The sequence below is a fragment of the Capricornis sumatraensis genome, chromosome 10 (genome assembly GCF_032405125.1).
Source record: "Capricornis sumatraensis isolate serow.1 chromosome 10, serow.2, whole genome shotgun sequence".
In the NCBI taxonomy this organism is placed as follows: domain Eukaryota; kingdom Metazoa; phylum Chordata; class Mammalia; order Artiodactyla; family Bovidae; genus Capricornis; species Capricornis sumatraensis.
This window is the reverse complement of record NC_091078.1, coordinates 50558525-50630613: the sequence shown is the minus strand read 5'-3', so window position 1 is coordinate 50630613 and position 72089 is coordinate 50558525.

The window sequence follows — 72089 nt, the reverse complement described above, 5'->3', positions numbered from 1 at the left end:
GATGTTCACTTTCACTTTCATTTTACACACAGCAGTGTATGTATGTCAATCATCGGAGAAGGCAGTGGCCCCCCACTCCAGTACTCTTGCCTGGAACATCCCATGGACAGAGGAGCCTGGTAGGCTGCAGTCCATGGGGTCGCGAAGAGTCGGACGCGAGTGAGCAACTCCACTTTCATGCATTGGAGAAGGAAATGGCAACCCACTCCAGTGTTCTTGCTTGGAGAATCCCAGAGATGGCGGAGGCTGGTGGGCTGCCATCTATGGGGTCGCACAGAGTCAGACATGACTGAAGCGACAGCAGCAGCAGCCGCATATGTCAATCCCGATCTTTCCCTTATGCTTTGGAAACCATAAGTGTGTTTTCTACATCTGTGACTCTGCTTCAGTTTTATAAATAAGTTCATTTGTACCTTTTGTTTAGATTCCACACATAAGTGATATCGTATATTTGTCTTTCTCTGACATACTTCACTTAGTAAGATTTTAGGTTTTTAATTAATGCTCTCTTCCTCTTTTTTTCTTTTTTCAGTTTTACTGAGTGTGGGAATCTTGCCCAGCCTCTGACATCGTACAGGTTGGTACCCATCAGGTTGTCCTTGTGTGGACCACGGTGAGAACAAGAATGTCATCCCTCATCTTAGATGACATTGTTAGATGCAGCTGCCGTTACCCTGCATGAACGCTGCTGTGATGAGCCTTCCACCCCTGATCTGCGATTTGTATCCTCTCTAGTGGACGTCCGTGTAAGCTTCCATTCACATCGACTTCTCCTGAGAACAGAAGTGTGTAGTAGCTGCACTTTGGGGAAATTTGGGTCTGTGGCATGCAGAGGGCATGGCCACATGACACACATCTGTCTTTTGTTCTTGAATCCACCTAGGGCTGGGGCCAACATAGCTGGCTGATTGCTCACAGCCTTTGGTAACAAAAGCAGGGGAAATCCATAGCTGCTGGAGTTGTTGCTCAAGCTGGGGTGGGCTGAGCTCAAGGGCCCCTTTAGGGCTCACCAGAAATGTCTCCCGAGCATTTGAACTGCCCTCTAGAGAATTTTCAGGTAGTCAAGTGGGACAACTCTGGGGAAGAAAGCCTGGGGACAAACCCAGCAGCCTTCCTCTCCCTGCAGAGCTGTGGATTCCATTATTAGCTATCAAGCGTGGTTTTGAATTTCAGGACGAAAACTTGCATATATGTACTGTGTCTTAAAGTCAACTGTCAGCAAAGTAATCAGCTATTGAGAAATGTGAGTTATTTTTAGATGAATACAAACATTGGATGATGGATTGTTCGGGGGAGAAAAACAACCTTGAAATTAAATTGGGAAAAAAGACCCAAACAAATGAAACATAACAGCAGCAAAAATAAATTCCACACAAAGAAAAATTGGAAAAAAAACAAAGCCTCATGGATGGCGTTTGAGTGATGGTGAAAGACAGACTCAACACATTCAGTTCAGTTCAGTTCACATTGCCTTGTCTTAATAATGCATTGACCCAGCAGAGAATGATGAACAATAGACAAGCAGGGAGGGAAACAAAAATCACCTGTTTTGCTGAGCTCTCCAGAGTTTAGCTAAAATACGTCCCTGTTCCTATTCAAAGGTGGCCTTACAGGGCTTCAAAATCAAACAATCCCTCCATGCGGAACTGGGGGCTTCCCTGGTGGCTCAGATGGTAAAGAATCGCCTGCAATGTAGGAGACTTGGGTTCGATCCCTGAGTCAGGAAGATCCTCTGGAGAAAGAAATGGCAACCCACTCCAGTATTCTTGCCTGGAGAGTCCCATGGACAGAAGGGCCTGGTGGGCTACAGTCCATGGGGTCGCAAAGAGTTGGACATGACTGAGCGACTAACACACAACATACCAGCTAGAATTTAACAATAGGAAATGAGTGACAAACTAGGCCACTGCTGAAAATATATCAGCGTGAGGAAAATATATCACTTCCCCATCCTTCTGCTCTGCCACGATCCACCCCATCCCCATGGGCATAGTGGAAATGGCTTTGCCTATGCTGGCAATGGGTTTCTTCCATCATACGGAAAAGTCAGACAAAGGTTTTTAAATCCTTGTAATTACAGAGCTAAAAAGCAATTGGAGAAATATATTCTGCACCTTCAGAGGTTTGATGTGACTTTCTGGTGCCAGAGAACAGGGCCGTGCTGCTAAGGGATAATTTTCCTGTTCAATTCTTCAGCCTTTTCTGACAGATTCCTAGCACCTTCTTTCGATTAAGTGAATTCAGTTAATTAGCTTCACAAACACAGTCCATGCATTATTCAGCAGCAGCCAATTCCTCAAAACTGCCTCTGCAGTTATCAACCAAACCTTTCTGTCACTTCCCCAGGGAGAAGGGGCTGGCGCCTCCTGGGAGGATCTGCGTTTGAGTCAAAGCTCATTCCAGTGTGGGGACTCAGATGGGAAGACAAGGACGTGCTGACCTGTACTCGAGAGCAGCGGGTGAGTTGGAGGGTGCATTGATGCATCAGGTATGAGAAAGGGTAAAGGAATCGGAATGATCTCATTATTCAAAAAAAAAAGAAAAGTGAAATGGTTCATTTGTGGCCTCTTAGAAATGTGTGCCCAGGAGAGGCAATCCCACCTCATCACATTTACCTCCTTGGGATCCAGTAACCCCCATTCGTGGTTTTATCACAGTAGGATGGCACAGCAGGCTTCCCACACACACCAGCAAAGTCAGAAAGAGAAAGACAGAGACTGTATGAGACCGTTAGTACGTGGGATCTAAAATATGGCACAGATGAACCGATCTAAGGGACAGAAAGAGACTAACAGGTTTAGAAAACAAAGTTACTGTCACCAAAGGGGAAAAGTAGGGGGAGGCATAAATTAGGAGTTTGGGATTAACATACTCACACTACTCTATATACAGATAACCACCAGCAACCTGAGTCTTCCCTGGGGGCTCAGATGGTAAAGCATCTGCCTGCAATGCGGGAGACCTGGGTTCGATCCCTGGGTCGGGAAGATCTCCTGGAGAAGGAAAGGGCAACCCACTCCAGTACTCTTGCCTGGAGAATCCCATGGACAGAGGAGCCTGGTGGGCTACAGTCCATGGGGTCGCAAAGAGTTGGACACAACTGAGTGACTTCACTTTTACTTTCCCCAGCGCCCTTCTGTAACGCACAGGAGGCTAGATTCAATAATTTATGTAATAAACCATAATGTCTGACTCTTTGCTACCCTGACTGTTTGTAGCCCACCAGGCTCCTCTGTCCATGGAATTCTCTAGGCAACAATACTGGAGTAGATTGCCATGACCTTCTCCAGGGGATCATCCCAACTCAGGGATTGAACCCCCATCTCCTACATTTCAGGCAGATTCTTTACCATCTGAGCCACCGGGGCAGCCCTAGGTGGTAAAGAACCTGCCTGCCAATGCAGGAGACTGAGATGCAGGTTTGATCCCTGGGTGGGGAAGATCCTCTGGAGGAGGGCATGGCACCCCACTCCAGTATTCTTGCCTGGAGAATCGCATGGACAAAGGTGCCTGACAGGCTACAGCCCATGGGTCTGCAAAGAGTTGGACACGAGTGAAGCGATAGCACACCCACAGCACACGCAATAAACCAGGATATAAGAACATGAAGAAAGATACACATCTGAGTCACTTTGCTGTATAACAGAAATTAGCACAACACTGTAAATCAGCTATAGTTAAATAAAAAACACCCCCAAACTGAATACCCTATACTACCTCCCTTTTGATGACCTTGGTCCAAGCCACCATCATCTCTCACGTGCAATAAGTGTAGCAGCCTTCTAACTGGTCCCCTTACTTCCTCCCTCACCTTATATTCTCTTCTTACACAGCAGACAGATTTCTACAAATGTTAATTCAGATTACAAAGCCCTTGAATGACCTCCCCTCTCAGACAAATCTGCACATTTCTAACAGATCCCTGCATTATTTTTCCTCCTTCACGCCTTCCTGACCTCTCCAGCACTCTCCTCTTTGCTCAGTCTGTCCTGGCCTCACGGGCTTCGTTGCAGTACATTATTTTTTAAGCCGTCTTCTATGCCTAAAATGCTCTTCTGTTAATATTCCCCGTCCCTCATAGCTACCTGGCTCAATCCATCACCTCCCTCAAGTCGTTACTCTAATGTAATCTTTTCATTGTGGACTAGCCTGACCGAGTCGCTTTACCTTGGAAACCCTCCTCCAACCTCTGGAATTCCTAATCCTCCTTATATATACATTTGTGCCTCCTCAGTCATGCCTGATTCTTTGCAACCTCATGGACTGTAGCCCATCAGTTCCCTCTGTCCATGGAATTTTCAGGCAAGAATACTGGAGTGGGTTGCCATTTCCTCCTCCAGAGAATTCTCGACCCAGGGATCAAACCTACACATCTCCCACATGTCTCCAGCATCTCCTACATTATAGGCAGATTCTTTACCACTAAGCCACCAGGGCAGAGTAGGCAATGGCACCCCACTCCAGTACTCTTGCCTGGAAAATCCCATGGATGGAGGAGCCAGGTAGGCTGCAGTCCATGGAGTTGCTAGGAGTCGGACATGACTGAGCGACTTCACTTTCACTTTTCACTTTGATGCATTGGAGAAGGAAATGGCAACCCACTCCAGTGTTCTTGCCTGGAGAATCCCAGGGACGGAGGAGCCTGGTGGGCTGCCGTCTATGCGGTCACACAGAGTCGGACAAGAATGAAGCGACTTAGCAGCAGTAGCAGCAGCAAGCCACCAGGGAAGTCCAGCTCCTGGAATTCCTAATCCTCTTTATCTTCTTCTATTCTTAGTTCTCTGGTGGGATTCCAAAGATTTACAGCAGTCCTGGCACTTAGTAGGTCCTTGTGAAATATTTGTGCATTTGAATGATATAATCCTTGTTAAAGGCAGTCTGAGCCCATGAGAACAGTTAATGGTAAATTTGCAGAGGCCTCCACAGCCCATGCCTATTTGAAAAAAAAAAAAGCTGTATAATCACCAAGAAAACTGCCACAAATTACCAATATCAAAAACCAGAAACGCTTGCATTTATGAAACACTTAAGCTTGAAGCTAATCTCCCTGCCCTGATTGAACCAGTAACCTTTGCATCTCCATGGAGTTCATAGATTATTTCAGCCTCTGAATATCAGTGCTTAAAACTATCAAGATTCCGAGTTGATTCACTAATTGGGTGTTTTACAAAGCAATAAATGGCTTTTTCTCTCTGGCATTTCTGAGTTCAGGAATAAGAAACAGAGAAATGAATTAATTAGATGAACACCAAAATACCAACTTTATTTATGGTGTAGGAGAGAGCAGCTTGGATCTACAGCCACAACCATGAACCCAGATAATCCTTCTTCCCTTCATTGGTAAAACCCACCGCATCTCTCTGGGCAGTTTAAGACTCTAAAGGACTGAGTCCCGAGAAAAGAGGCTGTATGTCTCAGTGTGAAGTGAGGGAGAGTGGTTGAAAATAAAGATCGATTTTATCTGGTGCCCGCCTTCACTACAGGGCTGTTGTAGGTGAAGAATGAGTCCTTCAGAGCTGGCATATTCTACCCGGTAAGAGAATCTTATACACTTTCTGGGGGAGGTGGAGTCTTGATTTCTTTTTCTGCTTTTATTTAGCCTCCAAAAAAGAGCAGAGGAAAGAAAAGATAGAAATCCTGATGTTTCCACTGGTTAATTACTTTCTCCTCCTCCTCTGTCTTTCTTGCCACCTTCTCCTCCACCTTTCCATCCCCTTCCCTGCCTTTTTTCTGGCCACTCCACACAGCATGCAGGATCTTAGTTTACTGACCAGGGAACCCATGCCTCCTGCAGTAGAAGCTTAGACTCTTAACCACTGGATCCTCAGGGAAGTCCCTCATTTTTTTTTTTCTGATTGCAGTCTTCATCTTTCATGACTTGGATAGAAGAAAAGCAAGGCTGAAACTTCTGGTTTCTTGGCTTTCTCTTTCTTCCCTTCCCTCCACCTCTCTCCTCCTACCCTCTTCTCTACTCTTCCATGGCCTTGCTTCCCTTCCCTCTCCCTCCCTACCACCTCTTTCTCTCTTTGAATTTGGGTAGATTTCTTTCATTTATTCCACACCACATAAGCCAGATGTTTTAAAGATAGCTGCAGAGTATTATGTTTTCTTGTTTCCCATCATCCTTTCCTAGGACCATAAATCCTGAAATTCTTGAGCCCACAAATCACCGACTTACATAAACAAAGACTGGTGAAAGCACACCGTGACAGAGATGTTTTAAAGGCTGCGGTTATTCCAGCAGCAAATGCTTTCTGTCATCTTCTTGGTCCCTGACCGCTGCTTCAGATGCCACTGGTCCATGAAATAATTTAAGATTCAGTTCTGAAGCTCAAGCCCAACCGATCTTTCCAGACATGTCCCTACTATAAAACATTCAAGGTTACTTGTTTAATCGTTCATGGAGCTTCCAAACATGTCAGCGTTTTTATGGCATCATTGGTGACAGCTATAACGTTACCAGTAATTACAGGTTGAGGAAATGTTTGTCATGAAATGTAAAGCACACTACTGAATAAGTATATGGCTTAGCAGGAGAAATGACTCTCACCCCCTCTTCCACCTGATCCTCAGCTTGTATTTAGGTCCCCACTCCTACCCCAGGCTTAACAGTATTCACCAAACCACTCCTTTCTCAATAATCCTTTAAAACTATGGAACAGGGCTGACAAACTCCACTACCTACAGAAGTTGAAAGGTAAATAAGAGAAGTATTTGGACGTAAGCAAACCAGTAGAGCAAAATTGACACTAGCTAGCCAGTCAGCTGCAGTGTCAGAGATACAATAGGGAGATGTAGAGACCGTGATCCTTTGGAACACTGCCCGCCCTGTCTAAGAGCACAGATGCTCTGTTGTTCGTTATTGCTGGGTGAGAATGTAGCCGTGCATTGCCAGATCTTCCAAATTTCTAGAGAAGCTGCAATTTGGATATTGATGTGGAATCTTGTATTAGCTCAGATGCTAGGAACTTTTCAGATTTATCTAGCAGAAATTCAAATAGTGCTGTCTGGAACAAAGATCATCTGAAAAACAGAACTGGCTCAAAACAACTATCGCTTTGTTATGGGACAACTGAAACCCAGCATCTCTGGCAACTGTTGCTTTGCCATGAACTTCAGGTCAGCTAATAAAGGAGGAACACAAAGTGAAAAAAGTTAGATTTAATGGTGCAGATGAAGTACAAATAACTTCAATACTATTGGGTTGGCCAAAAATTTTGTTTCATTTTTTCCAAAACATCTTACAGAAAAACCCAAATGAACTTTTTAGCCAACCCAATATTTATTATGACAGATATGGGTTGACTACCTGCTTCATACAAGGCACTGGGTGAAATGCTTGGGTCATACTAGTGAACAACACAGATGAAATCTCTGACCTCTTTGAACTTATTAACCCTGGGGGGAAGATGTATTATTGACATCAACATTCAGATGAGCCACCAAATTACAGAAAACTTATTTGAACCCAAGTCTGTGGGACTCCAGATCCTTGCCTATTTTCATCTGTGTGCCATGTTCCATGCTAGTTCCTGGGAGGAGTGGGATGAGGAGATAGGGAGATGGCCTTCATAATAAGGTGCTTGTGTGTGTATTAAGGGAGTGGGGTGTGATGGAGTGACATCACGTCACACAGCTGTGACCTTCGTGGCATATCATCATGCAGCCATTAGGTTTATTCTGCTTGGGTGGGGCGGGGTCTACACCATGTGGCATGTGAGATCTTCCCTGACCAGGGATCAAGCCCGGGTCCCCAGCACTGAGAGCACAGAGGGAACCACTGGACCACCAGGGAGGTCCATTAGGTTTACTCTTGACTGGAATGGGGCTTCCCAGGTGGTGCTAGTGGCAAAGAACCCACCGTCCAATGTAGGAGACGTCAGAGACCCGCGTTGGATCCCTGGGTTGGGAAGATCCTCTGGAGGAAGGCGTGGCAACCCACTCCAGTATTCTGGCCTGGAGAATCCCATGGATAGTCCATGGGGGCCCCAAAGAGTCGGGCACGACTGAGTGACTTCCACTTATTCTCATTTTACAGATAAGGTAACTGAGGTTTAAAAAAGATTTAAAAGCTAGCTCAAGATCCTATGGACAATCAGTGGTAGATAATGCAATTCAAAATCAGTCTGTCCTGATTTAAAGTATGTGATATAAACCCTAGCCCTGCTCTGAGACCCAAAGCCCATCCTTTCAAGATCAGCAGAGACAAGGGAGTGAAAACCTGGGCCCCAGACAGTGTGTTCGATACCCTGATTTCATCATTGCAAGGAAGCCCATGGCAAAGGTCCCTTCTGCAGGCTTGTGGTCAGGGCTTTGAACTCAGTGCTGCTCAGCTATGAAAAGCATAACAGCAGGCAGACAAAACCCTTCATCCCCTACTCCGGTCCTTAGCTCAGATGTGGCCACGGTGGATTTGGCTACTGTCCATCACTGCATTCTCTTACTGATGCAGCCAGCTGTCTAAGGAAACTCAGCAGGCCATGTAGATAGCAAAATAAGAAATTCACTAAGCCATCATAAGTGGAAGAAGTCATGTTGTAGGCTAGTCACATCAGAGCCATCTGTTCTTGGTATAATATACACTGAACTAATAATTATCAACAAATATTTTACCTCTCTAGTTTGAGGTAAGCTGGGAAAATCTTAGGGCTATTTATAAATAAATGTCTTCTTGTCGAGTATTTATGAACAAGTATTGAGTTCTACAGTTTATAAGTAAACTCTTTATCTTTTCCCACACATCTGTGCCTTGTTTTCTGTTTTTTAACTTTGTCAACTTGCCTAGTGACCCAAGCTAGAAATCTGAATTGTTTAAAAATTTCCCTCTACTTCAGTCTTTGTGGGCTTGCCCAGTGGCTCAGAGGTAAAGAACCTACCTGCCCATATAGAAGATGTAGGTTCAATACCTGGGTCAAAAAGATCCCCTGGAGAAGGAAATGGCAACCCACTGCAGTATTCTTGCCTGGGAAATCCCATGGACAGAGGGGCCTGGCAGGCTACAGTCCATGGGTCACAAAAGAGTCAGGCACAACTAAGCGACTAAACAACGTTAGTCTTTATAGTAATCATCAAAGCCAATCTGTTTGCACCTCTGCAATTTCTCAGGATCTTTTGTTCTTCATTTCTGCTGTTTTTGCCAAGGCTAGTCTTGCCGTCAATTGCTTGGTCAGTTACAATCACTTCCATATCAGTTTTCCAGTTTTCTTTTTTTCCCAACATTGCTGGTTTTAAATCATCTTAAAATATGATTCTGTTCTGTCAACACCCTTCAAGAATGCTTCATGGTTTACAGGGTAAAATTTGAACTCTCTTGTCATGTATAATGTTTAAGGCCTTTTCTGCTTCCCAACTTTTATTAAGCTTCTACTGTTTATTCCCTGACAGTAAAATCAGAAACAAGGACCAATTCCTGTCACTGAGGGAAACTACCTAGAATCTAGTGGAGGGGCTGTCTGTGTGAAGAAAAATACAATAAGCATATGAGGCGTTAGTGAGAAGCTTGCTTGAGCTGGTATGTGTTCGGTGAAGGAGTGGTTAAGTCCTGTGGGTCAGCCTGTTGGTTGACTTCCTAGCATGGGTGCTGTGCTTTCCCACCATCCCAGATTGTGCTGCTCTTGGTTTTAGGCACCAAAGGGAGGACACAGGCTCAGCTAATTAATGTTTCCTTGTCTCAGGTTGTAGTCAGTGATTCCAGGATGGATTCGTGAACAAGATGGGTCAAACAAAAGAGTCTCATAACTTCTGCAGAGGAATCTGGGTCAGAGACGCTCCCAGTTTCTTTCCCGACAAGGAAACCCAGGAGCTGCTGGCAGCCCTCTGAAAAAATAAGAAGGAGGCCAAGGTCGGGGGAAGCCAGCACTGTGAAAAACAAGGCAGAAAGATGACAGGAAGCGTGGTACTGAGCTGAGGGATCGAGTCTTGCTGAAATTTTGCCCCAAGTCTGACCTGTTTAGTTAGGTGAGCCAAAATAGCCTCTTTGCTGTTTTAGCAGGATTGTTGTGGTTTGGGTCCCAGTCTCCATCCCTCTTCTCTTAGGAACTCTGGGAGCCACACTTCTGGAGTCTAAAGAAAGGCCCGTTCCCCGGCCTAGATTCTACCCTGTGGGCCTTATGGTGCTTTTGTCAGCTGTGTCCTCCTGAGTTGAAATGTCTGCTTCTTGCTTCAGCACTCTCATTATTAAGTCTTTCTCTCTCTCTTTTTGCTGAGGCACATACGCAGATGGACTGTGTTCTGGGTGCCTCCCGGAAATCCACTGCTCATGGTGCATGTTAGGGAACCAGCCCGCTCCTGTTCCCAATCCATACGGTGTAGGCATCTCTGACTGTGGCCTTTAGCTCTAGGAGAGGACGCAGACCCAGGCTCGGCCAGCGAGCTCCCTGTGTTTCTCTGGCTGCAAAAATATGAGGTTAGCCGTGGATCTGTGGCTAACCAACATCTCTGCAATGTTGGTCAGGGTCCGATCAGGAAACAGCTATACAGGGTTGTCCGAACAGGAAGATTTATTATAAAGGATTGTTGATGTTTTACAGGGGATTAATTAAAAAGGGATAAAAGAGAAGTCTAAAGAATATTCTAGGGCTGAGGGAGAACACCCAAGGAAGGACCAAACTGAGATGGGACGTTCTCCCTGAGGCCAGGATTCAGACCCCATAGGAGAGTCTGATTGTAGCCGCTGGATGGTGGGGAGGCTCCTGAGGATGCTCAGACCAGAGCTGTTCCAGCGTTGTTGGGGTGTGGCCAGCAGGCAGAGATTCCCCGGAAAGCTGCCTGTAGGAGTCGCTATGGAAACTGCAGGGAATCGTGCTGGAGTCGTCCAGCAGGGCTGGGGTTCTGGAGCCATGGGAACTCTGCAAACCTGTCACCAGGAAGCTGATGGCAAGTGAGCGAGGGCCCTTGTGGAACCCACTCCTAGGAAGCCTGCTGCTTCACCCCCGGAACTGGCCAGGCAGCCGCCCACAGGGCTTTGTTCCGTGGATCTCCCTGCTGGGAAGCCCACCAGGGGCGGAGACCTCCGCTGAGTGTCCTGGGTGTCAGCCCAACAAAGCAGGAGCCAGGAGAGGCCAAGCCTGCTGGAACCAGGAAGGGAGCCCTTCACCTCCCTGAGGCCTCCCCAGGGCCCCTCCAGCACCTGTACTGACAGAGCTTAGCATCATTCCTGCTGGCAAGAGAAAAGTGTTCCCGCATCACGGGAAGGGGAGTGGAGGCAGATTTGCAGCCAGGAGGCAGTGAATTGCTAACTGGCACCTTTGCGATTTTAATTTTTATTATCTTAATTTTTTAAAATGATTTTATTTGTTTGGGATTTTTATGATAACACTAGGAAAGAGGTGCTCTCTGGAACCTACCGATAAACACTCAGAGCAAGACAACGGCTACCTTTCCACCAGGAGGGGAAAGCCTGCCATAGCGTTAAAGCAGCACAGAAGAAACGGAGCCCAGAGGTGGGGAGAGGCAGGGCACTGAGAGCACTGTTGGGCTTTTGGGTCCAGCCATATCTTCAACTTACACGCATTAGGACTTTGTTAGTATAAAAACCAATTAGTCCCACCCCATCGCCATTTAAACCAGTTGGAGCTGGATTTAAGTGTCTCAACCTAAAGAATACTGATCAAATCACAATAAATCGTTGAGCTTTAAACTCAGGTCAGTGTTCTCTCTGATCTGCATGTATTATTTCTCATTCTTTGACCCTAATTCTGGATACATCATCTCAGAAGCAGAGGTGGTCTGAGATCTGAAAGCTCCATTGAATCGAGTTTTCTTGAACTTGGATGAAGGCCACCTTTGCACAGTCCCATAGAACTTGGTGTGTGACATCCTTGGGCTTCCTGCATCATTCCCTTTGCAGGTGTACCGCAGGCCGTTACAGTTTAATGATTTCATTCTCAGTATCCTATTAATTACAGGGAAACCAATGAGATTGAGAGGTTGAGTGACACTGAAGGGTGGGGTTCTCAGTGAGAAAATCCAAGTTTGAGAGCCTTAGCATTTGCTTCCCAGATTTAGAGTAATTTCCGACTGGATGAAGTCTTTAGAGTGAGCCAAGATACTCAACAAAACCTGAGTATTACCTGCCCTTTTTGAATGGAATGATTTCAACATGAAAGGTGAATGAATAGCTCTAATATGGTCCTATAAACTTAAATGGTCGCAATTTAAGAAATTGAATTGCTTTTGATGGGTACTTTTTCCTACTGCTGTTGAAAGGTAATTTGCCTGAAAGTCAAAGACAAGGGGAGAGAACTTTGTTGAAGGCGCAGCAGAATGGTTTCCAGGTGAACTGTGAGCTGCTCCATGATCTCAGGGCCCTCGACTGAGGCCAAGTTGTATCCAGAACAGTCCCTCAAGTAACCTGACAGGGGGGTCCATTTTCAAATACGTGGCAGCCAGAAACTGTTCTCAGGTAACCTGGCACTGATCCCAGGGAGGACAGCCTCTCTGACTGTCGTCTGTCTCATATGTTAAAAAAAAAAGACTTTTGCATTTCCTATATTCCCACAAATTTCATTCAAGTTAGATGGTTTGCAGCAGAACAGGACTTGATTGGAAAAAGAAAGAGAACTGATATACCCATCTCATTGATTTTTGACAATTTTTAACATTTTCCATATTATTCTAAAGGAAACTTTTGATCCAAAGTAGGGGAGGTGTGGTAGATCATTTTCATTCAAAGTGGGGAACTTCACACAAAAAAGGCAGAGAATATCTTCTTCCCTAATACCCTTCTACTTTAAGAAGAAGAACTGGAGTGTGGCTCTAAGCTGAATATTTACCTAGAGATTCTGAAACATAAAGGTAAAATATTGGGAATCCCTCCCTCACAAAGGACCATACAATTTTGAGGACAAACAACGCATATGCCAAGATTTGAGCCCAAAGCTCCTAGTAGGAGAAACATGGTTTCTACAGCCTTGGGGAAGGGAAAGTTCATGTTTTCTCAACAAGCAGAAAAATCTTCCCTAGGAGAGAGAGATCTAAAGGTATGCAACGAACACACCCCAGGGCTATGCCAGCTGGTGTTTCCTGTAAGCACAGGTCTTTGAAGTGCTTCCTCTAAGTTCTTGTAAAAGGAGGATCTTTAAAAGAATCAGTGGGCCCTTGGAAGACCTCAGAGAACCATAATCATTGATAAGCCTATTTGTCCAAGATAGATCAGTATAACTCTGCTCACTTCCTTTTTTTTTTTTTTTTTGCAATATCCAAAATGTAGGAGCATCCCAATTGACAGCTGCTACTTCACTTTCCCTTTTCACTTTCATGCATTGGAGAAGGAAATGGCAACCCACTCCAGTGTTCTTGCCTGGAGAATCCCAGGGACGGGGGAGCCTGGTGGGCTGTCGTCTATGGGGTCGCACAGAGTTGGACACGACTGAAGCGACTTAGCAGCAGCAACAGCTGCATGGTTAAGGCTTCCCAGGTGGCACTAGTGAAGATGCATGGTTAAAAAATTATAGTAAAGCCATCTAATACAGCCATCTATCCAGCAACAAAATAAATGAGATCGTGACACATTACAATCACATGAACTTCTAAATAATTATTCTGAGTGGAAGAAGGCAGACAAAGAGAGTACATACTGTATGATTCCACTTATGGAAAGCTCTACAAATGCAGATGAAACTATAGTGACAGAAAGCAGGTTGATAGTGGCTTGAGTATTTGAGGAAACAAGAAAAGATGAGAAGGAGGAATTTAAAAGGGGCACAAGGAAATTTGGGGGACGATGCATGTTTTTGCCCTTCTGATTGTGGTGACTGCTTTCTAGGTATATACATATGCCAGACATATCCGATGGCATACTTTAAATATCATGTGCCAACTATCCCCTGGTGATGCTGTTAAATCTCCATAAAAACAACTCTGGTCACTCAGTGGCCAGAACAATTACGTTTGACCTTAAAACTTTCTGGAAAAGAAGACTGCCTTCCACCTTGAGGAACAGAATATGTTTCATGTAGATGGCAAGAACATCACTGTGACATGTTAGCCATGGACTAGCCGTAGAAATGGTGCAATAGCTTCCAGGGTGTCAGAGCTACCGGGTGTGAATTCTTCATAGTGGGACCAAATGAGAGTTTAGAGGGAAATCACTTAAGCTTTTTATGGACATTGAAGTCCTTATGTGCTGTGCTCAGTCGCTCAGTTGCGTCTGACTCTTTGAGACCCCATGAACTGCAGCCTGCCAGGCTTCTCTGTCCATGGACTTCTCCAGGCAAGAATACTGGAGTGGGTTTCCATGCTCTCCCCCAGGGGATCTTCCCAACCCAGGGGTTGAACTCGGGTCTTCCGCTTTGGCAAGTAGATTCCTTGCCACTGAGCCACCTTGGTTATAGATAAGCCTTGCATTGCAGTTGGGGTAGAAAAAGACTGCCTGCTGAGCATCACAGCGGGTAACCGTGGACTCAGCATTTTTCACCAGGAATGCTGGGAAGAGCCTGGGAGGTGGGCAGATCAATCTCATCAGCCTGGACCAAGACCTCAGCTTGTCCTGGTTCAGTCTACAAACAACCACGTTTCCCTCTTTGTCTTTATTTTTGTTAAGAAGATATTTAACAACCAGCAATATATTAGCCTAGGATAGACAAAGCAGATGAAGCGGTTTCCGTATCACACTATGTGCAGAAGATCTAAGACTTCTCTGTAGTTTCAGAGGACTGAGCTTAGAGTCAGTGGGCAAAAATTATTGAGGGGTAGCACTTGGTTTAATGTGAAGAAGTCATTATTAATCTTGGGTAATATTTTAAAAGCGAAAAGGGTCGCTTTGTGAGATGGCAGTCTCCTTGTCAGCAAGAGCTTTGGAGCAGAAGCTAATTACAGATACTGTTTCTACAGTTTGTGCTCCCTTAAGCTAAATTACATGTAATTTGGTTGATTAATTCAGGAACACAATCTGTATTGTGTAGACCACTATTAGCTATAACATGAGAGCGTAGGGGAAAAAGTGTTACGGGAAGCATGGTATTAATAATGCCCAGATGTTCAAGTGCTGCTTGCTTCCTTTGCATCATTCCTTTGTTCAGTGTCAGCAGTCATGAACTGGGTTGCGATTTTGTGCATTTTTGCAATCTGATTTATGTTCATTTCCAAAATAGTGTACAATATAGGTGATACGGAGGTATATGTGAAACTGTGATGTGTTCAGTTAATCACTTCTCTGACACAATTTTTTAATAAAGTGAGATTTCCTTTGATCACAGCCCCAGCAACTGTAGGGTCGCAGCCCCTGTGGAAGGGCTGTCATAGACTGGGCAATATTAGACTAGAACTTCTAAGGCAATGATCAGTTCCTCAGTTGTCTGATTCCAGTGGTCCTAGAAAGGTTAACTGATTCATTTTTGCCTGGATTCCTCTTTCTTACTATTCAGGTCTTAAAGTTGAGTCTCTGGTGGTAAATTTTGGAGGGAAAGGGTCAATATTTTGCTTTAATCCCTCTTTCAGTTTTTAATGTTTCTTTGACACCCTAAGAAAGATGTGAGTTGGAGATTGTGTACATGAGTTTGGAGTATAGGGAAGAGAGAGGATTGGCTGGGTGGCGCCTATCTCTATGATATTAGACAAGACAACTCAGAGATGGTGTGGAGGGAGGAGGGCAGAGGGAACATTCTGGTTTTGCTGCCATTTAAGGATCTAATAGAGAAGACAGGGATTAGCAGCAGCTGAAGTGGGAGCAAACGCTGGTAAGCATTATGTCACAGAAGCCTGGGGAATAACGTATTTCCAAAGGGAGGAAAAGCTCCAACATCATTTCTGTGCCCTTTGTACCAAAGATGGTGGATGGAACCAAATCATGGAGAAACATCAGGCAAAGTCAAACTAAGGCACAGTTTAAAAACTAATAAATGGCCCAGAATCTTCAACTGTGTTAAGTGTGTGATACAAAAGAATGAGAAACTGTTCCAGATTTTTAAAAGACTAAAGAAGCACGATAATGAAATGCATGGATACAGAAATACTACTTTTTTCTCTTGCTGTTAAAAACATTATTGGGCTTCGCTGATGGTCCAGTGGTTAAGAATCTCCTGCCAATGCCGGGGACATGGGTTCAATACCTGGTCTGGGAAGATCCCACAACTACAGCGCAGCTAAGCCTGTGTGCCACAACTGCTGAGGCCTGCACTCCAGAGCCTGTGCTCCGCAACAAGAGAGTCGGTGCATCACAGCAAGAGTAGGCCCCCCTTGCCACAGCTAGAGAGACCTCATGTGGCAACAAGGACCCACCCACAAACGACGTCCTTTTCATTATAGGGGACAGGAATGCAAAAGTAGGAAGTCAAGAAACACCTGGAGTAACAGGCAAATTTGGCCTTGGAGTACAGAATGAAGCAGGGCAAAGACTAATAGAGTTTTGCCAAGAGAAAGCACTGGTCATAGCAAACACCCTCTTCCAATAACACAGACAAGACTCTACACATGTATACACTAGATGGTCAATACCAAAATCAGATTGATTATATTCTTTGCAGACAAAGATGGAGAAGCTCTATACTGTCGGCAAAAACAAGACTGGGAGCTGACTGTGGCTCAGATCATGAGCTCCTTATTGCCAAATTCAGACTTAAATTGAAAATAGGGAAAACCACTAGACCATTCAGGTATGATCTAAATCAAATCCCTTATGATTATACAGTGGACATGAGAAGTAGATTTAAGAGACTACATTTGATAGACAGAGTGGCTGAAGAACTATGGATGGAGGTTCGTGACATTGTACAGGAGACAGGGATCAAGACCATCCCCAAGAAAAAGAAATGCAAAAAAGCAAAATGCCTGTCTGAGGACGCCTTACAAATTGCTTTGAAAAGAAGAGATGTGAAAAGCAAAGGAGAAAGGGAAAGATATACCCATTTGAATGCAGAGTTCCAAAGAATAGTAAGGAGAGATAAGAAAGCCTTCCTCAGTGATCAGTGCAAAAATATAGAGGAAAACAATAGAATGGGGAAGACTAGAGATCTCTTCAAGAAAATTAGAGATACCAAGGGAACATTTCATGCAAAGATGGGCTCAATAAAGGACAGAAATGATATGGAACTAACAGAAGCAGAAGATATTAAGAAGTGGAAAGAAATACAGAAGAACTAAACAAAAATCACCTTCAACATCCAGATAATCATGATGGTGTGATCACTCCCTTAGAGCCAGACATCCTGGAATGTGAAGTCAAGTGGGCCTTAGGAAGCATCACTACAAACAAAGCTAGTGGAGGTGATGGAATTCCAGTTGAGCTATTTCAAACCCTAAAAGATGATGCTGTGAAAGTGCTGCACTCAGTATGCCAGCAAATTCAGAAAACTCGGCAGTGGCCGTAGGACTGGAAAAGGTCAGTTTTCATTCCAATCCCAAAGAAAGGCAATGCCAAAGAATGCTCAAACTACCACACAATTGCACTCATCTCACATGCTAGTAAAGTAATACTCAAAATTCTCCAAGCCAGGCTTCAGCAGTACGCGAACCGTGAACTTCCAGATGTTCAAGCTGGTTTTAGAAAAGGCAGAGGAACCAGAGATCAAATTGCCCACAAACAATGGATCGGAGAAGGCAATGGCAAGCCATTCCAGTACTCTTGCCTAGAAAATCTCATGGACTGAGGAGCTTGGTAGGCTGCAGTCCATGGGGTCGCTACTAGTTGGACATGACTGAGTGACTTCCCTTTCACTTTTCACTTTCATGCATTGGAGAAGGAAATGGCAACCAACTCCAGTGTTCTCGCCTGGAGAATCCCAGGGACAGGGGAGCCTGGTGAGCTGCCGTCTATGAGGTCGCACAGAGTCGGACACAACTGAAGCGACTTAGCAGCAGTAGCAGCAATGGATCTTTGAAAAAGCAAGAGTTCCAGAAAAAACATCTATTTTGCTTTATTGACTATGCCAAAGCCTTTGACTGTGTGGATCACCACAAACTGTGGAAAATTCTGGAAGAGATGGAATATCAGACCACCTGACCTGCCTCCTGAGAAATCTGTATGCAGGTCAGGAAGCAACAGTTAGAACATGGAACAACAGACTGGTTCCAAATAGGAAAAGGAGTCTGTCAAGGCTGCATATTGTCATCCTGCTTATTTAACTTATATGCAGAGTACATCATGAGAAACGCTGGGCTGGAAGAAGCACAAGTTGGAATCAAGATTGCCGGGAGAAATATCAATAATCTCAGATATGCAGATGACACCACCCTTATGGCAGATAGTGTAGAAGAACTAAAAAGCCTCTTGATGAAAGTGAAAGAGGAGAGTGAAAAAGTTGGCTTAAAGCTCAACATTCAGAAAACGAAGATCATGGCATCTGGTCCCATCACTTCATGGCAAATAGATGGGGAAACAGTGGAAGCAGTTACAGACTATTTTTTTGGGCTCCCAAATCACTGCAGATGGTAACTACAACCATGAAAGTAAAAGACGCTTGCTACGTGGACGAAAGTTATGACCAACCTAGACAGCATCTTGGAGAATGAAATGGCAACCCACTCCAGTATTCTTGCCTGGAGAATCCCATGGACAGAGGAGCCTGGTGGGCTACAGACCATGGGGTCACAAAGAGTTGGACATGACTGAGCGACTTCACTTTCACTTTCAGACAGCATATTAAAAAGCAGAGATGTTATTTTGCAAACAAAGTTCTGTCTAGTCAAAGCTATGGCTTTTCCAATAGTCCTGTATGGATGTGAGAGTTGGACTACAAAGAAAGCTGAGCACTGAAGAATTGATGCTTTTGACCTGTGGTGTTGGAGAAGACTCTTGAGAGTCCCTTGGACTGCAAGGAGATCCAACCAGTCCATCCTAAAGGAAATCATTCCTGAATATTCATTGGAAGGACTGATGCTGAAGGTGAAACTCCAGTCCTTTGGCCACCTGATGCAAAGAGCTGACCTATTGGAAAAGACTTTGTTGTTGGGAAAGATTGAGGGAAGGAGGAGGGGATGACGGAGGAAGAGATCGTTGGATGGCATCACCGACTCAATAGACATGAGTTTGATTAAACTCCAGGAGTTGGTGATTGACAGGGAGGCCTGGTGTGCTGCAGTCCATGGTGTTGCAAAGAGTCAGACATGACTGAGTGACTGAACTGAACTGATTAGAACAGTTGGTGAAATTTGGGTAAAGTCTGTAGATTTGTTAATATTATATCAGTGTAAATTTTATGATTTGAATACCTGTACTGCAGTTGTATAAGATAATGTCTTGTGTTGTAAAGAAATTCACAAGGGCAGATTTAAAGATAAAAGGATCGTATGTCTGCAGCGTGTTCCTGAATAGTTCAGAAAAAATTATCAATCTATCACGTTTATCTGTAGCTATCATCTATCATTTCTGTTATCTATTTAATTACCTATCTAATTGTCTACCTATCATGTATCTGTATCTATCTCTAGAGAAAGACAAAGTTAGTATAAAATTTGTGCACAACTATGAACAAACAGCTGACTCACTGGAAAAGACTCTGATGATGGGAAAGATTGAAGGCAGAAGGAGAAGATGGTGCCAGAGGATGAGATGGTTGGATGGCATCAATGACTCGATGGACATGATCTTGGGCAAACTCTGGGAGCTGGTGAGAGACAGGGAAGCCTGGTGTGTGGCAGTCCATGGGGTCATGAAGAGTTGGACACAACTTGGCAACTGAACAACAGCAAAAATGAAAGACATATGAGAACTGTCTGCACTATTTGTACAACTTTTAAATTATCCACCTCCCCCACCCCCACCCCAAATTCTTAAAACTTTGGAGAACTGGAGGAGAAAATGAAAATACAGGCACATGTTTCTGTCAATCATTATTTTCTAGATTGAAAAATGTGGCCCTTCTTGGCCCCTAAAACACACCATGTGTTATATGGGTCTTCTCATCACACATCTGACTTTTAATACTGTTTCTGGCTCAGATGTTTAGAACAAGTTCTCCAGATTAAAGGTGTCTTTGGCTTTTATTTTTTTAAGCCATGGAGGTTTTTCTGATGATCCTGGATAGAATCAAGCCCTGATGAAAGAGAACTTCAGTGCAGTTTATGGGCCTGTTCTGGTCAACATATAAGTCTGTTGAAATGGCTTTTCTCATGAAGGGATGCTTTGATCCATTAGAACAATAATGATATTATTGTCACTCAACCATCTTTATTCCAAGAGCTCGAGCTATATATAAGTCATAAGAATGCATTCATGAGAGTTGGAAAACAGCTTTGTGAGATTGACAAGAAGACATTTTAGTATCAGAACAGGCACGCTTTCTCAAGAGCATTTCTCTGGGGTCAGGAAAATGGTAACTGGGTCTGCAGGACATTCACACCAGCACTTTTCCTCTTTAACATTTGCAACTCCACAGAGGCCGACATCTCTATTTTTGTTTCCCTTGGATCGGCTCGGTCTCTCAGGCATCTGAGTGATTCCTTAGTAGTTACTCACCAACAAAGACTTACCATTCACCGGAGGACTTGAGAGCAAATTCCTCAGACCTGCAAGCCACCTGATTAGAACAGCCAGCATTTAGTAATTAAGCCGTGAAATGAATGTGAACCTTGGAAAATTTGGAAGGTTATCACAGAATGTGCCCAGCGGCTGTCAAGCATGAAGGACATCTCTTCCAGGAGAAGCCCGTCCCGGAGAAGGCCATCCGTCTTCAGGATGTCCAGGGAACCCCTCTAGCTCTGGTGCAATTTTTCCCTAGCTGGGGATTTTCGAATATTTCTTAATAGCTGATATAAATCACAAAATTTCATAACGGTAGACAAGCCTTCTAGGGTTGATTTAATATGTATCATCGACCAATTTGCAGTACAACCTACTGGGTAAATCTACATACATTATTCTGATCAGTTTATGGAGCGTAATGATAATGGTTTTTGCAAATTGCTTGTTTTTCCTTTTTGTGTGTGATAGATTTACTGCTCAGGATTGGGAGGGGGACTCAAGGACCCATAACTCTGGAGGAATATCAAAGCACTCCTCATGATAAAACATGAAATTTCTCATGAGTCAAGAAAATATTCTTTCACTCATTTACTTAGCCACACAGCTTATAGGATCTCAGTTCTCCAACAAGGGATTGACCTCAGGTCACAGCAGTGAAAGCTCAGAATCCTAACCACTCGGCCACCAGGGAACTCCCAAGAAAGTGCACTTTATGTTTCCAGAGCTTGCATGATCCCAGAACACCCATCAAAATACCTGTCTGTTGAGCACACTGACCATCATTTGCTTCCTTAGCAACATTTCCTAACAGAGTCCCCATGTCAAATGATGATCACTGTTTCCTTTGTGAAGAGTAATTTTTTTTCAGTCAAATTAATGATCAGATTTTTCTAGATGCGTGCTCTTCTATCAACTTAGAAAACATGTACCGAAACTAAAGGAAAAATAAATGAAAATAACAGTATGGTAGGCCTTTGTCTAAGTTCTGACCAACCTAGACAGCATGTTAAAAAGAAGAGACATTACTTTGTCAACAAAGGTCCGTATAGTCAAAGCTATGGTTTTTCCATTAGTCATGTATGGATGTGAGAATTGGACTATAAAAAAAGCTGAGTGCTGAAGAATTGATGCTTTTGAGCTGTGGTGTTAGAGAAGACTCGAGAGTCCTTTGGGCTGCAAGGAGATCCAACCAGTTCATCCTAAAGGAGATCAGTCCTGACTATTCATTGGAAGGACTGATGTTGAAGCTGAAATTCCAATCCTTTGGCCACCTCATGTGAAGAACTGACTCATTGGAAAAGACCCTGATGCTGGGAAAGATTGAGGGCAGGAGAAGGGGACAACAGAGGATGAGATGGTTGGATGGCATCACCGACTCAATGGGCATGAGTTTGAATAAACTTTGGGAGTTGGTGATGGACAGGGAGGCCTGGCATGCTGCAGTCCAGGGGGTTGCAAAGAGACGGACACAACTGAGCAACTGAACTGAACTGAGGCCTTTGTTTAACATTGCCCAGGGACAGTGAATGAAAAGTAACCCAGTTTTACTCTGCTTTCCTCAAAAGTATCCATAAATACTCAGCAAATAGACCCTACAGAGAGGAAAGCTGCCACCTGAGAAGCTTTATTCTATGACCCAAAGGGAGGATTCCATGAATGGCGGATCAAGAATTGGGCTCTGGTGTTTCTAGTCCAAAGAAGGTCTGGCTCTGTTTGGTGGCTGACTTCACTGGTGTTGAATTTTAGAAAGTCAACGAGAGAGATGATGAAGGGGGCCAAGGCTGCTTCCTGTCAACTGGAAGTCACCCCCCGTGCTCTTGTAAGGATGGAGAGAGATGGCTTAGGGGCCAAGTGTCTAACACAGGGAGGTGCTTAGGAGACGGCGTGTTTCCCTTCATCATTGAGCCTTGGGGTCTTCACTCCCCTCTTCTCTCTGGCCTGCACTTCTGTAACCAAGTGTCTCTCTGGTCCCTTTTCCCTTTAATGCCCAAATGTCAGCCATGTGTGTTGTCAAAGTCTGGTCTGTTATTTCATCCCCTCTCCAAGCGTATCTGAGAATGCCAGGGGGCTGTTTACAGGTTTGATGATTTCCACATGGTCTTCACTTGTCGGTTTCACCAGCCATCTGTTTCATATCTCCTTCCTTAGGGCTGCTATGCCTTCACAGTGGGGACCGGCATCTCTATTAATTTCCCAAAAGGACAGTTAAGGTCAGGGTTTGGGAACCAGAGCAGGATAGTACAATGCAGAAAATGGCATTGGATCCTGAGCAACTTTTTGGTCTCAGCCACACAGATCTTCTCTTTCCCTGGTTTTGTGTGCCTCAGTGTATCTGGGGCCAACTTCAGTGCTTTCTACAAAGGTATTTTGAAGAAAGGCTCCCAGCTTTCCATTGGGCTCAGTAGAAGGGAAAGAGTTTTTACCTCCCTCAATTTAAGATATCAACATCTGTGGGTGTTTTCCTTCCCCAGGATTTGTGAAGCTGAGAATGTTCACTTCCTTTCGAGGAAATATCCATCTCCATCCTAGGGGTGTAAATTGGCCTCTATGTCTAAAGCAGGCAATTCCAGCCCTCCACATTTCATTTCCTGTTTGGCTGTTTCAAGCTAAAATAACACCATGGGGAGATACCAAACTATGATGATACTTTTCCCTAACCCTCCAGCATTTCATTCCTCCTGATGGGCCTTGGTCTCCCAATTATTAAAAAGATGCCTTTCAAAACACATACATATTAAGAACAATCAGTTTTCTTGCAAAAGGAAATAGAATGTCTAAACAACATTTAGTAGCTTGGGCTGCATTGTCCTTCCCAAGGACAATGAGTAGATATTTGAATGACCTCTGCCTCACTCAGTGGTCTTGGTAAGCCCATCCTGCCCTTTCCAGTAGGACTGGCATGTTTATGAGTGGGGTGTGTGTGTGTGTGTGTGTGTGTGTGTGTATTTGTGTGTGTAAAGAAGGAACCACAAGGTTATAGAAAAAAGTAAATCCATCCAACTACTGCATTCTTTGACATCATGTTGATGCAATCTATCACAGAAACTGGCAGAATCTAAACACTGATTAATAGCTTTTGCTGGATTTAAAGGTCATTTAATTAGAGGCACTCTATATTAAGGCTTGGGGGAGTGGTCTCCAAAGAGGGTGCACATACCCTAAAGACAAATCTCACCTCTACCTCAAAAGCAAAAGCTTTCAGCAACCCATCAAATGGCATTACAAGCATCAATAGTTTCAGTTTCTCCCCCATGGGCTAGCCTACCCCCCATGCCCTGTTGCTTGCCTTGAAGATAAAAGGGAAGACTTTGCATTTATGCCTCTGAAAACTATTCAGGTCACAGTTTTGCTACAGAATAAGCTTTGCTGCTTCCACTGGATGGGATCTATGTTTTAAGTTTGGAGATTAAAGAAGGAGGGATAAAGAAGAACACCCTACTTCCCTGAGTGTGATGCTCTTATGTACCTTGAATCTCTGGGTCTTAGCCCCAAGGACTGCACACACAGAGAACACTGACAGTAGAATTTAGAAGGGCTGGCATATTCTGTCAAAGCTTTCAGGGACCCCCTCCATGAAAAGTCCCTTGGTTTAAGATTATTTTACAGCCAATGGGCATGGGCAATATCTTAGTATCTTTCAGTGGAGGAAAACATTAATAAAGAGAAACAGGAGGCTTTTATACCTATACAGAGTAATCTAGGCATCCTTCTTGCTTCATCCTGAAGTTCCCACGATGGTTTTCCTGAGGCCAACCAAGCCATTGACCAGACTAATCCCTGCAGTAGTGAATGCTGGATGCCTGTGGCTTGGATGCCTTTGGAAAGTGGGTAGGAGCTATAAATCAGTGATGGAATATTGCTAGTTTCTGTGGTTTATTCTTCAAAATGGAGCCAGATAGTAGCAATTTGGAGGATTTCATTTCTGTATTTCTTTTCTCACACCTGCACTTATAGGCTGCACAGTGGTGTATGACAGTCACTCCCACGCTTTGAACACTTGCAAAGTGATCTATCACTGTGACCAATGGAGGTTCCTTAATGGAACTTTTCTCATGGCTGATCTCTTCTCCTGGCAAAGGGGTCTTTCAAAAACCAAGACCAGAAAGAGAAAGGGAAAGAGGGAAAACATCACAGACAGGAGTCAAACTCAGATTTGTGGCTTGTAGGAAATTCTGTGTTTCTCAAAGTGAAGAAGGGCAGGCAGGACCAGTTAGTTATGTTTTCCATATACAAGTAAAAACGATGCTGGTAGTGGTGGTTTAGTCACTAAGCTGTGTCCGACTATTGTGACCCCATGGACTCTAGCCTTCCAGGACCCTCTGTCCATAGGATTCTCCAGGCAGGAACACTGGAGTGGGTTGCCATTTCATTCTCCAGAAAATGATGCTAGCTCTTAATGGTTAAGAAGCATAGATTTCTCTTTCTGACTCACTTTACTCTGTTTGACAGTCTTTAGATCCATCTACATCTCTACAAATGATCTAATTTCATTCCTTTTCGTGACTGAGTAACATTCCAGTGTCAACATGTACCACGTCGTCTTCATCCATTCCTCTGATGATGGACACTTAGGTTGCTTCCATGTCCTGGCTAGTGTAACTAGTGCTGCAGTGAACATCGGGGTGCATGTGTCTTTCTGAAATAAATATCACATATTAATGCATATATGTGGCATCTAGAAAAATGGTATAGATGATCCTATTTGCAAAACAGAAATGGAGACACAGATGTAGAGAACAAATATATGAACACCAAGGCAATTATATGAACATCAATTGGCAATTACATATATGCACTGCTATGTAGAAAGCAGATACCTAGTGAGAAGCGCCTACAGCAGAGCACAGGGAACTCAGTGCCTGAGGGGCTTAAAGGGGAAGGAACGCCAAAAAAGAGTGGATACATGTATACGTACAGCTGGTTCACATGGCTGTACAGCAGAAACCAACACAACATTGTAAAACAACTATATTTCAGTAAAAATTAATTTTGAAAAAGATGAAGCTTAGATTCCAAAAGGAGTCTCTCCAATGTATAGGTTTTTGAAAGTAAAATTTTAAGGATCTTGAGGGGCATTTAACTCTTGAGTACATATCACCTCATTTCAAACATTGAAGACTCCGGTATCAATTTATCTCTGCTGTAGAAATACCACTCTATAAATTATTCAAGCACAGACTCCAGTGTTAAATGTTTAATACAAAATAATCGCTTTAGTTCACTGAAAACTTGAACACTTGGCACTCTGGTCCAACTCTCCAGCATGTCTAACCAGGACTGTCTCATCCACCTCCCAGCTAGTCTTCCATTTTCTCCTTCTGCTCTCCTGTAGCCCATTGCACAAAGCAGTCAAGACAACTTTAAAAAATGAGATTCTCGTTAAGCTTAAATGTTTCCAGGAAGTTGCATTACACTTGGAACAAACTCCAGTCTCCCCGCTGGGGCCTGAGTGACCCTTCCCGATGGAGCTGGTCCTTCCTGTGGATCTTTGGTACCATGGTCTCCCCAGCTCACAATGTCCTTGCCCCACAGGCTGCTAGCCCCTATCCCCACTCTGCATCTCATCTTCCTGCCTTATGCCACATTTTAAAACATGGAATAGATTCGTTTACACGTTCACGTTTTACTCCCTCAACCAGAACTAAGCTCGTCATTGGCGCAGACTTTGCCTTACGCAGAGTCTAGGATCTTTAACAGCACCTGTCACAATGTCAGTCCTCCAAGAAAGCCATAGTGAAGTAAAGATTGAATGAAAGAACTGGTTTTCAGTGAGATTTCACATGCCCACTCTCACTAAGGGATAAGGGATGTTGACCAGGGGAAGAAATGCATTTTGTCCTGAGTCACTAGCCCTCCCCTAGGCACAGTCTCAATTCTTGCTCTTTGGTGAGCAGATGAAGGCATAGTCTGTGATATTTGGGAGCTCCCATAGCCACTGAGCCACTGAGGTGAGGGCAGGAATAAGCCTTCACTCCAGCGGTACATGAGGTTCGTCCTGCACAGGGAAGGGCTTTGGGCTCAGAGTCACATATGGAATCAAGTTGGGTTCTTGCAACTCAAAGGCCCCTGCGCAGACTGGGCCTGTTTTCTCATCTGTGATCTAATAGAAAGAACTAACATTTTTATTGCATCCTTACTGCATTGTAAACCCTATGTAAACGTTGGTTCTCATCACAAAGTCGTGTTTGACTCTTGTGACCCCATGGACTGAGGCTGCCAGGTTCCTCTGTCCATAGGATTTCCCAGGCAAGAATACTAAAATGGGTTGCCATTTTCCCCTCCAGGGAATCTCTGTGCCACCCTCCCCACCCCACCAGGGATTGAACCTGGGTCTCCTGCATTGCAGGCAGATTCTTTACCCACTGAGTCACCAGGGAAGTCCCTATGTAAACACTGGCAGGTATTACTTTGCTAGTTCTAATGAGCACTTAGAAGGGGATGCTGAAGATCAAGAGGGGTCTGGTAATTAAGGAAGAGCTTGCATGGAGTCATTGTCAGGGCCTTGATGAAGACCTTGTGAACTTGGAACTCAGGATCTTAACAGATAGACTCTGATTCCAGTACAACTGGGAAGACAGAGTGAAATCACTATGTAGTTCTAAGTGGCTTGATCACACTCTTGTAATCGTCATGAACACATGTTGCCTCTACTGTTAGACTGGGCCAGGACGGGGGGCGGGTGTCTGAAGGTTACACTCATGCCTTTTATCCATCTTTGTGTTTCTTAAATCTGACATGGACCCTGGCTCATGAAAGATAGGTATTTTTAAATAGCTCTCTTGCCTTGCTTCTCCCTTCCTCTCCTTCTCTCTCCCCTGAAGACAGAAATTACATTTGACCCACAGGCTTATAACAAAGTCATGCAGGTGGAAGAGGTGAGAGGCAGGGATGTCCTGGGTACACTTCCACCCCCTCTTTCAACCTGCTGATAATCCACACACATCAGCTCTGCTGAGGGTGCCAGGTGATTCCTGGGGAGGTTGGGGTTAGTGCTATGTTCAGAACACAACTCTAAGAAGACAGGAGTTTTAAAATCCTAAGAAGTATCATTAACTCTGTCTGAAGCCTAGAGCTTGGCCTTATAAACTAACTGTACAGGTGAGACCCCTGGCCGCTGGTTGTATGTAGTCAATGGTGTTAATTTCACAGAAGAGGGCAACAGCTCTGTGATTCAGGACCAAGATGTGGGGATGCATTAAATCCTATAGAATACACAGGGTTTAGGAAACATAGATTTTTTAGTGCCATCTACTGTTGAAATTATGGGGAAATCATCAAGTTCTTATTTATTTGCTGGGTTCAATGTCAGGGCCCCAAAGGAAACTGCAAACAGCTGCTCTCAGCTGTGTGGTTTTTGTTTATTAATGTTGTAAGTTTGTGATTTGTGCAATATTAATTTCTCTTTGGACCCTTTTATTTATGTAAATGGTAAATAAGAATGCAAGAGTCCACATACCAGGATGTGTTCATTCTTCTTGGGAGACAGAAACTTGTCACTCGTTTTGCAGATAGGAGGGACTAACATTTCCAGAACAGTAAATAGCATGTTCTGAACCAGAGGATCAGACAGTCCTGAGCAAGACTGATGAACAACAGCCAAACCTCAAAATTCCCTCATTAATTTAGTAATCAGAATCATATTATGTGGAAGCACATTGGAAAGAAAACAAGAGAGCAGGCTGATACTTCAAACTAAAAATAAGCTTAGGGAGTTCTGAACTGTTTGCCTTGGCTGCTCTTTGCCCTTTCAATGACCTTGACTTGATAGTCAGTTGAGATCCTAACGGCTGATATATTCCCTAAGCAAATAAGACTTTCACTGCCGTTACCGGAAGTTGAGTATTAGGAAAAGAGAAAATGTGCCAAACCATCTGCTTTTTTCCTCATTTAACTTCTTCATCTATAAATGGCCATTACTTGGGAAATGAAAAGAAAGACGCTGTATTGTGGACAGATGCGCACGATAGGAAGAAATAAATGGATTTGCTTTTTATGTTGAGATTTGCTTCAGTTCAGTTCAGTCACTCAGTCGTGTCCAACTCTTTGTGACCCCATGAACCGCAGCACTCCAGGCCTCCCTGTTCATCACCAACTCCCAGAGTTTACCCAAACCCATGTCCATTGAGTCGGTGATGCCGTCCAACCATCTCCTCCTCTGTCGTCCCCTTCTCCTCCTGCCCTCAAGCTTCAAATGAATCAGCTCTTCACATCAAGTGGCCAAAGTATTGGAGTTTCAACTTCATCAGTCCTTCCAATGAACACCCAGGACTGATCTCCTTTAGGATGGGCTGGTTGGGTCTCGTTGATTAGCTTCGGTGATTTTAAATGCTACAAGTCAGTACTGACCGAGCCTCCGCATTCGCACACTGCACAGACTCCTAGGGTCAAATGGAGTGCTAGACTGCCCAGAACTGTGCTCTGATTGAAAGGGCGAGGAAACAGGTCTCTTGAAAGATTTTTGCAACCAAGGTTTATCTCTTAGGAGGCAGGGGGTACCACAGAATTTTCTGGAAATGGTGTATATTTTAATTGCCTGTGCTGAGTTGAGCTGGTGGTATTAGGGTGTGATAAATGGAATCTGTTGGTGGCTTATGATCTTTCTATTATCAAAACCGATGCATGCGTTTGTCCAGGCTTTAGCTAACACTCACAGCCAGTAGCATGACTGTGACGCGAACCCGCTTCCCTTGGTTCTCAGTATTCTTGTCAAGTCTTTTCCTCTGCTTCACCACCAGCACCATCGATGTACAATCCTGCACTTAAAGTTCTTCAACCAGCATATTCTGAAACAGATTTGCAGACTCTTAACCCACTCATTTCCCACCTTCCACCATCATATTTTGTGTTGGACATTTTTTTTTTCGCAAAACAATTCATAAGGAAATGTGTGAAGTAAAGTTGTGCTGTTATACCGTCTTGCCTCTAGAACCTATTCTATAAAATGACATCCAATTTCTGGCCTTAGAGTGGAGCTATTTCATGGAAATAGTGGGGGGTTGCAAGGTGAACCACAGTAAGAGTCCCAAGGTATTCCACTGATGGAATTTATTTTTCAAGATTATTATTTTTGTTTCTGAAAGGAAACAAGTGGGCAGCCGTCCCATTGGAAATGAGGGCCATGTTAACTATTCATCATAAGCTACAACCACTGACACAAAGAAACAGCAGAAGTGGGTTTGGACATGTTTATTAATTGCCATAGCTGTTTTTTAGTACCTGCCTTATTATCTTACAGTCACTGTAGGAAATCAGAGAAAAACTACTTCCCTTCAAGATACACTGAGAAAGTGTTGTTTTAAAATACCTGCCAATTCAGAAAGATAACAATTGTTTGCTATTTTAAAATTGCATCTAGATCTCTGGCATTTTTTTCTTAATTGTTCTTTAGTCATAACAACTAGAATACTAAAGAAAAGAAGCCTAGAGAGATTCCTGGGGGGAGAAGCAGGTAGTCGTTTCTTAAACAAAGCTTCCTTTTTATTGCAAGAGAGGACATGATAGGTGGTGTGAAACTTTTTCTTATTGTTTTGCTGAATTCACTGTGCTCCAAGAGTGACCAGCACTCTGCAAGGACCATGAGGTCTTTATCAAGTAGGAAAGAGCTGGTCAGACGGCTGTGAGGTCAAGAGATGCCTGTGCTGAGTTGAGCTGGTGGTATTAGGGTGTGATAAATCGAATCTGTTGGTGGCTTATGTTCTTTCTATTATCGAAAGGAATGTGAGATGACTTATACCAAAAGATACAGACACATTAGGAGAATCACCCAAGAAACAGAAAGTTAAGCCTCATGTAGAGGGTTTTTGCAGACAGGCTCCCCGGCTGGCCGTGCCTGAGGCTGCCTCTCCCACCCAGTCTGTCCGATGACTCTGAGGAAAGTTCCTGGTTCTGTATTTCAGTAAACGACACCTGTTGTTCATGCCAGAACTGAAGTCATTTTCTCTTTCCTCCTCCCAACTCCTTTAAAATTCAAAGTACAATTTATATACAGTGAAATGTACAGGTCATTAGTGTACACTTTGATGAGCTTGGATAAATGCATGTATCTGTTTGACTCACACCCCAATTAAAATACAGACTATTTCCAGAACATTCTGTTGTACCACCTGCCTCCTAAGAGATAAACTGTGGTTGTAAAAACAATTTATTTGCTTTCCTTCATTACCTGACAGCACTTTTGTGACTTCCTTTGACAGATACCAGAGGCAAGAGTATGGAAACCATAGTGCTCTCTGTGACCTTGACTGATGGGGTGTTTAATGAATTTCTAGGTGGTAATTATCACTGATGATTTTATATAATGTCTGAAAATAAGACGATACAGTCAGAATGCCTAGGTTCTCAATATAAAACCTTTGTTTTGCTTGCTGTAGGAGCAACGTGTTGCTGTACATTAAACAGAGTAGGTTCTAATGCCAAGGGTGTTCCCCGGGCTGTAGGGCAGGAAATATCGGGAGGTGCCTTTTTATGACTCTCCGGCTGGTAAAGCAAATTCCCATCTCTTTCAGTGGAGGGAACTTAATTTCAGCAAGAAAAAGCACTGGGGAAATAAAGTCTCACATGGGTAACTGGGCAGAATTCTGTGTGTTTTTATAGCTGGCCGTTGAACAGTCTTTGAGTTGCATATATCACTCACACCCTGGGGTAGCCTGGTCATGGGACGGCCAGGCCGAAAGTCGCTCAACTAATGTTTTGTTGAAAGGCTCCCAAATACTCAGCGTGGACTGTGGACTTAATGGCAAATAGTTACTGAATACACTTTGACTTTGGGGACCAAAGCCACATGCAGACACTGCCTCACAGAATTCCACTCCCGCCAGCAGGGATGGGGAAGCACTTGTTAGGGAAAGGGCGAGGACGAGATTCATCCTGCTGCTTCAAATTAAAGATGCGTTTCCCGTTCTAGGGCCTCCTGAGAGAAACATGAACTCCCTTTAACTGGACTGAGTGCCGGCAGCAGAAGCAGCACCACGGGAACTGTCTAGCTGAAACTGGGCTGACGCGCTCCAGTTTATTTCAGACTAAGGGGCTTCTCTGGTTTCAGTCCCTAAGTCCTCACCAGGGGATGTGGACATTTCTCCAGTCCTAGGACCATTCTACCTACCCTGGGTTGTTAGCATGATTCTGCCTACAGACGTCATCATTTATTTATCTGGGACATAGGGGTTGTTTTTAATTCAGGAATAGACGCCAAAGGATGAAAGAATGATCGTTTCCTACTGGGAGACTGGTCTGACTAAAATTTGTCTGTGTATTTGTAGAAATTCCTTGTAGAACTTCAAGAATATGTTTATTCCCAAGTCACTGCAACTTAACCCTGCCGAAGGAATTTTGGAAGGATGTAGTTATGGAGATGCAGTTATTGAGACTGTGCTGGCATTACTCATGAGGAGCCCATACTGGATTAAGCCTGGGGACCAGGATTCTATCCCCAACTTCATCACTAAATTGATGGGTCACTTACAAAACAGGGAAATCATAAAGAGATATGTTCTTATGTCTTTTCCAGTTATAAATTTCCATGTAGACAGATAGCAACAAGTCAGATTCAATTTTACGGGGATCAAGTTAAAATTTTAGGATTGGCACTAATGATGACCTGAAACTCCCGCAACATTTTCCATCAGCAAATCTTTTAATAGAATATTACTTCTGATTTTTGCAATGATCAGGTAGCTTATGTAGGTCAATTAGACTGCTTAGAAATCTCTAAAAGCTGAGTAAACTACCAACAAAACAAAACAAGCTCTCCTTCTCCTAGCTGTTTGAAGACCTTGGAAAGCAACCGTGATTTTGAAGAAAAACATATCATGGGGAGTCTAGGACTCCTGGCTACTTTTCTTCTTGACATATTTACTAATTTGTAAGAAGTGGAGGGCTAAGAACAAAGCAGAGAAATGACAGCTCAAGCCTACTGTAGTCTCACTAGCTTGAGGAGACAACTTTGGTGCTCACGGTTATTATAAATAGCTGGAATTTGAGGGTTTATTGTCTCAGAGGAAAGGGAAACTCCAGAGAAGTGGTTCTAAAATTTTATTCAGGTTTTACCTGCAAAACACTTGCAAAATCATAAACTACATGTTTAGTTCATTTCAGTTCAGTCGCTCACTCGTGTTCAACTCTTTGCGACCCCATGAACCGCAGCACGCCAAGCCTCCCTATCCATCACCAACTGCTGGAGTCTACCCAACCCGTGTCCATTGAGGCAGTGATGCCATCCAACCATTTCATCCTCTGTCGTCCCCTTCTTCTCCTGCCCTCAATCTTTCCTAGCATCAAGGTCTTCTCAAATGAGTCAGCTCTTCACATCAGGTGGCCAAAGTATTGGAATTTCAGCTTCAGCATCAGTCCCTCCAATGAACACTCAGGACTGATCTCCTTTAGGATGGACTGGTTGGATCTCCTTGCAGTCCAAGAGACTCTCAAGAGTCTTTCCAACACCATAGTTCAAAAGGATCAATTCTTGGGCACTCAGCTCTTTTTATAGTCCAACTCTCACATCCATACATGACTACTGGAAGAACCATAGCTTTGACTAGACAGACCTTTGTTGACAAAGTAATGTCTCTGCTTTTTAATATGCTGTCTAGGTTGGTAATTACATGTAGTAGAAGTATATGGAAGGGAAGGAGAGAACAGCAGCTAAAAGCTGAAACGTTAATTAAGCACAGCTTTGTAACAAACCTATGATGCTGGTGAGAGAGAATTTGAATTTCAGGTCTCTTTGAAGGGAGTTCCTGGTGTATATGCTGGGATCTCATTTGAGAAGACTGGGAGTAAATGAAAAATTAGAACTAGCCTAGCCCTCACAAAGACAAACTCTCAAGCTGAAAACATCTCAGTTGTTGATCAGATCAGGTGATTTGCCCCCAGTCTACCTGCCTGTCAGAAGAAAATGAAATTTTCTCTGAAAAAAGTAACTTCACACAGAGCCTCTGTAATACTTCATTTGCAATGTCCAGCATTCCTTCAAAACTACCAAATTTGTCAGGAGACAGAGCAAAATAAATGTAACTAAGAAAAGAAAACAGTCAAGAGAAACAGGCCCATAGGTGATCCATGTATCAACATTTAAATAGGAATGAAATTTAAAATAGGAATTCCCTGGAGATCCGGTGGCTAGGACTCCATGCTCCCAATGCAGGGGGCCTGGGTTCAATCCCTGGTCGGGGAACTAGGTCCCACATGCTGCAACTAAAAGTTCTCATGATTGAAGATCTCAGGAGATTCCCTTGTGCCACAACTAAGACCTGGCAAAGCCTAAATAAATAAATATTTTAAAAATATTTTAAAGTAAATGCAGTTTATTCTTAGAGTGATAAAAATGTTCAAAAAATGATGTAGCTATCACTGTGTATGTACTGTGAATATGCTTAAATCTGTTGTATTTTATATTTTAAACAAGTGAATTGTATTATCTGTGAATCATATCCTAAATGAAATTGGCAGAAAAGCCCCAAACTTAAAAAAACTAATACACCAGAACAACATGTAATGATATTAAATTTGTATACAGTGAGTTCTCTACATGCAAACGAGTTCCATACCAAGAGGACGTCCGTAAGTCCAATTCATTCATAAATCCAACACAGTTAGTCTAGGTACCCGACTAACACAATCAGCTATATAGTGCTGTGCTGTGATAGGTTTATAATACTTTTCACACATATAATACATTAAAAACAAACACAAAAAATGAAGAAAACATTTTTAATCTTATAGTAGAGGACCTTGAAAAGTACAGTGCAGTAATTGGCATATAGGGGGTGGCATCAAGTGAACAGGGGAGGAGAGTTACTGCCTGGAGGAGAGGAGACGGCAGGTGATGGAGCTGAAGAGTCATCAGTAATAGGAGGCGGAGGGTGGGCTGTGATTTCACTCATGCCTGACAGTGATGGGAACACATGTCTGCATCTTTGAAAGTTCACAACTTGAAGGTTTGTATGGGGGCGAGGGAGCTCACTGTATTCTACTTGGATTGGCAGCTCCATGGTGCTAAAAAGGAGGCCAATAGAGGGTTTATTTAATTAGAGGTAAATGGCTCTGTAGATAATCCATGCTGGATCTAGAGGACAGGAATGAGTAGTATGTTCTTTTCTGTAGAAAAAAGTTACATCAGGAAATACTTTGATATCCCCACCATCCACTCCAGAACATTGACTTTCTTTCCTCCAAAGATGTGGAAATTCAAGCATGAAATTCTGCAATTAAAAACCTCATTGTTCCTCTTCATACAGCACATAAGACCTGGAAATACCATTTAATTATTTAAAGGGACTGTGTAATAAGTAAGTGATTGAATGGTACATCCCCTGGTTAGAACGTGAAACCCTGTTGGTGCATTTAATTCTCGGGGTAGTGAGCAGTGACTTCATTTTGATTAATGGTTTCACAAGAAGCACTTTTAATTTTGGTCTCTGAAACAATTAAGATTAGGTTCAATTAGAATAACCTTAACATTTTAACTTGAAGAATGCTCTCGGCTTGCTTGTTGCTTCATTATTTAACTGGAAAAAAATGCATCAAAAGCATGAACAACTTTCTTTAAAAAGCATCTAATTGATTTTTGCGGAAGTTTTCTTAGTAGACTTAGACTGTTGAAAGAACACTTGATTCTGGCAAGTTATAAAGTCACACTTGCCTGAGTCCCTGGTGACATGCCAGGGTCCTTTTGCTTTGGGGTCCTGAGCTTTGCCTGTGAGCTCAAGTTTATCCAAGGGTGATGGGCTTTCCTGCTGCTGTCTGACAAAGTGACACTTTGAACATATCCAGACCTGCAAAGGCAATTTTTAAAGAAGGCAGAATATATGTTTGCTCTTTTAGAGGTGGTTTTCAGCTTCTCTTCCCACAGACCTTTGGTCTAAGAAGGGAGTCAGGCAGTCCAGGAAGCAAAAGGAATCCATGAGATGTCACTTGAATTCCCAGATCAGTAGCATGCTCTCTGTTCCTTCAATTCCCAGATCATGTGAGCTGAGTCTCTGTTACTTCCAGGTGAGTTATGACTCAAAACCTAATTTTCCAACTGTTTTCAGGACACCCTACTCACTAATGGACTTCCCAAGTGGCACTAGTGGTAAAGAACCTGCCTGCCAATGCAGATGTAAGAGACCCAGGTTCAATCCCTGGGTCAGGAAGATCCCCTGGAGGAGGGCATGGTGACCCACTCCAGTATTCTTACCTGGAGAATCCCATGGACAGAGGCACCTGGAGGGCTGCAGCTCATAGGGTCCAACAAAGAGTTGGACACGACTTAGCAGCACTCAACACTGGGGAGTCTACGGAAGTCTTGAGACACTTTCTGCTCACTTGCCTGCCTTCTCCCTCCCAGAAGCAGGACAGATCCCTTTTCTTGTCCATCATGATTTCAGCATCCCATCATGAACAAAGAATCTTACCAGGAACAGGGTGGAGGGATGGGTGTATCAAAGAATTTCTCCCACGTGAACAGTGTTCTCTCTTTCTAAGAATACTTCTGGTGCATAGAATTTTGGCTGATACTAACCTAAATATTTATTTCCTCTGAGTCATCTCAAACTTTAGGATAGTGGAAAAATCATGAGCTTTAGAACAACACTTAACTGTGTTCCAGTTCTAGGGTACTGGTTGGTAACAGTTATCCCCTGAAACTCAGCTTAACAGACAGTAAATGGTCACCAACAAAGCAAGGTCTGGAGCTCCCAGAAAGAGTCTGGCAGCTTCCCCTTCCCCTTTCCCTTGTTTACACTACGTGCAGCACTCAGCATAGCTCCTGGCGCCTGGGATGTGTTTACATTGAAACCAGTTTGCAGTGGGCTTCGGAAGAGTGACTTCTTTATCCTGGAAGGTCTTTACAGAAAGACCAGTCTGGTATGGAAAGAGAGCTTATTTGAGTTTTAAGTGGCCATTTCAGTGCTGTTTTTCAGAGATAAGGCTCTGCAGTGCTGTGTACAGTTATGATTATGTAACATTTGCTGCTTTTGGACATTCGGCAGTAAGCTTCACATCATCAGGCTGCAAAATGAGGTATTTTGAAAAGCCAGCTCTTTAGAGCAGAGCTATGAAACTGAGAGAAAATCGGGCAGGGGATGGAGTCTGTTGGTGGTAGGGAAAGAGGATGGGGTGATGGTAAGGTTATTATTGGCAGGGGGTTGAAGAAAATAAAATATTTGCTTAATCTCAGTCTTCTGCTATAAACATGCTTATCTCTCTATAGACACAGAGTCTCCCCCAAATCCAATCATATCAGATAATTTCTATACTTAGCTCCTTCTCACCTTAATGTCTACAAACTTGGAGTGCTCCCTATTGTAAAATCCAATAGAAACAAAGGGCTTGTTTTCCATGTAGGTTGTTTTCCTAACGGAATCTCTCCCAATGAGCTTAATGAGTGTTGATTCAATTTATAGACAGTGTGACTTCTTCAACAGCCCCCAAGTCTATAAAAACCACGAGAGGAAAATAGGCTTTCTCCAGGTGGTAAACGTAAATGCAGCCCCCTATCCACCTGTTTTCATTTAATCGTGGATTCTTTGCCTCATTTTATTCTTTCCATGTGGAATGGAAATGCCTGGTGTTGGCGGAGAGAAGCCAGCCACACTGAAACATTTCTACTCTGAAATCCTGAGTCGGTTAGACAATAAATCCAAACTTATTTTTCTCTTGTTTGGAATTAGACTCATTCCCGCCCCACTCCACCCTGGTCTAAGCCAAATATAGTTTGCAGGTTGAATTTTGCAGTTTTTGACCTGTTCTTTGGCTAGGAAAAGACAATGTAGAATATGATTGGTTGATCATTTTTCTTTCTCTAAGATTTTCCAGCTCTGGTCCAAAGACTGGCATTTTCTCCTCTCTCGTGTCAAGAGTTTCAAAGCCTGAAAGGAAGCAGTGACAGAATGGAAAGGATGATGGGGATTTAAAGCAGAACCCAAAGCATCTTAAGAATCTTACTCTGGGTCTCTCTGGCCCCGCCCATACTAGTCCATTTTTCAGTGAGCAGATGAGCCTTTTCAAATAAATGAAGACGCCTGTGATATGATTCCAGAACTGATGGACTGCAGATCAAATAGGAAAGGGGGGACCTGTAAGTAAAAGCTCAGTGAGGAGCGAGAGTGGAAGGGGAGGCAGTAGCTCCCCTCTCCTTTCAGGCTGTCTGACAGCAGGTGGATGCAGAGTGAAGGGGGGTAGTCTGCACCATCTCCTGTGAGATACTGTCCATTATTCCCCTGTAACACGATTCTATACAATGAAGTGGAAGTTCAGAAATGCTGAGGCGTACCTTGCCCCAAATCACGTGCTCCTCAGGAGGTAGATGGATTTCAGTCTGAGTCTGTTGTTTCCATGGCAACATCCCCTTTCTTGGGTTAAGATTAAGAAAGGATTAAAAGATAAAGGAGAACAGACTAAAAAATATAAAATTCTACCAGATAATTGCTATGTTTAATACTTTAAAAAATGTATCTGTATGTATAGGATCAAGAAATTGGAGAATCCAGTAAGGTATAAAAGAGGAAGTAGAAATGGCCTCAGTACCCCCAAAATAGTCACTCCTAGTTTTTAGTACCTTTCCTTCCAGGACTTAAAAATCTCAATATTCAGCTATATGTTGACGTCACCTATCTGTAATCTGTGCTTCCCTGGTGGCTCAGTGGTAAAGAATCCACTTGCCAATGCTGTAGACATGGGTTTGATCCCTGGGTTGGGAAGATCCCCTGAAGAAGAAAGTGGCCACCCACTCCAGTATTCTTGTTTGGGTAATCCCATGGACAGAGGAGCCTGGCAGGATATAGACTATGGGGTCTCAAAGAGTTGGACATGACTTAACAACTAAACAACAACAGCAATCTGTAATCTGCTTTTTTCCACTTAATATATCATGAACATTTCCATTCTATACATACTCTCCTTTAATATGATTTTATTTTAAAATATTTTTGTATGTGACCCATTTTTAAACTCTTTATAGAATTTGTTACAATGTTGCTTCTGTTTTACCTTTTGCTTTTTTGGCCATGAGGCCTGTGAGATCTTAGTTCCCCAGCCAGGGATCAAACCTGCACCCCCTGCGTTGGAAGGCAAAGTCTTCCCTGCTGGACCACTATGGAAGTCCCTTTAATACGATTTTAAGTAATTTAGTAATTCATTCAATCAAAAAATTTTATCGAATGCATCTTATGAACCAGGCACCATTCTAAGAAATTGGGATTCACACACACAAAAAAGCTAAAGACGTCCTAGCACCAGGCAGTTCTCATTCAATGAGAGGAGGCACATAATACATGGTAAACAAATAAATATGGTAAATACAGAATCTGATTTACGAAGTATTATGAAGTACGTTAGGGATATAATGGAAAAGAGCTCTGTCTTCGTTAGGGAAGTCAGAGAGACCATTTCTGAGGATGTGACAGTGAAACGGATAATTCAAGACTAAAAAGGAAATTAAAACTGTATTCCAAGCAATGGAGCAGCAGTCCAAAGGGCCCAGGAGGTGGAAAGACTTCAAACAGGAGAGGTCTTCCTCTGTTCAGGGTGGGCACAGGGCTGTGCTGCCGGGGTGTGGGGAGCTGGGGAGATAACCAGCGGGAAGACACAGGGCGGAGCTCATCAGGGTTTGGGAGCCACGACCTTGATTCTCACCCTAAGCACAGCCCAGAAGCTATAGAGGCTTGGCGAGCCAGGGGAGACCGACTAGATGAAGGTATAAGAGGCACGGGTGTCTGAGCCACAGGCAAGGAAAAATGGAATTTATTCCATAACCCAATTTAATTTCTGATTTTTAGCCTCGGGCTGCCCAGTGGCAGCCAGTCAGATCTCTCCAATTGCAAGTTTCTCTCGGTTCAATCCAGTGACTTTTTAGTAAATCCGGAAGTATAATTCAATCACCCCTTCCTCTTCCGGGGAAGAGGGGCTTGTGTGCGTCCTGCGTGATGTGCACGGCATGTGGGTGATGGTGGTGGGCCGGTTGGATCGTTGCTCCTTCTCTAGTCATCGCTGCCAGCACTCAGGCCCCGTCCTCATCCCCGTGGACCCCTGGGAACGGTCCAGTTGTCTCGTGCTGGAGGCTGGTCATCAGTTCTGTCCCCACCGACATGACTCTGGCCCCACCAACCCTCCAGTCACCAGGCCTGGGCAGGCTGCCCCTCTCAGCAGTGGGCAAAGGCCACTGAGCTGCCCTCCCTCAGACCTTCCGTGGCCTCCTCCTGAGATAGGATGGGGTCCGGGAGGCTCCTCTGCCTTTGTGGGGCTGCAGGGGATCAGGGGATGGTTGGGGAGGTGGGGAAGAGCGGAGCTGCGTTCAGACCCTCACAAGAGCGCTAATCCTCAGTCTCTTTTCCAGGCGTCTGGGGACCTATAGTTCTGACAAGCAGGCGTGCAAGTTCACTCCGTCCTAGGATTCCCAAATGTAAAGAAAGTTTCCACTGGACACAGACCCCAGGGCAGAGGTGATTAGACATGAGGGGACTCTCCACCACCCATCCCAAGGACTGCTGTGCCTGTTGCCCTTTTTTGTTGTTGCTGTTCTTTCTTTAATTAGGATTATAGTTGCTTTACAATGTTGTTAGTTTCTGCTGTACCAGGAATTGAACCAGCTATTTGTGCATATATATGCCCTGCCTCTTGGACCTCCCTCCTACCACCCCCACCCTCCATTCCACCCGTCTAGGTCATCACAGAGCACTGGTACTCACTGGCTTCCCATTGGCGATCTATTTTGCACGTGGTAGTGTATATGTGTGTGTATCAGTCCTAATCAGTCCTAATCAGTCAGAGCTTTCAGCTTCACTGTGGACCCGGGTGAGCATCGAGGGCACTTCCAGGGGACAGGGCAGTGGGACCCACCATGGGCTTTTTGCCAGCTCTCGAGGCTGCCCCAGTCAGCCCTGCTACCCAGCCCCGAGCTCAAGAATGTTCCTGCATTTCCTCAGGTGTGTCCCCTGGCTACTCTTTAAGGGAGTTGCTTTGCTTACTGGGAAATCAGAATTTTGTTGCCTTTCTGTAATCTATTCTGTTAACACGTAAAGTTTGGGGTGTATGGTTACACATTTTCCTTTTTTCCAACATTGATCTATTTCTGTTATTTTTTTTACCAGTTTATTTTGACCACTTCAGTTAAAATTTGTAAGAGAAGGCTTAAATATCCAACCTTTCATCACCTACTCATCCATAGGTTTTCTTTGAAGATGTTTACCTGTTTGATAATCTGGAATCCATTTTGATGTTTTGTGTAAGGTGATGTTGTTGTTGTTCATCACTCAGTCGTGTCCGACTCTTTGCAACCCCATGGACTGCAGCATGCCACACTTCCCTGTCCTTCACCATCTCCCGGAGGTTGCTCAAATCCATGTCCATTGAGTCAGTGATGCCATGCAACCCTCGTGTCCGCTGTCATCCCCTTCTCCTCCTGCCCTCAATCTTTCCCAGCATCAGGGTCTTTTCAAATGAATCAGTTCTTCACATCAGGTGGCCAAAGAATTGAAGCTTCAACTTCAACATCAGTCCTTCCAATGAGCACCCAGGACTGATCTCCTTTAGGATGGACTGGTTGGATCTCCTTGCAGTCCAAGGGACTCTCAAGAGTCTTCTCCAACACCACAGTTCAAAAGCATCAATTCTTCGGCTCTCAGCCTTCTTTATGGTCCAACTCTCACATCTGTACATGACTACTGGAAAAACCATAGCTTTGACTAGACAGACCTTTGTTGGCAAAGTAATGTTTCTACTTTTTAATATGCTGTCTAGGTTGGTCATAGCTTTTCTTTGAGGAGCAAGAGTCTTTTAATTTAATGGCTTCAATAACCATCTGAGGTGATTCTGGAGCCCAAGAAAATAAAGTCTGCTATTGTTTCCCCATCTATTTGCCATGAAGTGATGGGACCAGATGCCATGATCTTCATTTTTTGAATATTGAGTTTTAAGCCAGCTTTTTCACTCTCCTCTTTTACCTTCATCAAGAGATTCTTTAGTTCCTCTTCACTTTCTGCCATAAGGGTTATGTCATCTGCATATCTGAGGTTATTGATATTTTCCCCTGCAGTCTTGATTCCAGCTTGTGCTTCCTCCAGCCCAGCGTTTCTCATGATGCACTCTGCATATAAGTTAAATAAGCAGAGTGACTATATACAGCCTTGACGTACTTCTTTGCCAATTTGGAACCAGTCTGTTGTTCCATGTCAGGTTTTAACTGTGGCTTCTTGAGCTGCATACAGATTTCTCAGGAGGCAGGTCAGGTGGTCTGGTATTCCCATCTCTTTAAGAATTTTCTGCAATTTGTTGTGATCTACACAGTCAAAAGCTTTAGCAGAGTCAATGAAGCAGAGTAGATGTTTTCCTGGAACTCTCTTGCTTTTACTATGATCCAGCAGATGTTAGCAATTTGATCTCTGGTTCCTCTGCCTTTTCTAAATCCAACTTGAGCATCTGGAAGTTCTCAGTTCATGTACTGTTGAAGACTGGCTTGGAGAATTTTGAGCATTTCTTTGCTAGCATGTGAAATGAATGCAATTGTATGGTAGTTTGAACATTCTTTGGCATTGCCCTTCTTTGGGATTGGAATGAAAACTGACATTTTCAAATCTTGTGGTCACTGCTGAGTTTTCCAAATATCTGGCATATTGGGTACAGCACTTTCACAGCATCATCTTTCAGGATTTGAAATAACTCAGCTGGAATCCATCATCTGCACTAGCTTTGTTCATAGTGATGTTTCCTAAGGTTCACTTGACTTCACACTCCAGGATGTCTGGCTCTAGGTGAGTGATCACACTATCATGGTTATCTGGGTCATTAGGATCTTTTTCTATAGTTCTGCTGTGTATCCTTACTACTGCTGCTGCTGCTGCTAAGTCACTTCAGTCACTACTTCTTCTTAATCTCTTCTGCGTCTGTTATTTCCTTGCCATTTCTAACGTTTATCGTGCCATCCCTTGCATGAAATGTTCCTTTGATATCTCTAATTTTCTTAAAGAGATCTGTAGTCTTTCAGTTTCTATTATTTTCCTCTATTTCTTTTAATTGTTGACTTAAGAAGCCTTTCTTAATCCTTCCTCCCCCCTAAAAAAATAGTTAACCAATGGTCATAGTAATATTTATTGGTGCAAAATGTTACCTTTGAAAGTCTTTTAGTATATAAAAACCATTTTTTTCTGTAGTTTAAGTTACTTTCACTTAATTATTGTCTCTTTATATGTATTTTCATACTTAGTTGAGTAGTTTCTTTTTAATACTCCTTGTTTATTTAAAATATTCTTGGCAGGTATCATCCCTATATTTTCCAAAATGAACTTATCATCAATTTGCCAGATTAAAACAAAGAAACACTTTGAGCTGTTTTAAAGACATGCTGTATTAAATTTATTTGGTAAGGATTTATTTTCACTCCAGAATATTGCATATAACAACACAGTTTATTTCTCTTTTAGAATTGTCTTACACTTTTTTCTGTTGAGCGTATTCCTAGATTTTAAATATTTTATTGTCTATTGTGGAAGTAATAATTTTTCCACTGAAGCTATTGGTTTTTACATATATACTTGGTCTCTGGGCATTTTATTACTTGTGTAAAATTTTCTATTGAATTATCTACATTTTTCAAGTCAAATGATAGCAACTACAAATAGTAATTGTATCTCCTCCTTTGCAGTTGTTAAGTATCTTAGTTACATTTATGTTATTGATTGAATCTTTCAAAATAAGGTTTAAGAAAAGGCAATGGCAATAGTTCAAATCTTTGTCTCTTTTCTTATTATAATGAGACTGTTTCTGGTATTTTTGTAAGCTAAGCTAACCTTAGATTTTTTTTTTTTTAACCATGTTAAATGTTCTTTGTATTTCTAGTTCAATATTTTGTGTATATTTATATTCACCAAATGACTTTTTACTACATGGCTTTTATTTGATGTGATAAATTATTATATATTTTACTAAGAAATCTTAATTCAAGGATAAAAATTTTAGGCAGTGTCCCACTTGCTCCTGAGGTGGTCCTTTTTAATAAACTACTGAATCCAGGTATTATTTAAGAGCTTACTATTTATATCATCAGTGAGATTTATATTTTTCTATTTTAATCTTTTACTGAAGTATAACATTTATATAGAAAAGTCCAAATCATAACTGTGAAATAATCACATGAGATTTGTTTTATTGTGTATTTTACTTCAGCTTTAAATTTCATGTTTTCATCTTTTCTATTAGGTTTCAGCCTCAGCCTTACACTCATTACATAAATGAGCTGTGAAGCTTCCCATCATTTTCAGTGATAGAAATAATTATGAGAATCTTCTGTCCCTTCATACTTTGAAATACCTAATCTACAAAGCCATATCTGAGTGAACCTTACTTTGGTAACATTTTCCATTTCTTTTGCAGCTATTCATTACCTATTTTTTCTGTGTACAATTTTGTACTATTTTGTGTAAGAATTGGTAATATATATTACTTTTTTAAAACTTTGAAAACAGTATCCATTTCTCAACTTAATTTTGTGAATTTATTTCCTCTAATTTCTTTCTGAGATGACATTTGACAGAAAAATTCATCATTGTCCTCATGAATATGTTCTTTTATTTATGCAGTCTATTTCTCTAATTATTTATGTTTGTTCTGCTTTTAACTTTATTAATTCCCTATATTTCATTAGGTTTGTTTTATTGCTCTTCATATAACTTCTTGAGTTGAATCCTTTCTCATCTTTGCTGTTTTTCTTGTTTAATAATTATAGCATTTATAACAATGAAATACCTCTTATCACAGGCCACAAATTCACATATGAGTTTTCTGTAGTTGCATTTGATATGCTTTCTGAATCAACAGTGCAGAAATCTTTAAAGTATCTAAGCTGGATTTTAGCTGTGGTTAGGGAGGCCTGGCGTGCTGCGATTCATGGGGTCACAAAGAGTCGGACACGACTGAGCGACTGAACTGAACTGAAAACATTTAAAAAAACAAAAGAAGGTAGAAGTTTATTTCCATTCCACATAATACTAGTTCTAAGATGATCCATAAGTGGTTCCTCCCATGGTTGTCCCAAGATTCATCTCAGGTCTTGCACCTACATCCCCTGGGCTTGACCTTTGTCCACGTAATTACTACAAAGGTGAGGATAAGTCCATGATGTCCACCTGACATTAATTGTGACCACCCGCTCCAGGGCTTTTCCAATTACTCTACTGTATATTTAGGATATTTATTTCTTCTTTCAACTAAGAGATCCTCTAAGGGGAGATACTGTAAGACCATGCAAATATTTTGCTCTCCATTAAAAATGTCCCTCTAGATTTCGTACCCATTGAAGAGTCTTGCCTGGGAACAAATCCTTAGTATAGTCATCACAAGTTTATTGACCTTGAATAGTACATATTATTTTAAAATATGGACATTTTCTTAAATGAGAAAAGTAAATGAATTACCTTGATGAAAAGAACTAGCGACGTCCCTTGGTTTCCTGATGAAAGGTCTTTTTTTTTTTTTTTTTTTTGCACACTGTGAGACATGTGAGATCTTAGTTCTCTTACCAGGGATTGAACCGGCTCCGCCTACAGTGAAAGTGCGCAGTGTTAACCACTGGACCGCCAGGGAAGTCCCTAAAGATTTTTTAAGAATTCTTTTACCAGACTCATTAAACGGGACCCAGATGATACATATTGCATCATCCTCAAGGAAATTGCTCAACTAGAGCACATTCCCCTTACCTTTTTTGGCTCAGGTTTTTTTGATGGAGGAAAGACCAGCTGTATTTTATACATTTGTTCTGCTTAGCAGAGAGAGATAGACAAACACTTTCAAAAATGTGGGCCAATCATTTATCTTACAATGCTGTAATGGTTTATAGTAAGACACTTGGCCCAGTAAATTTGTTCTAGCTCATTCTTGTGCTCCCATGTGTGCAAACCTATCAACTGGGTAATTCAAGAATTACATGAATGACATTCAAATATAAATTTTGAAAAATCTATCAGGGGACAGCACCACCAAACTAGTTACTTAAAACATTTGTGGAATTCAAGGGTGAACCAGAGGCTTCAGTGCTCGATATTATGACATCTGAAGCCTGTCAAGATTCCTGCCCAGGAGATAAAAGCTCTTCCAGGGGGATCCCTGAAACAGTGTTTCCCTAACATCCATCCTTGAAATAGAGTGAGACCCCCGTGGAGCTTTCCCCAGCCTAATCTAGACGTCAGCCTTTAGGAAAACTAAGACCGTATTATCCGTTCTCATAAAGCAACATACAGTCAGTTGAAAGGGGAGAGTCAGATGTCCGTCCCTTTGGAAAATAGTGGCACTAATAACTGGTATCTTTTGTAGGCTGGTTTTTCTTAATCTGCTCATTCAGTAAAATTAAAAGGTTGCAAGGCTTTGCTTCATCACCCACTTTTTCGTGATTAGCCCCACGTCCCTTAGATTCCTAGTCTGGGAGCTTTGGTGTAAGGGCTGTGTGTCTCTAAACCACAAATGTCTCTTGCACGTCACTCTACTGATATTTCCCCTCTGAGGACATCTCCTCAAAGAAATGATAACTGGCGTCATCAAAAGGCACATCCAGATGGAAGTTCAGGTCCCCCCCACCACCCATGCTGCCCAGCATGTCCTGCCCAGAGGGGCTCAAGTGCCTGTACTGCTCCCTTTCAGGGGAGTACCGTGTCTGGAAAACTGACAGCGAATCAGCCATCCAAGGCGACAGGCAGCCAAAGAGAAGAGCGGACCCCGAGAACACAAAGAAGTGAAAATAAATGGCAACTCAAACATGGCACCAAAAGCTGAGAACTTTTTTCCCTTTGGACCCAAATGTGTCTCTTTTCCCTGGAACAGAAGCTCATTCCTTCTCCCATCTGTGTGACAGCTGCAGCCTGTGTGCAGGATGTCAGATAGAACAGGGCTTCTGCTCTTCCTGTCCCAGCCCACACGGCTCCAGCCTTATGTAACATTTGGTTTGATGACTTTTACAGTAATAAGCAGCATCAATCCCCTTAAATTAAACAGCTTTAAAATATTTTATAACCAAGTTCTGATTTCTGGACAGGAGTTTTAAAAATAATTTTATTAGCTTGCGAATGTTTACTTCTGGCTGTGCTGGGTCTTTGTCGCTGCTTGAGCTTTCCTATAGTTGCGGCGAGTGGGGGCCACTCTCTAGTTGCAGTGAGGGGGCTTCTCTTGTTGTGGAGCATGGCTCTAGGGCACGCGGACTTGAGAAGTTGCGGCAGGTGGGCTCAGAAGTTGCAGCTCCTGGGCTCCTGAGTACAGGCTCAGGAGTTTTGATGCACGGTCTTAGCTCTTCCATGGCACGTGGGATCCTCCCAGACCAGGGATTGAACCTGAGTCTTCTGCAGTAGCAGGTGGATTATTTACCACTGAGCCACTAGGGGAGACCTGCACTAGCTTGAATACAGATTTTTCTACTCCTGTTTTGGTTTTCCTTTTAAAATGTCTTTATATTTACTTTCTTCCTAAAGGGACGAAAACACTTTATTCCTGCGGACGAACGTAGTTCTAGTTTACACTGTCCTGTACAACACCTGCTATTGAATTGTGGGCTCTTACACTTCCTAGTGTCAAAGTATTTCCAGTGGTAGAACGATGAGAAAGATGAGTATCAAACTGACTCGGTGTGTGAGAGAGAGACAAAGCGAGCACGCCAATTTAGAAAGATCTTTTTAGTCTTTTTCTGTTGTTGTTTTTTAAATTTTTGATTCAAAATAAGAAAACTAAGTTGCCTTACTTCTGCTTTAGTTTGTAGGCATGCCTGTGTGCGGGCTTCCCAGGTGAAACTAGTGGTAGAGAACCCACCTGCCGATGCAGGAGGTGTGAGAGAGCAGGCTCGATCCCTGAGTCAGGAAGGTCCCCTGGAGGAGGGCACAGCAACCCACTCCAGTATTCTTACCTGCCTGGCGGGCTGCAGGCATGGGGTTACAGAGACTCAGACACAACTGAAGTGACTTAGCACATAGCATACACCTATGGAGAAAAAGATGACAATCCAGTTCAGTTCAGTCGTGTCCGACTCTTTGCGACCCCATGAATTGCAGCACGCCAGGCCTCTCTGTTCGTCACCAGCTCCCGGAGTTCATTCAGACTCACGTCCATCGAGTCTGTCATGCCATCCAGCCATCTCATCCTTTGTCATCCCCTTCTCCTCCTGCCCCCAATCCCTCCCAGCATCAGAGTTTTTTCCAGTGAGTGAACTCTTCTCATGAGGTGGCCAAAGTACTGGAGTTTCAGCTTTAGCATCATTCCTTCCAAAGAAATCCCAGGGCTGATCTCCTTCAGAATGGACTGGTTGGATCTCCTTGCAGTCCAAGGGACTCTCAAGAGTCTTCTCCAACACCACAGTGCAAAAGCATCAATTCTTCGGCTCTCAGCCTTCTTCACAGTCCAACTCTCACATCCATACATGACCACTGGAAAAACCATAGCCTTGACTAGACGGACCTTAGTCGGCAAAGTAAGGTCTCTGCTTTTGAATATGCTATCTAGGTTGGTCATAACTTTTCTTCCAAGGAGTAAGTGTCTTTTAATTTCATGGCTGCAGTCACCATCTGCAGTGATTCTGGAGCCCCCCAAAATAAAGTCTGACACTGTTTCCACTGTTTCTCCATCTATTTCCCATGAAGTGATGGGACCAGATGCCATGATCTTCGTTTTCTGAATGTTGAGCTTTAGGCCAACTTTTCGTTCTCCTCTTTCACTTTCATCAAGAGGCTTTTTAGCTCCTCTTCACTTTCTGCCATAAGGGTGGTGTCATCTGCATATCTGAGGTGATTGATATTTCTCCCGGCAATCTTGATTCCAGCTTGCGTTTCTTCCAGTCCAGCGTTTCTCATTATGTACTCCAGTACTACTGCCTGGAAAATCCCATGGACAGAGGAGCCTGGTGGGCTATAGTCCATGGGGTCGCAAAGAGTCAGACAGGACTGAGCGACTTCACTTTCACCTTCTTTCTATGGAGAGGGTGCTTTGTATACGCCCGAGGCTTCTTGGATGCTGGACGCACTCTAAGGTGATTTCTGTGGATGAGAAATGCTTTGTGAATTGGCGGGTGGGGGGCGGGGGTAGGTCTGGGAAGCAGGGAAGGAGACGCACAGAGGACTGGGACACACCTGCTCTCAGCCTCTCCTCTTGCTGCAGCAGCAGCTGTGCTGTGAGCAGGGAGCCTACATGCCTATAAAGGGAAGTCCTGTGTAAATACCTCAAGGCCCTGTGACAGGTAGTGAAATTTGTTTAGAGTAAACAACCAGTCTTGCTTCCTGTAATCCAAAAATGGAAAAGAAAAAAAAAAAATCTAGTATAGGAGTCCTTATCACTTCTGGGAAACAATGTTTATGGTCTGACTGAGAGATGAGCAGATTGAGGACACACACATGGAGAAGGGTGGGTCCGTTCCCCAGATGGAATTTCTGGCCTTGAAGGCTAACTACCGCCCAAAGCCATTCTTCTCTTCCGGGCAGATTGTATCATTGCTCTAAATATTTTATGGCCTTCTGCCTTAGTCTGGATTCCCAGAAGGCGACCCCAGAACAAAGATTCAAGGGCAAGTAGCTTGTATGGGAAGTGATCACAGGAAAAACAAACTTGGGAATGAAAAGCAAGAAACAGGACAGAAGCCAGCAAAGGGGATATTATAAAGCAGGTTACCACAGAGGGCAGCTGAGCAATGAGGGAGCTGGAATGTTCACTGGTGGAAGACTTCCTGGGCCTGGGGGGCAGTGGGAGGAGGCCTGGATTTCCTGGCATTATGGCCCTGTTCTAAACATGGACAGGAACGCTCCACGCTGGCAGCTGCATGTGAGGCCAGTTTGTACCAAAATAGTCAGGCCAAGGGAGTACTTGTGGGGGGCTCGCTGCTTCTGCCTTGCCCTCCATGGGAAAGGCATGCGTATCCTGCCCCGACTTCAAGCTTGAACATGTAATGCATCATCTTCTCTACAGGAGGATTATGTTGCTCTATGCCACTGCCATAAAAATTTGGCCAGCGAAATTTGAGCAGACATAATGTGTTCAACTTTGTAACAGAAGCTTTGAGGGCCATCGCCTTCTCTTTTTTCTATTACCTTGTACCCAGCAACATCTGGGAGAAGTGCTCACTTAATCTCAGTCTTGAGATGTAGAAACTATGTCACTGAATCTCAGCAAGGTCAGAATGAAAAAGAAATGAAATTTGTGGTTATAAGCCTCAGAATCTTTGAGGTTATTTATTACAGAAACACAGCCAGACCATCCCAACAAGTACCTGTGTCTAAAAGTAAGTGTTGTGGGAAAAACAAACAATATATGTGCATCAGCTCTGGGTCTGGCCAGAGAACAGCAAGGAAAGTTATGAAACCACTAAGACGCCATCTCGTTTGTGCTGTAGTGAAACGTTTGATCTAATTCTCACTACTAACTTGGAAGAAAGATAAGGTACTCAATGAGCTTGAGGTCTTAGGAGTTGCAAACAGAATACTAGTAGCCTGACTTGGTCCTCTTGGCTGAATTTCACATTAAAGAGGTGCACTCAGAAAAATCACTGGCCTGTCTTCCAGTAGGAATAGAAGGGAAAAGAGGAAGTCCAGAAATGCAGGTACTTGCGTGCTGAAAAACCTGGGTTTATAATGACAGAAAGGTAGGACCTGGTTCCTCAATGGTATCCTGAAGCCGCTGTTACTCCCTAATGCCCTGACTAATTCAGAGTTACTCTACACAGAGAAGCAAACTGAAGCCGTTAGAATTTCTGGTCTATTACCAATATCTGAATTCAATTTTAAGCTGATGTGGTGTAGTCAAGAGACTCACAGCATTGTTTGTCCCAGGAAACTTGGGAGACTTGGGGGATCACGGCGTGGGTTGGTCAGTGTGCAGTCGCCCCACAGGACCTAGCATTGGGTACCGCACTGGGGCGAGAGGGGAGGAGCTTGTGCCCAAGGATCGTGCTTGGAGGAGCATGTGTACAAGGATTGTGGATGCAAATGCATGCACATTGTTAGGCAGGGTGGTCGGCTCAATGAGGTGCATAACAGCGCTGGGGACCTGAGTCATGTTTCCTGTTTTCTTGAAGAACATTCCTTAACTAAATAAGGAAAGATTTCTATATGCGATAGCATAAGGAAGGCGTTGCATGAGCTCATTCTGCCTGTCCAATCAGGTATCGCCAAGTACCCTGTAACTGAGACAAAGAGCTGACTGTATATAAACCGCCATACTGCTTTGTTCGGGGCTCTCGTCTGATTCCGCTGCGTCAGATGAGGCTTGAGCCCTAGCGCTCTAGAAATAAAAATTCCCTTCTTGCCTTTGCATTACCACGGTGGACTTGTTCACTCTCTCGGTTGGTTTGGAGATACGGGCTCGGTGCATAACACACATAACTGTTGTGGTTGAAGGCGCTTGGGCACAACGGTTATGGATGGAGGCACTGGAGCATGAAGTTGTGGGCTTAGCAGCTCAGGTCCTGACACGTCTGCCCTTCATTGCCTGAGAGTCACAGTCAGGCTCTGGCAGAGGAGGTGTAAATTGTCTGCCAGTCACCATGAGACCTCCTTGAGGGCTAAGGGGTCATGCCCCTCATTATTTATACAGAAATCTCCCTCCTAAGTATCTGTGGCAAAACATGTGTCAGGAGCTCCTTTTTGTTATTTTCCAGCCTTTCTTCCTAGTCTCCCCCTGTGGATGGAGTCATCTTGAATATGTTCTACAGAATTTTGGTTGACTGCCTGGAACCTGGGGTGTGGAGAACTTGGGGACAATTAGCTTCATGTTCTTGACAAACAAAGGGATGCTTGTTTAGCAAACAGATGGGCTGATCCAGGACAGGTTTGTTTTTTTTTTTTTAATTGATCCAGGTCTTCACCTTTCGTGAGCATAGCCTGCAGCCACTGAGCTGCCCGGACTGTAAAAGCCTTAACACGATTGTCAAAACGTAAAGTAGATCTCCTTTCCCAGGGCCCATTAATCATTTGCCCAAAATGACCATGTTTGGGTGGTAAAGAAAATCTCAGTAATTTCCAGAAGGCAGATATTATAAAATCAATCTTGCCTGGCTATTCAGTAGACACACTTTAAAATGTTTGAATTTAATTTTCACAACAAGTAAATGTCATGGGGAAAAAAAAAAAAGCGGGCTACTTCTCTAGATGAAAAAGACTTGAGTCACTTAAAATATAAAATGTTGCTTTTGTTTAGATTCTGATTAAAAAAAAAACAACTCTAAAAAATATTCTTGTAGCAGTTGGATCAGGGATATCCCTGGCGGTGCTGCTGTGAAGACTCTGTGCTCCCAATACAGGGAACGGGCTTAATCCCTGGTCAGGGAACCAAGATGCCACATGCCACAGGATTGGCCAAAAGGAAAAAAAAACGAAAACAAAAACCAGTTGGGCTCAATAAATGATGGACTAAGTATTATGACACCAGGGAATTACCGATTTTGTTAGGGTGATCACGGCACTCTTTCTTCTGTAACTGAAGTGTTCCTAATGAAAGAAAGCTCACTGAGTGACAATATTCAGCCACTGTAGACAAACTTCTGGCCCCGTCGTGGCTCTGGTGCCACCTGTAACCATCAGGACAGTGTAGGCTCCAACCTGGGTGCTATACTTGAAATTCCTCAAACACACACCTCTCATTCAGCATTCAATGCCTTTCAGAGGCTGTGGGCCTGCAACCCTTCAACAATTCTGCTAGAACGCCGTCCTGCAAGACTCAGCTCATAATCGCCTTCCTGTATTCCTTCCTCAGCCGCTGTGGCATCCCAGTGCTATCACTTTGTGATACTCACTTCAGTAGATTGTATTTATTCTTGGAACATCTGTTTTGTCCCACTGTGCCCAGCATACCAACCCCCACCCCAATCAGCCCATTTCCTTCAAAATAGAGTCATCTCCATTTTCTTACCTTCGTCTACTGCAGAGTCTGCTTTATTTTTTTCAAAGAATGAAGCACAGTTGATTTACAATGTTGTGTTTGTTTCAAGTGTATAGCAAAGGGATTCGGTTAGGCATATATATTTATATACATATTCTTTTTCATATTCTTTTCATTACAGGATACTGAATCTAGTTCCCTGTGTTATACAGTAGGACCTTGTTGTTTATCTATTTTATATACAGTAGTGTATGTCTGCTAATCCCAAACTCCTAAGTTATCCCTCCTCACACCTTTTCCCCTTTGGTAACCAGAAGTTTGCTCTCTATGCCTGTGAGTCTGTTTCTGTTTCATAAACAAGTTCATCTGAGTCATATTTTAGATTCCACATGTAAGTCTTAGCATGTAATATTTGACTTGCTCTATCTGACTTCATGTACTTAGTATGATCATCTCTGGGTCCACCCATGCTGTTGCAGATGGCATTGCTTCTTTGCTTTTACAGCTGAGTAACGTTCCATCCTATGTCTATACCACACGTTCTTTATTCATTCATCTGTCAGTGGGCAGCAGGTTGCTTCCAGGCCTCGGCTATTGTTAACAGTGCTTCTGTGACCATTGGAGTGCTTTTCAAATTAGAGTTTTTGAATTAGAGTTTCTTTATGAATTAGAGTTTTCTCTGGATGTGCACCCAGAAGTGGGATTGCTGGGTCATATTGTAGCTCTATTTTTAGTTTTTTTAAGGAACTTCCATATGGTTCTCCATAGTGGCTACACCAATTTATAGTCCCAGCAACTGTGTAGGAGGCTTGCCTTATCTCCAGACCCTCTCCAGCATTTGTCATTTGTAGACTTTTTGATGATGGCCATTCTGACCGATGTGAGTTGATACCTCGTTGTAGTTTTTTGATACTGCTTCCCCACCCACCTCTCTGGTGCACTCAGTGTGGTCTCCAGATTTCCTAATCTCGCTCGACTCTGCATAGCATTTGAAAGTATTTTCACTCATGCTTTTTTTTTTTATTATCTATGGGCTCATTTTTTAAATAACAGTCTCCCTTTGACATGTCTCAACATAGCTTCTCTGCAGATGATGAAACAAAGGCTTGTAAGCCAGGAATTAATTTTTGAAAGTGATTTCTGCCTAAACATGAGTTCAGAGGGAGTTGGAACAGTAAAGCAGAGAAGGAAAACAGGCTGATTTTCTGGTATTACCCTGGGCTGAGAATATCACCACTACGGCCACCAGATTCTATCTTGCGAGGGACTGTATAGGGAGCTATGCAGAAGCACTTGGGAATGTTCCTCCTGAGGCTCAGTAGAGGGGAGGCTTCACCCATCAGTTCCCATCCCCTACTGGTCAAGGCTGTTAAAAACATTTTACTCCCCCTTTTGTGTGAGTGGGGGAAGAGTCCAGGGGGTCCCTGAAGGTGCCCTTCCCGCCAATGGCAGCAAATCCTTGTAGCAAAACCCCTGCTCATTTGGTACACCTGTGATGAGATACTTTCAGATTGTGAGTGAGCTCAGCTGGATGCACCTCCAAAAATGGCAAGATTAAGAACAGAGGGGACTTCCCTGGTGGTCCAGCTGTTAAGACTCTGCTTTCCAATGCAGGGGGCGCAGGTTTGGTCCCTAGTCAGGGAACTAAGGTCACACATTGCTGAAGGATGTGGACAAAAATTAAATTAGTAAAACTGAGAGAATTATAACTTAAAAAAAAGAGAGAATCCCGGGGATGGGGGAGCCTGGTGGGCTGCCGTCTATGGGGTCGCACAGAGTCGGACACGACTGAAGTGACTTAGCAGCAGCAGCAGGATATGAAATAGGGCACAGGAGATGCTCAGTACTCCATTTTCTTCCTGGGTCCTTTTCCTCTACCAGTCACTTAAATATGGTGTTTCCCAAGGCTGGTCCTTAGCCATCTTCATTTATTCATTTAGGAAATTTTTCTTGAACACCTATTCTTTTCCAGGCACTTGGGATTCAACCATAAACCACAGAAAAAGACTTTTGGCTCTTATGGGTTTAACATTATATGTTATGAATAAGTAAGTAATTTAACTAGTATATTAGAACTGTTACTGAAAAACAAAAGAATACAAAGAAAATCAGGGGTTCTGGGGATGGGGTGATTTTGCCAGGGTAGACTGCAAGAAGGACATGATATTTGAGCAAAGCCTTAAAGGCAGTTAGTGCTTCGAACTCGTGTCTCTTGTGTCTCCTGCACTGGCAGGCAGGCTCTTTACCAGCTGAGCCATCGGGGAAGCTCGATGCTTAACAATACAGAAACCTGAAGGAAGAACTTTCCTGATGAGGGAAGAGCCAGTTCAGAGGCCCTGGGCAGCGGCATGACCCGCATGTTTGAAGAACAGAGAGGAGGCCAGTGTGGCTGGAGCCGACTGGGCAGCCCAGCAGATGCCTAGAGACCACAGCAGGTTCTAAAACAGAGGAGCCTGCTAAGCCACACGTGCACTCCTGATCCCCACGAGTTTTGAGAACATGGATGTTGCTGTTTCAGGCCAGGAAGTTTGGGGGACGTGTGATATACAGCCATAGGTAGCTGACAGGTAACAAGAGATAACTAATACAGTGGATATTGTTAATCCAGAGAAGATCATGGCTTCAGTCAGGGAGTATCACTGGAGGCGATGGAAAGTGGTCAGCTACAGTCTTGAGAAAAGAGTCAGGAGGATGTGAGATACAGGAAAAAGAAAGGCCAAGGCGGGTGTTCATAGAGTTCTGGTGGCATCAGTGGCAGATGGCCATCAGGCACGCAATTCACTGCTGTCTTGAAGGAATGTGTTTGGAGCTGGAAGCAGCTAGATGAACTCTAAGAGAAGGACGTACTCCCTTCTTACTTTCCCTTCTATGGGGCAGGAGTGAGCATAGCCTTGCTAGTGAGGATAAACAGCTCTTGGACGCATTAGGCAGCCTGAGCCTAGGACAGCGATGCCTGCTAAAACTTGCCAGCTGCTAATTCCTGACAACGTGAAGGGGAGCTTTGTTTGGGTGCAATCCCTCTTACTCTAAAAAAGCAGAACATATGTGTGTGGATTTATCTCTGGGCTTTCTATTTTGTTCCATTGATCTATATGTCTGTCTTTGTGCCAGTACCATACTGTTTTGATGACTGTGGCTTTGTAATAGAGCCTGAAGTCAGGCAAGTTGATTCCTCCAGTTCCATTCTTCTTTCTCAAGATTGCTTTGGCTATTCGAGGTTTTTTGTATTTCCATACAAATCTTGAAATTATTTGTTCTAGTTCTGTGAAAAATATGGCTGGTAGCTTGATAGGGATTGCGTTGAATTTGTAAATTGCTTTGGGTAGTATACTCATTTTCACTATATTGATTCTTCCAACCCATGAACATGGTATATTTCTCCATCTATTAGTGTCCTCTTTGATTTCTTTCATCAGTGTTTTATAGTTTTCTATATATAGGTCTTTAGTTTCTTTGGGTAGATATATTCCTAAGTATTTTATTCTTTTTGTTGCAATGGTGAATGGAATTGTTTCCTTAATTTCTTTTTCTACTTTCTCATTATTAGTGTATAGGAATGCAAGGGATTTCTGTGTGTTGATTTTATATCCTGCAACTTTACTATATTCATTGATGAGCTCTAGTAATAGGCAAGAATATACAATGGAGTAAAGACAATCTCTTTAACAAGTGGTGCTGGGAAAACTGGTCAACCACTTGTAAAAGAATGAAACTAGATCACTTTCTAACACCACACACAAAAATAAACTCAAAATGGATTAAAGATCTAAATGTAAGACCAGAAACTATAAAACTCCTAGAGGAGAATATAGGCAAAACACTCTCAGACATAAATCACAGCAGGATCCTCTATGATCCACCTCCCAGAATTCTGGAAATAAAAGCAAAAATAAACAAATGGGATCTAATTAAAATTAAAAGCTTCTGCACAACAAAGGAAAATATACGCAAGGTGAAAAGACAGCCTTCTGAATGGGAGAAAATAATAGCAAATGAAGCAACTGACAAACAACTAATCTCAAAAATATACAAGCAACTTATGCAGCTCAATTCCAGAAAAATAAACTACCCAATCAAAAAATGGGCCAAAGAACTAAATAGACATTTCTCCAAAGAAGACATACGGATGGCTAACAAACACATGAAAAGATGCTCAACATCACTCATTATCAGAGAAATGCAAATCAAAACCACAATGAGGTACCACTTCACACCAGTCAGAATGGCTGCGATCCAAAAATCTGCAAGCAATAAATGCTGGAGAGGATGTGGAGAAAAGGGAACCCTCCTACACTGTTGGTGGGAATGCAAACTAGTACAGCCACTATGGAGAACAGTGTGGAGATCCCTTAAAAAATTGCAAATAGAACTACCTTATGACCCAGCAATCCCACTGCTGGGTATACACACCGAGGAAACCAGAATTGAAAGAGACACATGTACCCCAATGTTCATCGCAGCACTGTTTATAATAGCCAGGACATGGAAACAACCTAGATGTCCATCAGCAGATGAATGGATAAGAAAGCTTTGGTACATGTACACAATGGAGTATTACTCAGCCGTTAAAAAGAATTCATTTGAATCAGTTCTGATGAGATGGATGAAACTGGAGCCGATTATACAGAGTGAAGTAAGCCAGAAAGAAAAACACCAATACAGTATACTAACACATATATATGGAATTTAGAAAGATGGCAATGACGACCCTGTATGCAAGACAGGAAAAAAGACACAGCTGTGTATAATGGACTTTTGGACTCAGAGAGAGAGGGAGAGGGTGGGATGATTTGGGAGAATGGCATTCTATCATGTATACTATCATGTAAGAATTGAATCGCCAGTCTATGTCTGACGCAGGATACAGCATGCTTGGGGCTGGTGCATGGGGATCACCCACAGAGATGTTATGGGGAGGGAGGTGGGAGGGGGTTTCATGTTTGGGAACACATGTAAGAATTAAAGATTTTAAAATTTAATAAAAAAAAAAAGGAAAAAAAAATAAAAAAGCAGAACAGGAGAAGTTATTTTTAAGATGAAAGAAATGACAACAGATTCTTATGTCAATGAGAATGATCCTGGAGAAAGGGAAAATCTGATGAGAAAGGGGAGAACTGTTAGAATGAAGTCTGTGGTGACTCGGGCCTGGGGAAGGGACATGGCTCCCAACGTTGGTTTAACCGAGGTGCACACCATGTTCCCTCATCCTTGGTCTTCATGTTCTCCTTGAACATCTGGAAGTTCACAGTTCATGTGCTGTTGAAGCCTGGCTTGGAGAATTGCTTTGCTAGTGTGTGAGATGAGTGCAATTGTGCAGTAGTTGGAACATTCTTCGGCCTTACCCGAGCCCACTTCTTCCCTTCTGAAACGTGGCACCTTCCAGCCTCCTCCCTTGCTCACTCTATTTCCTTCTCCCAAGGTGTTTTATATTTTGTTCTCTAACAGAATCATAGAAACTTTGATCAGCTATAATCTTGAAAGTAAACTGAGATGCTTTTTTGAACTGTGGGTCTAAAAGGAATGAATCTGCTGATGAGAACAAAGGGAAGAGATCTTTGACATGGAGTCTGTTTCAGAAAATGTACGATATATGTTCCATGTAACCACAGATGACTCAACTTCACACTTCTTTTTATCAACGAGAAAGGCAAAGCCCTCAGATATGGCCCAAAGCCCCAGTGCTGAGGAATTCCGAAACAATCTTCCAGGCTGTCACTCACAAATCCGCCTGAAACTTGAGGCAGGGAAGAGAAAATAGTTTCTCCACCACATTTCCAGGGGGGAACTCCTTACACTGGAAGATCATACAGGACTTAGAAGAATATATCTCTAAGGGTGAAGTTGTGAACACAAGGAAGGGGGAAACCACGTGCTGTTTAATTACAGGCACATGGCCAAATTGGGTAGGTCATGCGGCAAGTAGCAGAAAACAAAGTCAGGAGGGCTACCCATACATCTGTCTGTTCAGGATCAGAAGGACTAAGACAGTGAGGACAAAAAACCAGCTCTCGCTTCCATGTGGGCTAGTTCACTGTCGAGCATTGACGGAACTCGCTGTTTTCACAGTGCAGACCTGGAAGGTGGTCTGCTTCCCTTCGGATGCCCAAGTATCACGGGTGTCCTCTGGGCCCCATCTTGCACAGCTGATGTCCAAGGTGCTGCAAGTGGAGATGAAAAAGGCTGATAAGAACTTTGAGTCATGGCTAACCCGCAAGCCTGGCCTCACTAACTGGAGTGAGCCCGCAATTGCAAATTTTGCCAATCGAGGTCCCTGTCTGGGAGCTGCACACCTAGCCTCATAATTAGCAGTAACAGCATTAGTATTCTTCTGGCTGATACCTTCCCCCAGCTCTTTGTTTTTTTTTTAAATCCCTGTAGCCACTTTCTCCGTGTTTTATCTCTGGAGTTAGACTTAGGAAACACAAAGATAAACGCTGAATACTAATTAGACCCTCTGTGCTGGGAAACATGCAGTACTTCATTTTGGTATTAAACAAGTTGCAATAAAGCCCCCACCATAGATGGGGAGACTGAGGCAGTGAGAGGATGAATCACTTGCTGGAGGTCACGACCCCTGGTTGTTATGTTCCAGCGGACCTCATACCACATCTTTGACAAGTACTCTTTTCAGTTGGGAGATATAAAGTGTATGGCGGGTAGAAAGTTCATTTCACAAACTCAATGTGCAAGAAACATCACTTCAGGTTTCCACAGAGAACACCATTTCTACTATAACTCCTTCATTTGGTCAGTGGATGAAAACTTTCAGGCAGTCAGTTCTAATTTCCTCCCCCTTGCCTGTTTCCTGGAGTGGCATCTAAGTTCTGGTGCGCTTTATGGTCATGTCAGATCCCTGGGGGGAAGCAGGCAGCCTGGGCCAGCAACCCTTCATGCTGGACCACCCAAGGCGTCCTTGTTTCTGGGTCTTTAGGGGCTGATCTGAGCTGTTCCTTCCGGGGTTATTCCCGGTAAAACCAGGCTCCAACTACACAGCCGAGTTCTTTGGGATCCAACACTCTCTCACTTAATTCTCAGGCAGCTCCTGAGATCTGAAGTCATTCTGAAATCTGGGCCACACCATGATTGGAAAAGTTGGCTTGTATTGAAAAAATTCACATGGATATCTCATCTGCTGCATAAACAGCCTAAAAACTTCAATACCTCTTTATAGGAGAAACTCTCAGAAAATGATGATCGAAAGGGATGATCTTTCAGTCATTAAAACTGTATATTCAAAACTTAGACAAACATTAAACACAACAGAAAACATTTAGATTCATTTTCTTTAAGACCAGAAAAAGACAAGAAACCCTTTCATCACTGCTACTGTTCAACATGTTTGGAGGTTTTGTCCAGAAGCATAGAAGACAGAAAGACAAAAATATTATTTGCAGATGTGTTAATTATCTACAAAGAGTCATACAAAATCAAGACATTATTAGAATTAATAAAAGAGCATGGTTGAAGATGAGATAAATATAAATTTATAGTGTTCTTTTCACAGTAATTAAGAAATTATAAACAAAAATAAGATATTCCTGAAACGAACAAAAGTGCTACACTATTCAGGAACTAACTTAACAAAGACAATAAAAAAACTGTAGGAAGGATATTTGTAAAGTCTATTGTAGGATACTGATGAGGAATTGAGTGAATAGAGAGCTATATATTGTTTATATTTGCAATGAGCTAATACTTTAAAGATGTCAGTGCTACCCAAATTGGTGATACTGGGAAAGATTGAGGGCAGGAGGAGAAGGGGACAATAGAGGATGAGATGGTTGGATGGCATCATCGACTCAATGGACATGAGTTTGAGCAAGCTCTAGGAGATAGTGAAGGACAGGGAAGCCTGGCATGCTGCAGTCCATGGGGTCACAAAGAGTCGGACACAACTGAGGGACTGAACAACAACTCAGATTGGTCTATAAATTCAATAAAATTCCAGCAAGACTGTTTTGAAGAAAATGACAAGCTGATTTTGAATATATACAGAAGAACTAAGGCCCAGTTGATCTGAAAAATAAAGACTAAATAGTAAGGGTTCTTCTGAGGAAGGTCTTTGTGACACTCTAGTGGGAAAGAATTTTATAAATAAGCCCTTCTCCCTCTATCACAAACCAAAATGGAAACATCAGTGAATTTGACTTTCAAAACTGGAAGCTTGTCTTCAATGAGGGACACCATAAACAAAGTTGACAGATGACACACTGGGTGATGTTTGCAAAAATAATGACAGTTAATGGCTGGAATATATAAAGAACAGCTCTAATCAGTAGGAGGAAGAAACACTAGCAGAGGTGTGAGCAGAAAAATTAGAATCGTCAAGTGCCCAGAGAGGGTCACTAAGGACACAGTATTGGAAGAGAGCTTTGCGTTTGGGGCAAAAGCCAAGAACAGTAGAACCTAGAGGCATCAATGTAATTTGTCTTGAGACGCTGACATGTAGTTGGTGTGTGGATGTTTTCATGATTGATGTTTGCAGCTGTTTCCCCACGGCATGTGCTGCTGAGACAGGATTTGAGAGCAACTCCACCACGGCAGGGGGTCTAAACTGGATTGCAAAGCCCAGCACTTGGCTCTCCTCACCACCAGGCATCCACTTAGATTTTACTTTCATGTCATCCATTTGGATGAGGGATTTCATTAGGGTGGGGACTACCATTTACAGTTTTAATTCTCCCAGGAGCCTGGCTTAGTATTTGGCTTTGTGTGTAACAATCATTTGAAAAACAACAAAATTCAGTATTGGCTAAAGATAAAGACAGAAGCTCTTTAACATGGCCTTCGATTCTGTGGTTATTCTATACTACTCTTATCAACGAAATAAATTTTTTTGCAATTTGCCCTTAAGTATAAACATTCCCTAGTCCACTGTTTTTTTTTTCTTTAAATTAACCTATAAAAGGTTAAAAACTACATGAAATAGACATGTAACAATAATCTGAAGTACCACCTGCTTTATATTTATTTAGTGTCCAAAGCTGTGTAAGGGTGTGTTAATATTATCATGGGCTATCTTAAATAAAAACACAAGCAAGATACATTTGCATTTGAAATAGTCTTATACTTTTTTAATTTCAACTGTTTAATAGATTGTAAGCCATCTCAAGATAGAATGTTACATTAATATGTATATCTACACATATGTTGGAGAAGGCGATGGCACCGCACTCCAGTACTCTTGCCTGGAAAATCCCATGGACGGAGGAGCCTGGTAGGCTGCAGTCCATGGGGTCGCCAAGAGTTGGACACGACTGAGCAACTTCACTTTCACTTTTCACTTTCATACATTGGAGAAGGAAATGGCAGCCCACTCCAGTGTTCTTGCCTGGAGAATCCCAGGGATGAGGGAGCCTGGTGGGCTGCCATCTATGGGGTCGCACAGAGTCGGACACGACTGAAGTGACTTAGCAGGAGTATACACATATGCTAATATATAGAATATAAATCATTAAATTATAAGAATTGCTATATATAATAATATACATTACTAAATATTAAACTATATGTAAATAACATATACATTTCTTTCTTTTTTCTCCTTCATCTCCCAAGGTAGTAATAATCTTAGAATTGGTGAATAAATTGGCTGATTTCCTTCAGGGAAAAACACTAACCAAATAGAAGCTCCTTTTAGGGCCTTAGTGTTGTATTTTTAAGATTAAGTACCTGATATTCTCTGCCCATGAAACTGTAGTGTCTAGAGTAAAAGGTGAAGCCATACTTATAGGGAATATTTTTGTGTTCAAGTCTAAGCCAGTTCGTGTGATCAACAGTATGAGGGGAACAAAATTAACATTCTTGGTTTAGTGTCAAGGTCTGAGTCACTGTCCTGGGAAGGAAGATGCTATATGTGGTGAGATCTTTATGCAAATGCATATGAAAAGTTGAAAAGACTAAGCAGTGAAAGCAGAAGGAGGAAGCAGCAATATTTCAGCGGTTTAGCAGGTTGAAATGGATTTGCATTCAGCACATTCCCACGTAGCTTGCTGAACAGTGAACATATGAAGGACGATGTTAGCATCCATCCCCTTTCCCATATATACTAACCAAGGAGCCTAACAGATGCAAATTTATAACTAAAATAGCTGATGCCATACCAAGGTGTGAAGCAAACAAGCAACTCCTTTCAAAGGAATCTTGTGATTTTTAGAGATGATCAAGGCCTGGTCCCAGCCCTGCAATCTGAAAGGGTTGGAACCCCTTAGATGGGACTTACACCCTTATATGTTAGAGAAAACAAAAACTGAAAAGATAATTTAAAATAAACTTTAAAGTAATTTAAAATAAAGCCTAGATGTGGCTTGCACCCTTCTATATTAGAGAAAACCAAAACCAAGTAAATAAATAAATAGGCCATCTTTTCTCCTCACATGTAATTCATCAATCACATTTTATACTATTTACAAATGGATTTACTTTTCTTCAAAGACAAGATGTATTTAATGTCCGTTTGGGATATTACAAACAAAGCAAGAGGCATTTCCTAGCAATTCTGTACTACTGGTTCTCCAAATAACTTTTTAAAACTATTTCTTCATTTGTCAAAGAGGAAAGGTTTTTAGGTAAAATGGGTATACATTTGGATGACTGATTGAGGTCATTTTAAGACTTCTCTCTGGAAAACCACACTCAGGATAAGCAGGTGGAAAGCTTGTGGGTGTGTGTGTGTGTTTGCTTAGTTGCTCAGTCCTGTCCAACTGTTTGCAACCCCATGGACTGTAGCCAACCAGGCTTCTCTGTCCATGGGATTCTCTAGGCAAGAATACTGGAGTGGGTTGCCATTCCCTTCTCCAGGGATCCGACCCATGGATCAAACCTGTGTCTCCTGAATTTCAGGCAGATTCTTTACTGTCTGAGCCACCAGGAAGCTTTTATTGGGGAATGGAAGACTAATTTGGATAACTAGACTTGAGTGTTTTCCTGGCTTGGCCTTTCTATAGCTGTGTGAACTTGACTCAAACAGTTTACCTCTGTGAGCCTTGTCTGTAGGATGCTCCCATTGTAGGGCATTTTTGCAGAGTGAATAAAATCACACTGTGGAAGCCCACACTAGCCATGCCGAGCTGAATCCCAACCCATAGATACAGTTTGCTTGTTGAATGCTGTTGTTCAGTTGCTAAGATGCGTCCCACTCTTTGTGACCCCGTGGACTGCAGCATGCCAGGCAGTCCTTCACTAACTCCCAGAGTTTGCTTATATTCATGTCCATTGAGTCAATGATGCCATGCAACCATTTCATCCTCTTTCACCCCCTTCCCCTCCTGCCCTCAATCTTTCCCAGCATCAGGGTCTTTTCCAATGAGTCAGCTCTTCACATCAGGTGGCCAAAGGATTAGAGCTTCAGCTTCAGTTTGCTTGGCTTGTACCAAATGAAATTTTCAAAACTCGTTGACAAAATTTAAAAATTAGACAATTCATATTTTTGACTTTCTGCTTTTATGTGTAAACGCTGCAAAAACTTACAACTGCCTGTAACAGTATCAGTTTAGATACATCCTAAACCATCCTCATTATCTTCACCCATCCTGCCCTGTTGATTTTGTGCATATAATCCCCATTATTTTAAAGCAAAACAAACAAACTGTTGACTTGATTACTCTGGTAACATCTTGTTAAAGGAAATTTTCTTAGACAAAGTGATTTTGAGCACAAATCAAAATTCAATGCTCATCAGCAGGGAGCTAGTGAATATTCAAAAAAGAGAGGAAATGGATCTAGATGACAATGTGTGTATCTAGATGACAGAAGGTTGATCTGAGCCCCTGGATGGTTGAACACAGAACCTGACTTATTTCACAGAGCTGAGAAACTGCCATCCCTTTTGCCATCAACATGGACGCATATTTAGGACGTGGATGATTTGGACCCATCTACTGATGTGAATGAACTATTCATCAGAATACATATGTGTGAGAAGTAAGGTAAGTCAATTGAACTGTGGCTAGTAATTGTTAACAGTGAGCAACAAGGATTTATCCTTGACACAGTGAGTGGCCATGTGCAGGCCAAGTGGCATTAAATACAGCCCAGCTGACAATCGTGTGGGGTCCTGATTCTTCCCAAGTAGCTATCGGATTTTTCTCCAGCAGCCAATTACAGATGCCGAGCCCAGTTTAATTCTGGGTTTGGATTCAAATATAACTTTTAGCACTTCCCATCACCCAGAGATCCATCTATATTTCTACCTTTTTCCTATTTTTATTAACATTATTATTATTCAGAAAAGTACACACATAAGTGTGGAATTCTTGAACACACCCATGTAATGACTACCCTGATTTAAAGACACGTTATTTGTACTTCAGAAGCCATGCTCCCTGTGTTCCCCTCCAGACCCCACTCCCCCACCCACCCACCCCTTCCAGGTAACAGCTGTCATGACTTTGAACACTGTTGATTGTTTATGCTTGTGTTTGAACTTCATATGTGGAATCATAAGGTATGTGCTTTTTTATGTCTTGTTTCCTTCATGTATCATTATGTTTATGTGATTCAACCATATTTTCAAGTGTAGTTGGAAGTCTTCTCTTAACTTTGGTGAGTAGTATTTCATTGTGTGAAAGTGCTATAATTTATTTATAGATCCTGATGTTAATGGGCATTTGGGTAGTTTCCAGGGTAGAGCTGTTATGAACAGTTTCTATAAATATTCCTGGACATGACTTTTGGTGCACAGTTGAATGCTGAGTATCTGTTGACTTTCCTGTATTCCCAGGGTCGCTCTAAGGGATTTCTGAGATGCTAGAGTTATTTCCCCTGGGTCAATCCCAGGGGCTGCCTTGATAATCCTGTTTGAGGCAGAGGTTGCCCTGGGCTTCAAGCATCCTGCCCCCCAATTGTGCTCCTGCTCTTCTGGGCTCCCCACTTCCCCTGCCACCCAGACTCTCTGTACTGTCTTGATCTCTGCCATCTGACTCATCTGACCTCTCTCACTGGACTGCCTGTTGCCTCTGATGGCACTCCCTGGGGCCACTCCTGCTCTCGCCTCGCCCTTCTTGTCTCTCCTGCCCACGTTCACCACCTTTGACTAAAGTACCCCCATGCCATCAGCGGTCCCCCACAAAGTTCTTTAGTATGTGACGTGTTGGAAGAACTTGCCCATCCAATTACAGCTCATGTCACAGGCACACAGGAGGCTGCAGAGCAGAGAGGCTGGGAGCACGGGCTCTGAAGTCAGGCTTCCTGGTGCAAATTCTGGTTGCCAGTTACCAGTTGTGTAACAGCAGCCACATTTTCTCTATACCTCAGCTTATCGTATTGGGACAGTCTGAGAACTCCTAAACAATAATGCTTATAATAAATGTTTTTCTAACCTCCTTTTTGTCCTTCTTGGCTCTTTCTTGTCTTTTGGTTGTTGCATGTTAATAACTCTTCCTCTGTTTGCTTTCCTGCTGCTGCGTTTGCCTCCTCTCTCTCTACAAGCACACCTCAGTTAACATCACCTGCAGAACAGTGATTCTTTCTAAGACTCGTTAACCAAAGCAGCAGCTGTCTTCGGAGCAATGACATACCACAACCGTGTGTTTCTCCATTGAAGGCACATTGGCTGTATTAATTTCCTGTTGCTGCTGTAACAAATTCCCACAAACATAATGCCTTAAAACTATGTGATAATAGTTCAGGAGGTAAAGAGTTCAAAATAGGTGCTCTGGCCCTAAAATCAAGGTGTCAGAAGGGGTGCATTCCTTTTGGATCTCTTGGGAAGACTGTCTCCTTGCTTTTTCTAGCTTCTAGAGGCATCCTCTATTCCTTGGCTTGTGGTCCTTTATCTTCAACAGCTCATCAGGCATGACATGTCTTTTCTATGACCTTGATCCTCTTATTAGGACCCACATGGTTACATTAGCCCCACCTGAATCATGCAGGATAATCTCACATGTTTTGTTTTTAACTTAATCGCATAGACAAAGTCCTGTTCCCCATTTTGGAGACTAGAAGGTAACATCTTTGGGAGGCCAGTCTTCTGCCCACCACACTGGTCAAACCATTTGCTTTACTTTCCTAAGGTGGTCTCTCTGTTACATCCTGTCCTTTAAGACAGTCAGATTCACAGCAGATGATTTGCTTTCCAAAGGGCAGAAGAACAAAACTCGTGAGAGTAGTCCAGTGACTAAGATGCTTGCAAGGGATTAAAATTTAACTCCTGCTGCACCTCTGACAGGTAAATATCCAGAGAATGTGGCTTAGCTCTAGGCCTGGCTGTGCTGACCACCCGAATAATACCAAGGCCACTCAGATGATGAGACATTGACCAGCAAGCACCTAATTGCATCTGTAGTCGAGTCAACATGTAGGAATGCACCTATACATGGATTGCATCAGAGTCGCTCTTACAATCTTCCTTCAGTCAGCTCTGAACAAGCCCTCTGGCTACAGGAGATGGCCTGTGTCTTTGTCTCAGCCTGTTTGCTATATGAGGTCATGGGGCTTTGGAACATGACTCAGGGGACCTGAGTGTCCCAGGAGATCCCGGATGAGGTCATCTCCCCACATTGTCCCACGTGCTCTCTGCCCCTTTTCAGGTTTTAAAGCATCTTTTTGACTGAGACACCGAAGAAGAAAAATATGATTAATTTCTTCTTTAATTCATCTCTGCTTCTTCTCAGACTAAAGCTTCTGCTTGGTTCCTGCTTTTCAGTAAAGCTCCAGACCACCCCAGAGGTCACTGACCTAGCCCAGGTATTGGAAGTGTATCTGGTAGCCTCCAGGGAATGCATTATCATAAAGTGTCTAACAAATGAATTAACTGTTGAAAGATGGGCTCTTGATCCAGACTAACGACTTACTCATTTTTTCTCCTTGAATTTATTTGCTGCCCAAGCATAAAAATTTTCTCTGAATTTGTGGAGACTGTGTTTTTCAGGTTCTTACACAGAGGAGCCAATGGATGGAAAATGGTGCTGGGTTATGGATGATGACCTAGTTCTGGGTTTGGAGTTTGAGGCCTGCAATTGGGATGTAGGAGAACACCAAAAAATGACAGCTATTGTTTGTGACAGGGACTGCTTCTGCCCTATAACCTAGATACGAAACAAGTCCAGGGAGGTCAGAGCAACACATTCATTTGTTGTTTAACCAGACTGACTTGAATAACTAAGGAAATGGGAAAGCAACAAAAAGCCTCTTTCTGCTACAGGCCAACCCTTTAGCTTGTTTACATGGACAAGAGCAAAATGGCAAGACTTAAGCAATTCATACGAAAACTCAGCTGCAAAACGTAATGATCAAAACTCTTTAAAAGCTGCACAGGTACAGAGAATAGATTGATGGTTGCCAGAGATGGACGTGGGGAGTGAGCAAAATGGATGAAGGGGGTTAAAAGATGCAAGCTTCCAGTCGTAAAATAAATAAGTCATTGGAGGTAATGCACAGCGTGGTAACTCTAGTTAATGAAACTGTAGCATGTATTTGAAAGTTGCTGAGAGAGTAGATCTTAAACGTTCTCAGCACAGGAAAACATTTCATAACCATGGATGATAATGAATGTTAATCGGACGGGTGGTGATGATTTCATGATATATATTTATATAAAACTATGGAATCATTGTGTTCTATACCTGAAACTAATATGATGTTATATGTCAATTAGGGCTTCCCAAGTGGCTCTAGCAGTAAAGAACCTCCTGCCAATGCAGAAGATGGAAAAGATGTGGGCTCAATCCCCAGGTCAGGAGGAGGGCATGGCAACCCACTCCAGTATTCTTACCAGGAGAATCCCATGGACAGAGGATCCTGGCGGACTACAGTCCACAGGGCCACAAAGAGTCAGACATGACTGAAGCAACTTAGCATGCGTGCATATGTGTCAATTATATCTCAATTTTTTAAAAACTGATTTTTTAAGATTATTTTTTTCTTATCTTTCCTATTCAGAATAATCGTGAAGTTTGAGGTTCAGACAGCTCCACAGTAACAACGACATGGGAGTACTTGTTAAAAATGCAGAGTCTTGACTCATGACACACCTATTCGGGGCAGGTTCTGGCACCCTTAGGCTATCCTGATGCGAACTGAAGCTTGAGACTCACTGGTTTAGGGGAAGGTTTATAGTTATGAAGATGGACAACTGAATTTTAATTTTTTACTAAATAATGAAACCCTCATTTGTCATTTCAATGAAATATTTGTTAAATAATGATATAGTTTCCACTTGAGGTAAAATCTTTGATGGCAACAATTTGTATCAACATCACAGATGATTCTCTCAGTTTGAAATGCCCTCACTAACTCTCTGTGAACATATCAACCTACTTGTTTCGACTGTAAACCCTGTAAATGGTAGGCAATAATAACCACTATGGGAATTTTAAAGAAACATAAGATAATTTAAAAAGCACTTTATTATAGTAAATTATTGTTTATACACTACTACCAATAATGATAATCAGTTCAGTTCAGTTCTCGCTCAGTTGTGTCCAACTCTTTGCGACACCATAGACTGCAGCACGCCTGGCCTCCCTGTCCCTCACCAACTCCCTGAGTGTACTCAAACTCATGTTCACAGAGTTGGTGATGCCATTCAACCATCTCGTCCTCTGTCATCCCCTTCTCCTCCTGCCTTCAGTCTTTCTGAGCATCAGGGTCTTTTCCAATGAGTCAGCTCTTCCCATCAGGTGGCCAAAGTATTGGAGTTTCAGCGTCAATATCAGCACTTCCAATGAACCTTCGGAAAGATAGCCTTTAGGATGGACTGGTTAGATCTCCTTGCAGTCCAAGGGACTCTCAAGAGTCTTCTCCAACACCACAGTTCAAAAGCATCAATTCTTTGGTGCTCAGCTTTCTTCACAGTCCAACTCTCACATCCATACATGACCACTGGAAAAAACATAGCCTTGACTACATGGACCTTTGTTCGCAAAGTAATGTCTCTGCTTTTTAATATGCTATCTAGGTTGGTCATAACTTTCCTTCCAAGGAGTAAGTGTCTTTTAATTTCATGGCTACAATCACCATCTGCAGTGATTTTGAAGCCCAGAAAAATAAAGTCAGCCACTGTTTCCACTGTTTCCCCATCTATTTTCCATGAAGTGATGGGACTGGATGCCATTATTTTAGTTTCCTGAATGTTGAGCTTTAAGCCAAATTTACACTCTCCTCTTTCACTTTCATCAAGAGGCGCTTTAGCTCTTCTTCACTTTCTGCCATAAGGGTGGTGTCATTTGCATATCTGAGGTTATTGATATTTCTCCCATCAATCTTGATTCCAGCTTGCATTTCTTCCAGTCCAGCGTTTCTCATTATGTACTCTGAGTATAAGTTAAATAAGCAGGATGACAATATACAGCCTTGACGTACTCCTTTCCCAATTTGGGACCAGTCTGTTGTTCCATGTCCATTTCTAACTCTGCATACAGATTTCTCAAGAGGCAGGTGAGGTGGTCTGGTATTCCCATCTCTTTCAGAATTTTCCACAGTTTATCGTGATCCACACAATCAAAGGCTTTGGCATAGTCAATAAAGCAGAGAGAGATGTTTTTCTGGAACTCTCTTGCTTTTTCCATGATCCAGTGGCTGTTGGCAATTTGATCTCTGATTCCTCTGACTTTTCTAAAACCAGCTTGAAGATCAGGAAGTTCATGGTTCATGTATTGCTGAAGCCTGGCTTGGAGAATTTTGAGCATTACTTTGCTAGCCTGTGAGATGAGTGCAATTGTGCGGTAGTTTGAGCATTCTTTGGCATTGCCTTTCTTTGGGATTGGAATGAAAACTGACCTTTTCCAGTCCTGTGGCCACTGCTGAGTTTTCCAAACTTGCTGGCATATTGAGTGTAGCACCTTCACAGCATCATCTTTTAGGATTTGAAATAGCTCCACTGGAATTCCATCACCTCCACTAGCTTTGTTCATAGTGATGCTTCCTAAGGCCCACTTGACTTCACATTCCAGGATGTCTGGCTCTACGTGAGTGATCACACCATTGTGATTATCTTGGTTGTGAAGATCTTTTCTGGATAGTTCTTCTGCGTATTCTTTCCATGTCTTCTTAATATCGTCTGTTTCTGTCAGGTCCATACCATTTCTGTCCTTTATCGAGCCCATCTTTGCATGAAATGTTCCCTGGGTATCTCTAGTTTTCTTGAAGAGATCTCTAGTCTTTCCCATTTTATTGTTTTCCTCTATTCCTTTGCACTGATTACTGAGGAAGGCTTTCTTATCTTTCCTTGCTCTTCTTTGGAACTCTGCATTCAAATGGGTATATCTTTCCTTTTCTCCTTTGCTTCACTTCTCTTCTTTTCAGAGCTATTTGTAAGGCCTCCCCAGACAGCCATTTTGCTCTTTCGCATTTCTTTTTCTTGGGGATGGTCTTGATCCTTGTTTCCTGTACAATGTTGTGAACCTCCATACATAGTTCATCAGGCACTCTGTCTATCAGATCTAGTCCCTTAAATCTATTTCTCACTTTCACCATATAATCGTAAGGGATTTGATTTAGGTCATACCTGAATGGTCTAATGGTTTCCTTACTTTCTTCAATTTAAGTCTGAATTTGGCAATAAGGAGTTCATGATCTGAGCCACAGTCAGATCCTGGTCTTGTTTTTGCTGACGGTATATAGCATCTCCGTCTTCGGCTGCAGAGAATATAATCAATCTGATTTCAGTGTTGACCATCTGGTGATGTCCATGTGTAGAGTTTTCTCTTGTGTTGTTGGAAGAGGGTGTTTGCTATGACCAGTGCGTTCTCTTGGCAAAACTCTATTAGCCTTTGCCCTGCTTCATCCTGTACTCCAAGGCCAAATTTGCCAGTTACTCCAGGTGTTTCCTGCCTTCCTACTTTTGCATTCCAGTCCCCTATAGTGAAAAAGACATCTTTTTTGGGTATTAGTTTTAGCAGGTCTTGTAGGTCTTCATAGAACCGTTTAACTTCAGCTTCTTCAGCATTACTGGTTGGGCATAGACTTGGATTATCTTGATACTGAATGGTTTGCCTTGGAGATGAACAGAGATCATTTTGTCATTTTGAGACTACAGCCAAGTACTGCATTTTGGACTCTTTTGTTGACTATGATGGCTATTCCATTTCTTCTGAGGGATTCTTGCCCACAGTAGTAGATATAATGGTCATCTGAGTTACATTCACCCATTCCAGTCCATTTTGGTTCACTGATTCCTAAAATGTCAGCCTTCACTCTTGTCATCTCCTGTTTGATCACTTCCAGTACTGAAAATACTACCATTAATTATGATTTCTGTTCCTCTATAGATCCATTCTCTGTTGCCACCTCCTCCTCCTGCTGTCAATCTTTTCGCAGCATTAGGCTGTTTTCCAATGAGTCAACTCTTCACATCAGGTAGCCAAAGTACTGGAGCTTCAGCTTCAGTCCTTCCAATGAATATTCATTGTTGATTTCCTTTAGGATTGACTGGTTTGATGTTGCAGAGGATGAGATGGTTGGATAGCATCACTGACTCAATGGACATGAATTTGAGCAAACTTCGGAGATAGTGAAGGACAAGGAAGCTTGGTGTGCTGCAGCCTATGAGGTCACAAAAAGTCGGACATCACTTAATGACTGAACAACAATAACTCTGTAGACTAATCATCTTCTCTCTTTATCTTTAGTTCTGATAAACCCAGGAGGTATATACTGTCAGTATCAACATTTTATGAGGAAATTAAATCTAAAGGATTTTAACTAAACTTGTAAATGTCACATAACTGGCAATTCAGGGAGGTCATATTTAAATCCAGAGCGTCTGACTCTAGAGTCTACAGTCTTAACCAGTGCCTTATATTGTTTCCAGATAAATTCCCACTTTGGGGTTTCCATGACACATATTAGGTCTCTAACCTTGACAGGGGGCAGTTTTAGGAATGGGAGTCCTGGGGGTCCGATGATGAGGGCCTGAAGTAGTCTGAGAACACATGCTTTGGAATCGGAA